The sequence below is a fragment of the Pseudorca crassidens genome, chromosome 18 (assembly GCF_039906515.1).
Source record: "Pseudorca crassidens isolate mPseCra1 chromosome 18, mPseCra1.hap1, whole genome shotgun sequence".
Taxonomy (NCBI): Eukaryota; Metazoa; Chordata; class Mammalia; order Artiodactyla; family Delphinidae; genus Pseudorca; species Pseudorca crassidens.
The window spans coordinates 38,354,383-38,426,471 of NC_090313.1; positions in this window are offsets into that span (position 1 = coordinate 38,354,383).

Here is a 72,089-nt window from a genome sequence, read left to right on the forward strand (position 1 = left end):
AATTGATTAGTGTTTTAGATTTGAAAAGACAATATTCCTATATTTCTTTTAAGAATAAGATATTAACTATTTTATTAACCATCTTAATAGGGTATTAATTCCACTGTGTAATAAGAATATGAGGCCATGGAAATTTACATAATTTTCCTGAGGTTATGAAAGAGAGCCAACTCAGGTACACCCATCATCACCATTTTTTTTTTGTTTTTTTTTTTTGTTTCTTTTTGCGATACACGGGCCTCTCACTGCTGTGGTCTCTCCCGCTGTGGAGCACAGGCTCCGGACACACAGGCCCAGTGGCCATGGCTCACGGGCCCAGCTGCTCCGCGGCATGTGGGATCCTCCCGGACTGGGGCACGAACCCACGTCCCCTGCATCAGCAGGCGGACTCTCACCACTGCGCCACCAGGGAAGCCCCATCATCACCATTTAATTTACCTAAGTGTTGTTATAATTTCTATTGACATATTACTAGTCTCAGATTAAATTTTAAAACTTATTAAATTTACCTTCCAACTTTGACAATTTTTTTTGTTGTAACATTTACCTATGATGTTAATTTAAAATAAATAACAAAACATATATTATCCTGAGTTAGTTAATCTAACTCTGTTGGGTGCTATGACTTGTGATAAAAAAAAATCAAAATCTTTAAAAATTATTTAAAAATATAATCTGTACAAGTGCAATATATGCTGTTGTATAAAAACAGTATATGAATTTATTTATGTACATTATGCCACAGTTGTTATAGACATCATATATGTTATTTTTACTTCAAAGTTTTTCAAACTTTAACTTTCAGTAATCAATATATATTCCAACATATGCAATTACATATGAATTTTAAAAATTCTAAACATAGTCTGTCAAAATGTCCATCTTTTGCCATAATTACAAATGTGTTCAATTCTGTGCTCTGTATAAGAACTCAAGAAAGAGAGTAGTTAATATTGTTAGGAGAAAATTTAGTCAGTTAATCAAAGATTATAGATAAAAATATCTAGAAACACACAGAGATATCATAAAAATTAATGGTCACATGCCACTTTCAACATACATAAATATGTAAGTATTATTTTGTGAACACAAGACTTCATGTGCATGGGGGAGTGTGATAAAGTGAAAACTAAGTGAAATAGGAGGAAAATTAACTAAGTGGTATATATTAGGAAGATGAATATTTTCAAAAAGAACTGTTAAAGAACACATAATTAAGCAGAGAAGCTTTAAAGGGATTAAAAGTGTTATAAATGAAATCATATTGCTGATTCTTTATGCTCTACTTTTATTCTTTTTTATTTTTTAACTCTTTATTGGAGTATAATTGTTTTACAAGGGTGTGTTAGTTTCTGCTAACAAAGTGAGTCAGCTATACATATATCCCCATAAATCCTCTCTCTTGTGTCTCTCTCACACCCTCACTATCTCACACCTCTAGGTGGTCACAAAGCACCGAGCTGATGTCCCTGTGCTATGCGGCTGCTTCCCACTAGCTATCTACTTTACATTTGGTAGTGTATATATGTCCATGCCACTCTCTCACTTCGTCTCAGCTTCCCTTCCCCCTCCCCGTGTCCTCAGGTCCATTCTCTACATCTGCATCTTTATTCCTGTCATGCCCCTAGGCTCGTCAGAACAAGTTTTGTTTTATTTTTAATTTTATATATATATATATATATATATGTGTGTGTGTGTGTGTGTGTGTGTGTGTGTTAGCATACTGTATTAGTTTTTATCTTTCTGACTTTCTTCACTCTGTATAACAGACTCTAGGCCCATCCACTCACTACAAATAACTCAGATTCATTTCCTTTTATGGCTGAGTAATATTCCATTAGATATATATGTCACATCTTCTTTATCCACTCATCTGTTGATGGACACTTAGGTTGCTTCTATATCCTGGCTATTGTAAATAGTGCTGCAATGAACACTGGGGTGCATGACTCTTTTTGAATTATAGTTTTCTCAGGGTATATACCCAGTAGTGGGATTTCTGGGTCATATGGTAGTTCTTTTTTAGTATTCTAAGGAACCTCCATACTGTTCTCCACAGTGGCTGTGTCAATTTACATTCCCAACGACAGTGCAGGAGGGTTTCCTTTTCTCCACACCCTCTCCAACACTTATTGTTTGTAGATTTTTTGATGTTGGCCATTCTGACTGATGTGTAATTTGATTTGAATTTCTCTAATGATTAGTGATGTTGAGCATCCTTTCATGTGTTTGTTGGCAATCTGTATATCTTCCTTGGAGAAATGTTTATTTAGGTCTTTGGCCCATTTTTGGATTGGGTTGTTTGGTTTTCTTTTTTGATATTGAGCTGCATGAGCTGCTGGTAAATTTTGGAGATTAATCCTTTGTCAGCTGCTTCATTTGCAAATATTTTCTCCCATTCTGAAGGTTGTCTTTTCATTTTGATATGGTTTCCTTTGCTGTGCAAAAGATTTTATGTTTCATTAGGTCTCATTTCTTATTTTTTTTATTTCCATTTCTCTAGGAGGTGGGTTAAAAAGGATCTTGCTCTGATTTATGTCATAGAGTATTCCACCTATGTGTTCCTCTAAGAGTTTGATAGCGTCTGGCCTTACATTTAGGTCTTTAATCCATTTTGAGTTTATTTTTGTGTGTGGTGTTAGGGAGTGTTCTAATTTCATTCTTTTAAATGTAGCTGTCCAGTTTTCCCAGCACCACTTATTGAAGAGGCTGTCTTTTCTTCATTACATATGTTTACCTCCTTTATCAAAAATAAGGTGACCATATGTGCGTGGGTTTATCTCTGGGCTTTCTATCCTGTTCCATTGATCTATATTTCTGTTTTTGTGTCAGTACCATACTGTCTTGATTAGTGTAGCTTTGTAGTAGAGTCTGAAGTCCAAGAACCTGATACCTCCAGCTCTATTTTTCTTTCTCAAGATTGCTTTGGTTATTCAGGGTATTTTGTGTTTCCATACAATTTGTGAAATTTTTTGTTCTAGTTCTGTGAAAAATACCATTGGTAGTTTGATAAGTCTTGCATTGAATCTGTAGATTGCTTTGGGGAGTAGAGTCGTTTTCACAATGTTGATTCTTCCAATCCAAGAACATGGTATATCTTGCCAACTGTTTGTATCATCATTAATTTCTTTCATCAGTGTCTTATAGTTTTCTGCATACAGTTCTTTTTTCTCCTTAGGTAGGTTTATTCCTAGGTATTTTATTCTTTTTATTGCAGTGATAAATGGCAGTATTTCCTAAATTTCTTTTTCAGATTTTTCATCATTAGTGTAGAGGAATGCAAGAGATTTCTGTGGATTAATTTTGTATCCTGCTACTTTACCAGATTTATTCATTAGCTTTAGTAGCTGTCCAGTAGAATCTTTAGGATTCTTTGGTATAGTGTCATGTCATCTGTAAACAGTGATGGCTTTACTTCTTATTTTCCCATTTAGATTCCTTTTATTTCTTTTTCTTCTCTGTTTTAGCTAAAACTTCTAAAACTATGTTGAATAATAGTGGTGAAAGTGGGCAACCTTGTCTTGTTCCTCTTCTTAGAGGAAATGGTTTCAGTTTTTCACCACTGAGGATGATGTTGGCTGTGGGTTTGTCATATATGGCCTTTATTATGTTGAGGTAAGTTCCCTCTATACCTACATTATGGAGGGCTTTTATCTTAATGGGTGTTGCATTTTGTCATAAGCTTTTTCTGCATCTGGTGAGATAATCATATGGTTTTTCTCCTTCAATTTGTTAATATGGTGTATCACATTGATTTGTGTATATTGAAGAATCCTTGCATTCATGGGATAAACCCCACTTGATCATGGTGTATAATCTTTTTAATGGGCTGTTGGCTTCTGTTTGTTGGTATGATTTTTTTTTTTTGATATCTATGTTCCTCAGTAATATTGGCCTGTAGTTTTCTTTATTTGTGACATCTTTGTCTGTTTTTGGTATCAGGGGGATGGTGGCCTCCTAGAATGAGTTTGGGAGTGTTCCTTCCTCTGCTATATTTTGGAAGAGCTTGAGAAGGATTGGTGTTAGCTCTTCTCTAAATGTTTGATAGAATTTGCCTGTGAAGCCATCTGGTCCTGGGCTTTTGTTTGTTACAAGATTTTAATCACAGTCTCAATTTAATTGCTTGTGATTGGTCTGTTTATATTTTCTATTTCTTCCTGGTTCAGTCTTGGAAGGTTGTGCTTTTCTGAGAATTTGTCCTTTTATTCCAGGTTGTGCATTTTATTGACATATAGTTGCTTTTAGTAATCTCTCATGATCCCTTGTACTTCTGCAGTGTCAGTTGTTACTTCTCCCTTTTCATTTCTAATTCTATTGATTTGAGTCTTCTCCCTTTTTTTCTTGATGAGTCTGACAAATGGTTTATCAATTTTGTTTATCTTCTCAAAGAACCAGGTTTTAGTTTTATTGATCTTTGCTATTGTTTCCGTCATTTATTTTTCATTTATTTCTTATATGTCTCTATGATTTCTTTCCTTCTGCTAATTTTGGGGGTATTTTGTTCTTCTTTCTCTAGTTGCTTTAGGTGTAAGATTAGGTTGTTATTTGAGATGTTTCTTGTTTCTTGAGGTAGGATTGTATTGCTACAAACTTCCCTCTTAGAATTGCTTTTGCTGCATCTTATAGGTTTTGCGTCATCATCTTTTCATTGTCAATTGTTTCTAGATATTTTTTGCTTTCCTGTTTGATATGTTCCATGATCTCTGGGTTATTTAGTAGTGTATTGTTTAGCCTCCATGTGTTTGTATTTTTTACAGGTTTTTTTCCTGTACTTTATATCTAGTCTCATAGCATTGTTGTTGAAAAGATACTTGATACAATTTCAATTTTCTTAAATTTACCAAGGTTTGATTTGTGACCCCAGATATGATCTATCCTGGAGAATGTTCCATGAGCACTTGAGAAGAAAGTGTATTCTGTTGTTTTTGGATGGAATGTCCTGTAAATATTAGTTAAGTCCATCTTGTTTAATGTATCATTAAAAGCTTGTGTTTCCTTACTTATTTTCATTTTGGATGATCTGTCCATTCGTGCAAGTGGGGTGTTAAAGTCTCCAACTATGATTGTGTTACTGTCAATTTTCAATTTTATGGCTGTTAGCATTTGCCTTATGTATTGAGTTGCTCCTATGTTGGGTGCATAAATATGTATAATTGTTATACCTTCTTCTTGGATTGATCCTTTGATTATTATGTAGTGTCCTTCTTTGTCTCTTGTAATAGTCTTTATTTTAAAGTCTGTTTTGTCTGATATGAGAATTGCTACTCCAAATTTCTTTTGATTTCCATTTGCATGGAATTTCTGTTTCCATCCCCTCACTTTCAATCTGTATGTCTCCCTAGGTCTGAAGTAGGTCACTTGTAGACAGTATATATATGGGTCTTGTTTTTGTATCCATTCAGGCAGTCTATGCCTTTTGGTTGGAGCATTTAATCCATTTACATTTAATGTAATTACCAATATGTATATTCCTATTATCCTTTTCTTCCTTGTTTTGGTTTGTTTTAGTAGGTCTTTTCCTTCTCCTGTGTTTCCTGCCTAGAGAAGCTCCTTTAGCATTTGTTGTAAAGCTGGTTTTGTGGTGCTGAATTCTCTTAGCTTTTTTTTGTCTTTAAACCTTTTAATTTCTCTGTTGAATCTGAATGAGATCCTTGCTGTGTAAAGTAATCTTGGTTGTAGGTTTTTCCCTTTCAGCACTTTAAATATGTTCTGCCACTCCCTAGTGGCTTGTACAGTTTCTGTGAAAGATCAGCTGTTAATCTTTGGGGGATTCTATTGCATGTTATGTGTTGGTTTTCCTTGGCTGCTGTTAATATTTTTTCTTTGTATTTAGTTTTTGATAGTTTAATTAATATGTGTCTTGGTGTGCTTCTCCTTGGATTTATCCTGTATGGGACTCTCTGCACTTCCTGAACTTGATTAACTATTTCCTTTCCCATATTAGGGAAGTTTTCAACTATAATCTCTTCAAATATTTTCTCAGTCCCTTTCTTTTTCTCTTTTTCTTCTGGGACCCTTATAATTCGAATGTTGGTGTGTTTAATGTTGTCCCAGAGGTCTCTGAGACTGTCCTCAGTTCTTTTTATTATTTTTTCTTTATTCTGCTCTGCATTAGTTACTTCAACTCTTTTATCTTCCAGGTCACTTATCTGTTCTTCTGCCTCAGTTATTCTTCTATTGATTCCTTCTAGGGAATTTTAAATTTAATTTATTGTGTTGTTCATCATTGTTTGTTTGCTGTTTAGTTCTTCTAGGTCCTTTTTAAATGCTTCTTCTATTTTCTCCATTCTGTTTACATGATTTTGTACCATCTTTACTGTCATTACTCTGAATTCTTTTTCACCTAGACTGCCTATTTCTTCTTCTTCTTCTTTTTTTTTTTTTTTTTTGGTCTGGTGTGTTGTTACCTTGCTCCTTCATCTGCTGTATGTTTCTATGTCTTCTCATTCTGCTTAATTCACTGTGCTTGGGGTCTCCTTTTCACAGGCTGCCTGTTCATAGTTCCTGTTGTTTTTGGTGTCTGCCCCCACTGGAGACGTTTTGTTCAATGTGTTTTGTAGACTTCCTGGTAGAGGAGTCTAGTGCCTGTGTTGTGGTGGATGAGGCTGGGTCTTGTCTTTCTGGTGGGTAGGACCTTGTCCAGTGGTGGTTTTTGGGGTCTGTGACCTTATTATGATTTTAAGCAGTTTCTCTGCTAATGGATGCTGTTGTGTTTCTGTCTTACTAGTTGTTTGGCATAGGGTGTCCAGAACTGTAGCTTGCCGGTCATTGAGGGTAGCTGGGTCTTAACATTGAGATGGAGATCTCTGGGAGAGTTTTGCTGTTTGATATTACATGGAGCTGGAAAGTCTCTAGTAGACCAATATCCTGAACTCTGCTCTCCCCCCACAGTGGCACAGGCCTGACACCCAGCTGGAGCACCAAGATCCTGTCAGCCACATGGCTCAGAAGAAAAGTGAGAATAAAATAAATAAATAAATAAAAGTTCTTAAAATAAAATATAATCATTAAAAATAAAAAAAATAAAAGTAACAAAAAATAGAAAAAAAAAAGGGAAAAAAGAAGAAAGAAAGAAGAGAGGAATCAAACTAAAAAACAAATCCAGCAATGGTAACAAGCACTAAAAACTATACTAAGTATATAAATATAAATAAATAAATTTTATATATATATATATATATATATGACAGAACCCTACAACAAATGATAAAAGCAAATCTATAGAAACAAAATCACACAAAGAGGCATACACATACACACTCAAAAAGAGAGAAAAAGGAAAAAATATATATATCGTTGCTCCCAATGTCTACTGCCTCAATTTTGGGATGATTCATTGTCTCTTCAGGTATTCCACAGTTGCAGGGTACATCAAGTTGATTGTTGAGGTTTAATCCACTGCTCTTGAGACTGCTGGGCATGATTTACCTTTCTCTTCTTTGTTTGCAGAGCTGCTGGGGTTCAGCTTTGGATTTAGTCCCTCCTCTGCATGTATGTCACCTGAGGGCATCTCTTCTTCATTCAGACATGATGGGGTTAAATTAGCAGCTTATTCCTGGGCTCTAGCTCACTCAGGCTGGTGGGAAGGATGGGTATGAAATGCAGGGTGAGCCTGCAGCAGCAGAGGCTGGTGTGATGTTGCAACAGACTGAGGCATGTCTTGTGTTCTCCCCGGGAAGTTGTCCCTGGATCACGGGACACTGGCAGTGACAGGCTGCACAGGCTCCCAGGAGAGGAAGTGTGGATAGTGACCTGTGACTGCACACAGGCTACTTGGTGACTGCAGCAGCAGCTTTATCATTTCATGGCCTTCTCTGTTTTCCTTGCTGATAGCTGTGGCTTGTGCCCATCTCTGGAGCTTATTTAGGCAGGTGCTCTGGATCCCCTCTCTTTGTGCACCCCAAAACAATTGTATCTTGCCTCTTATGCAGTTCCAGACTTTTCCCCTGACTCCCTCTCTGTTATCTGTTGTGCACTTGCCCCCTTCAGGATGTGTTCATGCAGTCAACCCCAGTCCTCTCCCTGGGATCTGACCTCCGAAGCCAGAGCCCAGCTTCCAGCTCCCACCTGTCCTGCCCTGTGAGCAAACAAGTCTCTTAAGCTGGTGAGTGCTGGTTGGCACTGATCCTCTGTGCAGTAATCTCTCCCCTTGCCTTCTGCACTTCTGTTGTTGCACTCTCCTCCATGGCTCCAAAGCTTCCCCCCCACCCGCACACACACACCCCATCTCTTCCAGTGAAGGGGATTCCTTGTGTGGAAACTTTTCCTCCTTCACAGCTCCCTCCCAGTCGTGCAGGTCCCATCCCTATTCGTTTGTCTCTGTTTTTTCTTTTTACTTTTGCCCTACCCAGTTACATGGGGAGTTTCTTGCCTTTTGGGAAGTCTGAGGTCTTCTGCCAGCATTCAGTAGGTGTTCTGCTGGATTTGTTCAACATGTAGATGTATTTTTGATGTATTTGTGCGGAGGAATTTGATCTTCACATCTTACTCTTCCACCATCTTGAAGGTCTCAGAGCATGAACTTTAGAATAAGAAAATATTGGGGTCGATCTCAGACTTACCAACAAATAGCTGTACCTGTTTGCCTTCTTCTTTAGTCTTTTGCCTGTCTTTTCTATTATATGCTTTCAATGAAACTTTCTCCAAACCTTCTCACAACTCAATACCCACATTTTTCAATGGAATATTCTCCCTTATACCTGTTGATATTAATAACTTCTAAATATCAATCATGTATAAGTTAAATAATTATTTCCCCAAGAAATCAAATCCAGACTTCTCTGACTTAACTAAATACCACTAACCTAGAACATCTTGAACTTGTTGTTTGTGATTATTGATTAAAGTCTTTCTTCTCTTATATAATGCTTACTATTGAAGTGCAAAGACTGAACACAGTACTTAAATAATAGACACTTGTGAAATACTTTTGAATGACGACTCTTTGTATCACTGTTCATTAGTTTTCTGTCATGTTAACTGTTCTTACCACACAATCAGCCAATCAATCAACCAATGGACATGAGAAAACTCTGAGAAGTGTTGGATATTATCTATTACCTTGACTTTGGTAATGGTATCATTGATGTTTCCATATGTGCAAACTCATCAAAATGTATACATTAATTATGTGCAGTTCTTTGTGCATCAGTTATAGCTCCATATAGCTATCAAAATTGTATGTATCTATACCATACCTTAAATTAATGAGTATTAAATTCATTCATTCAAAAATATATATTGAATACCTCCTACATCCTCAATGTTTTAATGGTTATTTGTTTTTTGGCCCTTGGTGTATAATGTTTAATAAAACAGAAAAAGAACTTGCCCTCACAGTATATATAGTGTAATGAGGAAGATACACTTTAACTAAGGGATCAGTAACATGAAATGGTTATAATTGCTTTGAATTCAAACTGTTCAGGACCACAAGCTAGTTATGGTAGTGTGATTTTAAAAGAAATGGTTGAAAATTCCCTGTCTTTAGAGGTGATATTTGGGTAGTGCCTTCCCTAAATTGAAGGACTTAGCCATATTAATATCTAAGGGAGCTGCATTGCAGGTAGAGGGAAATTTGTTGGTCTTAATGAGAAACTGTTTGATGTATTTGTGGAACTATATAGAAACAGTGTGGATGAGGTAAGATGAGTGAAAGTAAAAATGAAGAGAGATGCAGAAATGAGAAGCTGTGATATATAAGGCCTTCCAAGTCAGGGCATGGATGTGAGTTTTATTCAGACAGTTATGAGAAAATGTTTTGAGTTCAGATTTATATTTTGAAAAAAATATTTTGGCTTCTGTGTGAAAAAACTGGATTCTAAGGAAACAAAAGAGGAAGCAGAGTGTCAAGTATGGTTTGATTTCCATGTTTTAGGTGAAGAATTATGATAGATTAGATGAGGGTTTTAGAAGTGACTATAGAGAATAATGATCATGTTTAATATATATTTTATTGAAGTAGTCATCAGGATTTCCAGTTATATTAGATGTAAAGGAGTTGGGAGAAAATAAAGTGCCCAGTATTAGGTAGATTTTGACTTGAAAGATTAATGGAGATGTTGTTTATTAAAACAAGGAATCCTTGGGAAGGATGAAGTTTGTGTAGGGTAATAAAGAATTTGGATATAGTCACAATAAGTTAATAAGTACACCAGGATAATAAGCATAAACCAGGACAAAGAGATGTATATAAGCCACATTACATATTATAATTCTAGCAGTTGTCTGGAGTTTAGAAGACATATGGGCAGAAAACATAAATATGTGTGTCATTATCATATACATCAATTTACCCACATTAGATTGGATTGTATTACTCTGGGAGCAAGTGCAGATAGAGAAAACAAAAAAATTCCACCTCAAGTCTATGACATTAGAAGGTTAGAAAAATGAGGAGGATTTAGTAGGAGGAAAAACAGAAGACTTTCAGCAGATGACAGAACAGGAGACTGAAGTTAAATGAATAGGAGTCAAGAATACATATACACTTAACTATGGTAAATACTGAGAGTTTTCTCAATATACTATCAATTTGCATGCCAACCAGTAATGTATGAGTGTTACAGTTAATCTCCATTTTGATCACCCTCAATATGTTTTATCCTAAATGTTCTTTGCCTATTTCAAGTTAACAAAATTGTTTTCCCTCCTTTGTTCCTCTAAATGTTTATTGTTTCACCATTCACACTTAAATCTCCAATCCATTCAAATTAATTTTTGTGTATATATGTGATAAGATGAATTTCCATATTTCTTCTTACTCTATTGACCAACACCAATTATTGAAAAGATATATTTTCACAATTGTATCCCCCAGTCACCTTTATGTGAGGTTGTCATTAACTTTTCAGGGTGCCAAATTTTAAGCCATAAATCATTCTATTATTTCGATTTGGATGTGTCTCCCAAAATCATCTCTGCTTTCCCCAACTCACATGTAGATATTTTATAATAGGGCTTCCACAAACTTATGCAATTTACTTAGAATTAACAGATGCTAGCAGACCTTTTTAACCAAAGTAATTGAAGCATGGGCCTCAGCAGTTACAAGTGATAAATGAAGAAAGGAGGGAAGGAGAGAAGTAGGGAAGAAGAAAGGAAGGAAGAGTGAAAGAACTTTGCCCACCATTTGGACTGAGGTGTCTTTCAGACATATACATAGATTTATCCATAGTCAGCCAAAATCACCAGATGGTAAAAAAAGAAGTGCCTCTCAAAATATGATCTAGAGATATGCAAAATGTACAAAAGTTAACAAAGGAAGTAGCAGAGGTGAAAGAATCCACAAAGAAGCTTCAGCAGTATTCAGAGGACTGTACAGAAAGACATGGGAATATCTTAAAAAACAATAACAGATAGAATTGTATAAATTAATATTTGATTACATATATTCCTCATGAATTTAAAAATAGAAAATTTTTATTCACTACAAAACTAAACTATACATGTATGTGTACTAACTAAACAGTATGAAATGTAGTATAAATTCTTATTTTATCTAATAATGTTCAAATCATTTGTTAATTTTTAGAAAATTTTATGTGAATTTTTTTGCTAAAAGATGTCCTTATCTGAGATAGAATTTGATATTGGAAACTGCGTGAAATCCTTCCAACTGTTGAACTGATAGCCATTAGGTCTCCAGAGGCTGCAGGTGGTGGCAAATATTATATCTACATACTTAGCTGTCGACCTTTTCTATGTCACTTGGACCTAGAAAATGTTTACCTTGACCCCCAGCAACAATACTGTCACTGGCCCTGTCACCTGCCCCACAGCCCCCATCAAGGCAGTCCACCTTAGGAACAGTGAACAAGAGCTGCATATACACACACCTCCCTGACTGCATCCTGGCAGAGGCTGCATCCTGGCCACTTCCACACCTCCCTGATTCTGCATCCCCGCCACTTTACCTGATTCTGCAACCCCTACCAGAGAATATCATTAGGATACTTCTGTTCCTCATAAAGATTTAAAGTTAAAATCAGGAATGTCATTGCACTGACTCTTCTCTTGGCTTCTGTTGAACTTATGGCAAACCCACTGATTTTTTTCCTAGCCCTTATGATACTAGCCGAAATTTTTATACATTCACTTTCTCTGTTATCAACTAAATCATGTTACAACAGGGACAAAATCATCAGTGATCGACAGGAAACCCTATGAAAATTTCAGAATTTAAATTATTAATAAACACAGTTGACCCTTAAATATCATGGGCTTGAACTGTGCAGGTTAACTTATATGCAGACTTTTTTCCATAGTAAATACTACGGTAGTACACCATCCCACACTGGTTGAATTTATGCATGTGGATCCATGAATACAGTGAAACCGAACTGCACATAGGGCTGACTAAAAGTTATAACTGAATTTATGACTGTGCAGAGTGTCAGTGCCCCTAACCCCCATGTTGTTGGAGAGTCAACTGTGTATGACAATATCACAATGTATAATGTAGTATATCATATAATATTGTATTATTTGTCAAAAATGAAATTTATCATTTCAATATTTTAGCAATTTTTATGTCCATACTGCTGCTTACAGGCTGAAAACCAGCTATGAGGAGATCCAAATAAAGGTGGTGTCACAAATATCAGAATGGTTTAAATAAGAATGAGAAGTCAACAACCATCTGAGACAGTGAAATCCAGCACGTTCTGATATACATTTAAAAAAGCAAAAATGTTTATTAGTAATAGTAATGATGATGGTTACCATTTTAGGGGTTCTTGATACATTTAGACCCTGTGCTTAGCATTGTTTATTCATTATCTCATTTAATTATCATAACTCAATGGGGCATAATTTAAAATCAGGTATATTTTAGCATGGAGGAAGTTGAAATGCCGAGAGGTGAGATAGTGAGTCTAAGGTCTCATAGCTAGTAAGTGCTGAAAGCAGGATTGAAAGATATTTTAACTCCAGAGCAACTGTTCTTATCCACTATGCAATACTTGCTACTTCTATTTTTATATTATAATTTGTAATGTACAAGAAAATGATCTTTATACTGAAAAATCTACAAAATATTCTGTTAATAGTGTGAAGAGTACCTCTTAGTTAGAAAGCTTACTTTCCTTTATAAGGTATTATCCAAACATGTAGTCATATTTTAAAGACTAATTATATATGTAAGTGTAGATATAGATATAGATATAGATAGTGGGGATGGCTTAACTATGATAAAGAAGCAAATTAAAATATTTTATGAATTATTTTGTGAATATTTTTAGGATTCCCTTTCTTCAATCCTTCTTTCCATCTTTCTTCATCCTTTCAAATTATTTTAAGTAATCAATGAAAGTAGTTCTACAAAAGAGATATACGATCTTCTGTTGAATACATATCTCAATATTATTTTAGCATAATAAGTATTAGTACATGAAGAGGAAAGGGAAAATTTTTTTACTACTCCATTTGCAAGCAATTTAAACAACTATAAATCTTGTGTAGTTCCTAGAATACATCATAGAAAAACAGGTTTAGAGCATCTGGAGTTTTCTTCAGGTGGCTAAGTAAGCGAAAATTTTAGAGAATAGAAAATGAATTACTTTCACTGGAGTGACTTGTTAGACATTTGTGTCAGAGACTAAAGAGAGAATGAGAGATTTTAAATGTCTACAAGTTTGATCATTGAATGCTTGGCTGAAGGCTACATTGTGGATGGTACCCTCAGTCTCTTGAACAGAATTTCATGACAATTGTATAGTAATAATTGAGGTAGTAACAAATAAAAGAGAGTAAAGCCATCTAGCAACTTATGGAGTCGAGAAACTATATATGTAAAGTTTAGTTTCCAGAAATGGATTTTAAATTCAATAAGTGCAATGCTTGAGGCATATAGATGATTTTGTTAAAATACCTGAGCCTCAATATCTTATCTGTTAAAAGGTCACAATTAAAGCTAAAGTATAGAAGCTTCAAATAATTAAATGGGATATGATATGATGTGTAAGGGCAGAGCATATTTCCTGGCACGCTGTATATGGTGAATGTTGTATATCACTATTATTAGCTGTGGAAATCCCATATGGAATATTTTCAAAATGGGTAATGATTTGTTGGTTTACAAAAAAAGCAAGTGCATTAGTTTCAAAAACAAAAATATCAGTTAAAAAATCCTGTGTGTGGGCTTCCCTGGTGGCACAGTGGTTGAGAGTCCGCCTGCCAATGCAGGGGACACATGTTCCAGCCCTGGCCCAGGAAGATCCCACATGCTGCGGAGAAACGAAGCCCGTGCGCCACAACTACTGAGCCTGAGCTCTAGAGCCCACAAGCCACAGCTACTGAGCCCACGTGTCACAACTACTGAAGCCCATGTGCCTAGAGCCCGTGCTCTGCAACAAGAGAAGCCACAATGAGAAGCCCGCGCACAACAATGAAGACCCAACACAGCCAAAAATAAATAAATTAATTAATTTAAAAATTCCTGTGAGATAGTAACTCCAATAATAGAAATATAATTAATTCAACTGAGACTGAGTAAAATAAATATGTAAATGGAAGTCAGAATCCCCTTGATTTCTTTTGTGAACTCACTCTTAGAATGTTCATTTTCCTCACTTTTCCAGACGCAAATTCTCTCTGGGTTTTCCAGATCTGGGGAAGAATGAGCCTAATTGGAATTATGATAATCCACAGATAAATCCATGCCAGGCTAACATAGCCAATTTTGAATCACTTCCAGAAAATAATAAATATATAGAAACATCCCATATTACAGTCTATAGGATTATTTCAACATAATTGCTTTGAATCAACTATTTTCCTTTTAATTTAAATTCATGAAGTTACAAACACCATAGACATTGAAAGAATATCCCTTTCTATTCACATGTCAAAGTGAAAACTCTACATATTTGGGCCAAGAAACAATAGAAAAATGAGAAGTCCATCAAGGAGATGATTTGGATGAGATACATTGTTATACTCCACTTCCTTTACAATCCCTCTTGTTTACACTCCACTTCCAGAATGGAGAATAGTCTTTCTATGCGTGACGGTAGAGATTTAATTAGAGCAAGGCTAGGCTGTAGGCTCGAAGCAATATTAGAAGTCTGGCTTAATCTTCCTTTCATTTATGCATAGGAATTTCATGAAAATTACTTATCATGGAAAAGAGTAAGATGATGTACAAATGTATTTTTAAAAGCACTATTCTCTCTTTTTAAGAAATTACTTTATAAAGCAATTCTAGTGTCACCTATTTTAACAGAGTTCAAAATAGAACAGCATTTCAGAAGTTTGCAATGAATTATCCCTAGTAAAAGAAGAGCTAATTTCATTTTTCACAGTTCTTTCTGTCTGTGCAACTAAAATTGCCTTGTGTAAATTAGTATGAGATTTTCATTGGGAGAAGTATAGGTTGAGGTTGTAGAAATCTCAAACACTTATGTCTGATCAGCAGTATGCTTTTCTGTTTTGTGATCACAAGTTTTCCCTCTGTCTCCTTTTTACTGGAAAGACTTGCTGTTTTGTCCCTACACATAGCAAGTGTTATGTTCCCCTGGCCTACAATACTTAGTTTACGAACACACTCTTGTTTCTGTTCCCTTGATGGTATTTTTAACTGAAGGGAGTTTACTAGATTTTTTCCCAAGCCTTCACAGCATAATGTGTTGAGATTTGTAACATAACAATACAATTAATGTCTACTCAAAAACTACTGAGTAATGTAAAAAAACATTTTTTAAAAATTTTGTATCAGACAATTTGTTGAAATTTAATAAGAATTCAACATCTTTAATTTTTAATAACTGCTACTTTTTAATCAGATTTGAAATAAAATATTGTTTTTTCCTTCGGATTACAAATATATTTTACAGGACTTTCAAATTAAATGTAATATCAGTGTTGATAATAAAATAAAAATATTTTATGTAGTCTCCTTAAAATGTAACTTACAATTTGGCTATAGCTTACTAAAAACCTTTACATAAAGCAAACTTTTCTTGTTTCTAGCAAAGGAAACATTCCAACACATGCCAGTATATAGCTTATAATATTAACAAGCATACTGAATTTAGTAACTTTCAAGTCCCTATTTCCACATGAAATATTTTCTTGTTAAAAATATTTTCTTATTACCAACCTTAATAGTAAATAATATTAACATGGCTTATCATTTTGAATATAAATTGGTAGAAACCAACTGTCACTTGAAGATGGAAAAATTATTTTCAAAGATCAAATGATTAGTTAATTTCTACTTTAAAGTAAATATGACTTATGATTACATCATTTCAAAGAACAGTAAAGAATGTACACTTTGCAATCTAGGTTTTGTTCCTATGAAACAGAAACATCCCAAACTTTATAGAATTGAACTTAAAATTGTATATAGGTGCCACAACTTCTTTATCCATTCAATTGATGTTGGACACCTAGGTTGCTTCCATCTCCTGGCTATTGTAAATAGGGTGATAATGAATATTTTGGTACATGATTCATTTGGATTATGGTTTTCTCAGGGTATATGCCCAGTAGTGTGATTGCTGGGTCATATAGTAGTTCTATTTGTAGTTATTAAAGGAACCTCCATACTGTTCTCCATAGTGGCTGTACAATTCACATTCCTGCCAGCAGTGCAAGAGTGTTCCCTTTTCTCCACAACCTCTCCAGCATTTATTGTTTATAGGTTTTTTGATGATGGTCATTCTGACTAGTGTGAGATGATATCTCATTGTAGTTTTGATTTGCATTTCTCTAATGATTAATGATGTGGAGCATTCTTTCATGTGTTTGTGGGCAATGGGTATATCTTCTTTGGAGAAATGTATAATTAGGTCTTCTGCCCATTTTTGGATGGGTTGTTTGTTTTTCTTTGTAATTGAGCTGCATGAGATGCTTATAAATTTTGGAGATTAATCTTTTGTCAGTTGCTTCATTAGCAAATATTTTCTCCCATTATGAGGGTTGTCTTTTGGTCTTGTTTATGGTTTCCTTTGCTGTGCAAAAGCTTTGAAGTTTCATTAGGTCCCATTTGTTTATTTTTATTCCCATTTCTCTAGGAGGTGGGTCAGAAAGAATCTTGCTGTGATTTATGTCATAGAGTGTTCTGCCTATGTTTTCCTCTAAGAGTTTGATAGTTTCTGGCATTACATTTAGGTCTTTAAGCCATTTTGAGATTATTTTTGTGTATGGTGTTAGGGAGTGTTCTAATCTCATACTTTTACATGTACCTGTCCAGTTTTCCCAGCACCACTTATTGAAGAGGCTGTACTTTCTCCACTGTATATTCCTGCCACCTTTATCAAAGATAAGGTGACCATATGTGCATGGGTTAATCTCTGGGATTTCTATCCTGTTCCATTGATTTATATTTCTGTTTTTGTGCCAGTACTATACTGTTTTGATTACAGTAGATTTGTAGTATAGTCTGAAGTCAGGGAGCCTGATTGCTCCAGCTCCGTTTTTCTTTCTCAAGATTGCTTTGGCTATTCAGGGTCTTTTGTGTTTCCATACAAATTGTGAAATATTTTGTTCTAGTTCTGTGAAAAATACCAGTGGTAGTTTGATACGAATTGCATTGAATCTGTAGATTGCTGTAGGAAGTAGAGTCATTTTCACAATGTTTATTCTTCCAATCCAAGAACATGGTATATCTCTCCATCTATGTGCTTCATCTTTAATTTCTTTCATCAGTGCCTTATAATTTTCTCCATACAGGTGTTTTGTCTCCTTAGGTAGGTTTATTCCTAGATATTTTAATCTTTTTGTTTCAATGGTGAATGGGAGTGTTTTTGGTTTCTTTTACATCTTTATTGGGCTATAATTGCTTTACAATGGTGTGTTAGTTTCTGCTACATAACAAAGTGATTCAGTTATACATATATATATGTTCCCATATCTCTTCCCTCTTGCCTCTCCCTCCCTCCCACCTTCCCTATCCCACCCCTCTAGGTGGTCACAAAGCACCTAGCTGATCTCCCTGTGCTATGTGGCTGCTTCCCACTAGCTATATACCTTAGGTTTGGTAGTGAATATATGTCCATACCTATCTCTCGCTTTGTCACAGCTTACCCTTCCCCCTCCCTATATCCTCAAGTCCATTCTCTAGTAAGTCTGTGTCTTTATTCCTGCCTTACCCCTAGGTTCTTCATGACATTTTTTTCCCTTAAATTCCATATATATGTGTGAGTATATGGTATTTGTCTTTCTCTTTCTGACTTACTTCACTCTGTATGACACACTATAGGTCTATCCACCTCATTACATATAACTTAATTTCGTTTCTTTTTATGGCTGAGTAATATTCCATTGTATATATGTGCTACATCTTCTTTATCCATTCATCCAATGATGGGCACTTAGGTTGTTTCCATTTCTGGGCTATTGTAAATAGAGCTGCAATGAATATTCTGGTACATGACTCCTTTTGAATAATGGTTTTCTCAGGGTATATGCCCAGTAGTGTGATTGCTGGGTCATATGGTAGTTCTATTTGTAGTTTTTGAAGGAACCTCCATACTGTTCTCCATAGTGGCTGAGCCAATTCACATTCCCACCAGCAGTGCAAGATTGTTCCCTATTTTCCACAACCTCTCTAGCATTTATTGTTTCTAGGTTTTTTGATGATGGTCATTCTGACTAGCGTGAGATGATATCTCATTGTAGTTTTGATTTGACTTTCTCTAATGATTAATGATGTTGAGCATTCTTTCATGTGTTTGTTGGCAATCTTCTTTGGAGAAATGTCTACTTAGGTCTTCTGCCCATTTTTGGATTGGGTTGTTTGTTTTTTTTGTTATTCAGCTGCATGTGCTGCTTTTAAATTTTGGAGATTAATCCTATGTCATTTGCTTCATTTGCAAATATTTTCTCCCATTCTGAGTTTTGTCTTTTGGTCTTGTTTATGGTTTCCTTTGTTGTGCAAAAGCTTTGAAGTTTCATTAGGTCCCATTTGTTTATTTTTGTTTTTATTACCATAACTATAGGAGGTGTGTCAAAAAGGATCTTGCTGTGGTTTATGTCATAGAGTGTTCTGCCTATGTTTTCCTCTAAGAGTTTGATAGTTTCTGGCATTACATTTAGGTCTTTAATCCATTTTGAGCTTATTTTTCTGTATGGTGTTAGGGAGTGATCTAATCTCACACATTTACATGTACCTGTCCAGTTTTCCCAGCACCATTTATTGAAGAGGCTGTCCTTTCTCCACTGTACATTATTGTCTCCTTTATCAAAGATAAGGTGACCATATGTGTGTGGGTTTATCTCTGGGCTTTCTATTCTGTTCCATTGATCTATCTTTCTGTTTTTGTGCCTGTAACATACTGTCTTGATTACTGTAGCTTTGTATTATAGTATGAAGTCAGGGAGCCTGATTCCTCCAGCTCCATTTTTCGGTCTCAAGATTGATTTGGCTATTTGGGGTCTTTCGTGTTTCCATACAAATTGTTCTAGTTATGTGAAAAATGCCAGTGGTAGTTTGTTAGGGATTGCATTGAATCTGTAGATTGCTTTATGTAATAGAGTCATTTTCACAATGTTGATTCTTCCAATCCAAGAACATGGTATATCTCTGCATCTATTTGTATCATCTTTAATTTCTTTCATCAGTGTCTTATAATTGGCTGCATAGAGGTCTTTTGTCTCCTTAGGTAGGTTTATTCCTAGATATTTTATTCTTTTTGTTGCAATGGTAAATGAGAGTGTTTTCTTGATTACACTTTCAGATTTTTCATCATTGGTGTATAGGAATGCCAGAGATTTCTGTGCATTAATTTTGTAACCTGCTACTTTACCAAATTCATTGATTAGCTCTAGTAGTTTTCTGGTAGCATCTTTAGGAATCTCTATGTATAATATCATGTCATCTGCAAACAGTGACAGTTTTACTTCTTTTTTTCTGATTTGGATTCCTTTTATTTCCTTTTCTTCTCTGATTGCGGTGGCTAAAACTTCCAAGACTATGTGGAATAAGAGTGGTGAGAGTGGATAACCTTGTCTTGTTCCTGATCTTACTGGAAATGCTTTCATTTTTTCACCATTGAGCATGATGTTAGCTGTGGGTTTCTCATATATGGCCTTTATTATATTGAGGAAGTTCCCTCTACCCTACTTTCTGCAGGGTTTTTATCATAAATGGGTGTTGAATTTTGTTGAAAGCTTTCTCTACATCTATTGAGATGATCGTATGGTTTTTCTCCTTCAAATTGTTAATATGCTTTATCACATTGATTGATTTGTGTATATTGAAGAATCCTTGCATTCCTGGAATAAACCCCACTTGATCATGGTGTATGATCCTTTTAATGTGCTGTTGGGTTCTGTTTGCTAGTATTTTGTTGGGGATTTTGCGTCTATGTTCATCAGTGTTATTGCCCTGTAGTTTTCTTTCTTTGTGACATCCTTGTCTGGTTTTGGTATCAGGGTGATGGTGGCCTCGTAGATGAGTTTGGGAGTGTTCCTCCATCTGCTATATTTGGAATAGTTTGAGAAGGATAAGTGTTAGCTCTTCTCTAAATGTTTGATAGAATTTGCCTGTGAAGCCATCTGGTCCTGGGCTTTTGTTTGTTGGAAGTATTTTATCACAGTTTCAATTTCAGTGCTTGTGATTGTTCTGTTCATATTTTCTATTTCTTCCTGATTCAGTCTTGGCAGGTTGTGCATTTCTAAGAATTTGTCCATTTCTTCCAGCTTGTCCTGTATATTGGCATAGAGTTCCTTTTAGTAATCTCTCATGATCTTTTGTATTTCTCCAGTGTTGGTTGTTACTTCTCCTTTTTCATTTCTAATTCTATTGATTTCAGTCTTCTCACTTTTTTTCTTGATAAGTCTGGCTAAAGGTTTATCAATTTTGTTTTTCTTCTCAAAGAACGAGCTTTTAGTTTTATTGAACTTTGCTATTTTTTCCTTCATTTCTTTTTCATTTATTTCTGATGTGATCTTTAGGATTTTTTTCCTTCTGCTAACTTTGGGGTTTTTTTTGTTCTTCTTCCTCTAATTGCTGTAGGGGCATAGTGAGGTTCTTTATTCAAGATGTTTCCTCTTTCTTAAGGTAGGATTGTACTGGTATAATCTTCCCTCTTAGAACTGCTTTTACTGCATCCCATAGGTTTTGGGTGATCGTGTCTCCATTGTCATTTATTTCTAGGTATTTTTTGATTTCCTCTTTGATTTATTCAGTTATTACTTCATTATTAAGTAGTGTGTTGTTTAGCCTCCATATGTTTGTATTTTTTACAGCTCTTTTACTGTAAATATATCTAGTCTCTTAGCATTGTGTTCGGAAAAGATACTTGATACAATTTCAATATTCTTAAATTTACCAAGACTTGATTTGTGACCCAAGATATGATCTATCCTGGAGAATGTTCCATGAGCACTTGAGAAAAATGTGTATTCTGTTGTTTTTGGATGGAATGTCCTATAAATATCAGTTAAGTCCATCTTGTTTAATTTTATTTAAAATAATTTTATTATTTTAAGCTTGTGTTTCCTTATTTTCATTTTGGATGATCTGTCCATTGGTGAAAGTGGTGTGTTAAAGTCCCCTACTATGGATGTGTTACTGTCGATTTCCCCTTTTATAGTTGTTAGTATTTGCCTTATATATTGAAGTGCTCCTAAGTTGGGTGCATAAATATTTACAATTTTTATATCTTCTTCTTGGACTGATCCCTTGACCATTGTGTAGTGACCTTCTGTGTCTCTTGTAATAGTCTTTATTTTAAAGTCTATTTTGTCTGATATGAAAATTATTACTCCAGCTTTCTTTTGGTTTCCATTTTCATGGAATATCTTTATCCATCCCCTCACTTACAGTCTGTATGTGTCCCTAGGTCTGAAGTGAGTCTGTTGTAGACAGCATATATAGGTCTTCTTTTTGTATCCATTCATCCAGTCTGTGCCTTTTGGTGGGAGCATTGAATCCATTTAAAATTAAGGTAATTATTCATATGTTTTCTCTTATTCTCATTTTCTTAATTGTTTTGGGTTTGTTATTGTGGGTCTTTTCCTTCTCTTGTGTTTCTTGCCTAAAGAAGTTCCTATAGCATTTGTTATAAAGCTGGTTTGGTTGGTGCTGAACTCTCTCAGCTTTTGCTTGTCTTTAAACGGTTTAATTTTTCCATCAAACCTGAATGAGATCCTTGCTGGGTAGAGTAATCTTGGGTGTAAGTTTTTCTCCTTCATCACTTTAAATACGTCCTGTCAGTCCTTTCTGGCTTGCAGAGTTTCTACTGAAAGATCAGCTGCTAACCTTATGGGGATTCCCTTGTGTGTTATTTGTTGTTTTACCCTTTCTTCTTTTAATATATTTTCTTTGTTTTTAATTTTTGACAGCTTGATTAATATGTGTCTTGGTGTGTTTCTCCTTGGATTTATCCTGTTTGGGAGTCTCTGTGCTTCCTGGACTTGATTAACTATTTCCTTTCCCATATTAGGGAAGTTTTCAACTATAATCTCTTCAAATATTTTCTCAGTTCCTTTCATTTTCTCTTCTCCTTCTGGGACCCTATAATTCGAATGTTGGTGCATTTAATGTTGTCCCAGAAGTCTCTGGGACTTTCCTCAGTTCTTTCATTTTTCTTTCTTTATTCTGCTCTGCAGTAGTTATTTCTACTATCTTATCTTCCAGGTCACTTATCCATTCTTCTGCCTCGGTTATTCTGCTATTGATCCCTTCTAGGGTATTTTAAATTCCATTTATTATGTTGTTCATCATTGCTTGTTTCCTCTTTAGTTCTTCTAGGTCCTTGTCAAATGTATCTTGCATTTTGTCTATTCTATTTCCAAAATTTTGGATCATCTTTACTATCATTATTCTGAATTTTTTTTAGGTAGACTGCTTATTTCTTCTTCATTTGTTAGGTTTGATGAGGCTGGATCTTGTCTTTCTGGTGGGCAGGTCCATGTCTTGTGGTGTGTTTTGGGTTGTCTGTGACCTGATTATGATTTTAGGCAGCCTCTCTGCTAATGAATGGTTTTGTGTTCCTGTCTTGCTAGTTGTTTGGCATAGGGTGTCCAGCACTGTAGCTTGCTGGTCATTGAGTGAAGCTGGGTGTTGGTGTTGAGATCGAGATCTCTTAGAGATTTTAGCCATTTTATATTACATCGAGCTGGGAGGGCTCTTGTGGACCAGTGTCCTGAAGTTGGCTCTCCCACCTCAGAGGCACAGCACTGACTCCTGGCTCACCATGAAGAGCCTTTCATCCACATTGCTCAGAATAAAAGGGAGAAAATGTAGAAAGAAAGAAGGAAAGAGAATAAAATAGAATAAAATAATTAAAAAATAATTATTAAGATAATTCTTTTTAAATTAAAATAAAAAACGGATGGACAGAACCCTAGGACAAATGGTGAAAGCAAAGCTATACAGACAAAGTCTCACACAGAAGCACACACATACACACTCACAAAAAGAGGAAAAGGGGAAAAAATCATAAATCTTCCTCTCAAAGTCCACCTTCTCAATTTGGGATGATTTGTTGTCTATTCAGGTATTCCACCGATGCAGGGTACATCAAGTTGATTGTGGAAATTTCATCCGCTGCTCCTGAGGCTGCTTGGAGATATTTTCCTTTCTCTTGTTTGTTTGCACAGCTCCTGGGGCTCAGCTTTGGATTTAGCCCCACCTCTTCATGTAGGTCACCAGAGGGCATCTGTTCTTTGCTCAGACAGGATGGTATTAAAGCAGCAGCTGATTCAGGGGCTCTGGCTCACTCAGGCCAGGGGGAGGGAGGGGCATGGAGTACTGGGCAAGCCTGCAGTGGTAGAGGCTGGAGGGCCATTGCAGCAGTCTGTGGCACACTGTGTGTTCTCTCGGGGAAGTTGTCCCTGGATCCCGGGACCCTGGTAGTGGTGGGCTGAACAGGATCCCCAGAAGGGTGGTGTGGATAGTGACCTGTGCTCATACACAGGCTTCTTGGTGTTGGCAGCAGCAGCCTTAGCATCTGATGCCTGTGTCTGTGGTCCATGGTTTTAGCTGCAGCTCACACCTGTCTCTGGAGCTCTTTTAAGTAACACTTTTAATCCCCTCTCCTCGTGCACCAGGAAACAAAGAGGGAGGAAAATGTCTCTTGCCTCTTTGGCAGGTCCTGACTTTTCCACGGACTCTCTCCTGGCTAGCCATGGTGCCCTAACTCCTTCAGTCTGTGTTCATGCCACCAGTACTCTCCCTGCGATCTGACCGAATCCTGAGCCTCAACTCTCAGCCCCAGCCTGCCCAGGTGGGTGAGTAGGCAAGGCTCTCAGGCTGAGTCCCTGTCGGCACCGATCCTCTGTGCGGGAATCTCTCCGCTTTGCCCTCCACACCCTGTTGCTGCACTCTTCTCCACAGCTCTGAAGCTTCCCCAAGGACAAAATATTTTAAAATTTGTATGGAAATACAAAAGACCCTGAATAGACAAAGCAATCCTGAGAAAGTTAAAAGGAGCCTGAGGAATCAGGCTCCCTCACATAAGATAATACTACAAAGCTACAGTAAGCAAAATGGTACAGTACTGGCACAAAAGCAGGAATATAAATTAATGAAACAGGATAGAAAGCCCAGAAATAAAACTGCACATCTACGGTCAGTTAATCTATGACAAAGGAGGCAAGAGTATACAATGTAGAAAAGACAGTCTCTCAGCAAGTGGTGCTTGGAATACTGGACAGCTAAGTGTAAAAAATAAAAATGAAATTAGAACACATCCTAACACCATACACCAAAATAAACTCCAAATGGATTGAAGACCTAAATGTAAAGTCAAACACTGTGAAACCCTCAGAGGAAAGCATACACAGACCATTCTCTTACATAAATTGTAGGAATATCTTTATGAATCCACCTCCTAGAGTAATTAAAATTTAAAAAATGAATAAACAAATGGAACTTAATTAAACTTAAAATATTTTGCACAGCAAAGAAAACCATAAACAAAATAAATGACAACCCTTAGGATAGGAGAAAACACTTGCAAATGAAGTGAACAAGGGATTAATCTCCAAAATATACAAACAGCTTATGCAGCTCAATATTTTAATTAATTTATTTATTTTTGGCTGCATTGGATCTTCGTTGCTGCACATGGGCTTTCTCTAGTTGTGGTGAGTGGAGGTTACTCTTTGTTGTGGTGCATGGGATTCTCACTGCAGTGGCTTCCCTTGTTGTGGAGCATGGGCTCTAAGTGCACAGGCTTCAGTGGTTGTGGCTTGCAGCTCTAGAGCACAGGCTCAGTAGTTGTAGTGCGTGGGCTTAGTTGCTCCACAGCAAGTGAGATCTTCCTGGACCAGAGCTCAAACCCATGTCCCCTGCATTGGCAGGCAGATTCTTAACCACTGCACCACCAAGGAAGCTCCAGGTCATATTAAAAAGAATGAAAAAATGGGTGGAAGATCTAGATAGATATTTCTCCAGAGAAGACATGTAGATGGCCAAAAAGCACATGAAAAGATGCTCAACATTGTTAATTATCAGATAAATGCAAATCAAAACTACAATAAGATATCAACTCACACTGGTCAGAATGGTCATTGAGTCTACAAAAAATAAATATTGGAGAGGGTGTGGAGAAAAGGGAACCCTCTTGCATTCTTGATTGGAATGTAAATTGGTACAGTCAATGTGGAGAGCTGTATAGATTCCTTAAAAAAATAAAAGCAGAACTACTATATGACCCATCAATCTCACTACTGAGCATATACCCTGTGGAAATCATAATTCAAAAAGACACATGCACCCCAATGTTCATTTCAGCATTATTTACAATAGCCAGGACATGGAAACAACTTAAATGTCCATCAACAGATGAATGGATAAAGAAGATGTGACACATGTATACAATGGAATATTACTCAGCCATAAACAGGAACAAAACTGGGTCATTTGTAATGATGTGGATGGACCTAGAATCTGTAATATAGAGTGAAGTATTCAGAAAGAAAAGAACAAATATTGTATATTAACACATATATGTGGAATCTAGAAAAATGGTACAGATGAACCTATTTTCAAGACAGGAATAGAGATGCAGACATAGAAAACAGACATTTGGACACAAGGGGAAGAGGAGGGTGGGACAAACTGGGAGATTAAGATTGACATATACACACTACCATGTGTAAAATTGATAACTAGTGGGAACATGCTGTATAGCACAGGGAGCTCAGTTTTGTACTTTGTGATGACCTAGATGGGTGGGATAGGAGGGTGAGAGGTAGGTCCAAGAGGGAAGGGTTATATGTATACATATAGCTGATTCACTTAGTTGTACAGCAGAAATTAACACAACATTGTAAACTTCAGAAGAAGCCCTGAACTCTATCTTTAGCCAGACTGCCACAGCCCACACCCTGACACATGTCAAGAACCACATTGGTCTCACCTCTCCTGAGATGAAGCTCCACATCAGGGCAGGGGCAGCAGAAACCTAGGGGAGAGATAGGTTGTGACATATGAAGGAGACTCAGACCCAAAGCAGCACTGAGCAGGATGGGAAGAGCCATGACTGATACTTGCACAGGCAGCATATCAGAAGTAACCCCAACATCTGTCTGTGGCCAGACAGCCACACCCCATCCCCCATCACACACTAAGAGATCACATGGGCTCCTCTTGCTAAAGCAATGCTCCCCTCTGGGCAAAGGTGCCAGTACAAGGAGGGGGGAGAGCTCACACTTAAAGGGAACAGAGCTAGGCCAGACCCAAGTCTCAGGGCTTCTGCTATAGCAACTTGGGAACAGAATTTGCCCCTGATAGTGCATTGATGGCACAGAGCACAGGTGAAAACCCAGCTCACACCTGGATTTGATCCTGGTTCCTCTGTCTCCATCCCCTCTTCCTGAAAAGAGGATAGCTGTCAGCATTCCTTGAGGAAAGAAATGAGTTGTGTTCATGTCAAATCCACCTCTCCCACCAAAGCCAGTTGGCAAATACATACTATAAGGAATGCTCCCACATAAGGCACCATTTCAAGACCATGATAGATAATTCTTTCACTAAATTTCATAGAGACAAAGAAATGTATGCCAAATCGGAAGACAGAGAAATTGGTCTCCATTAAACGAGCAAAAGAAAACCCATGAATAATCAAATAATGAAATAGAAATAACAACTTACAAGATAAAGAAGTCAAAAAGGAACTAGAAGTTATAAAAAGGAACCAGTCAGAACTGAAGAATAAAGAAGTGATAAAGAAGTGATAAAGTGATAAAGAAGAACACAAAAGTGGTCTGGAAAGTAAAATATAATGAGAATCATGCCATCAGAACAGCAAAAAGAAAAAAGAACAAACTAAAAATAAATGAGAATAATTTAAGAGATTGTTCAAATTGTATGAAGTGCACCAACATTTGTATTATAGGAAGGAGAAGAGAAAGAGAAGTTGGTCTAAAATGTGTTTGATGAAATTATGGATGAAAATTCACAAGCCTGAAGAAGGAAACAGATATCCACATACAGAAAACACAGAGGATCCCAAACAAGATGAACTCCAATGGACCCAAACAAAGGCATATCATAATTAAAATGGCAAATATGAAACATAAAGAGAGAATTCTAAAGGAAACAAGAAAGAAAAAGAGTCATATACGAGGGAACCACCATAAGACTATTAGCTGATATTTTTCTGCAAAAATTTTACAGACCAGAAGGTACTGGACAAACCAGAGATAATAACTTCTCAGAGAAGCAAAAACTAAAGAAGTTTATCAATAATAAACCTACCCTCAAGGAAATTTTAAAAGGTTTTCTCTAAGTGGAAAAGGCTATAAAAAGAAGTACGAATCTATAGAAAAGGAAAAATAACACTAGTAAAGCCAAGTGTATAGTAAAGGCTGAGGATCAACCAGTTAAGTAAGCTAGTACAAAGATAAATAGACAAAAAATTTGTAAAAGCAACTACTACTACAATAAACAGTGAAGAAAGAAATATGAAGATGTAAAATATGACACCAGAAACACAAAACTTGTGGAGTGTAAAAATGTAGATCCTTTAGAATACGTTTGAATTTAAATGCTTACCATTTTAAAATAAATAGATATATAACCCTTATGGAAACCACAAATTTTGATTTAAATGTACAGTAGACACATACAACTAGAGAGAAAGAAGAACAAGTATACCACTAAAGAAGATCATCAAACTACAAGAGAAGGAACAAAAAGAAGAAGAAAAGAACTGAGAAAAACTACAAATACAACTGGGAAACAAGCAATAAAATGGCAATAATACATACCTGTCAATCATCACTTTAAATGTCATTGGACTAAATGCTCCAATCAAAAGATGTAAGGTGGATATTGGACAAAAAACAAACTCATCTATATGCTGTTTATAAGGGACTCAATTCAGAGTTAAAGACATACAGAGACTGAAAGTTAGAGTATGGAGAAAGATATTTCATGAAAATGAAAATGACAAGGAAACAGGGGTAGCAATATTCATATTAGACAGACTTAAAAAAAAGCTGTAACAAAAGACAAAGAATGACATTATATAATGATAAGCGGATCAATGCAATAAGAAGATATTACACTCAGTAACATATAAGCACCCATATGGAACACATAAGTATATAAAGCAAATATTAACAGACATAAAAGGAAAAATTGACAATAACACAATAACAGTAGTAGAGGTTAACACCCCACCTATATCAATAGAAAGATCATCCATTAAAAAAATCAATAAGGCAGCAGTGATCTTAAATGATACTATAAATCAGTTGGACATAATAGAAATTTGCAGAATATTTTATCCAAAAACAGCAGAAAACACATTCTTTTCAAATCTACATGGAATGTTTTCCAGGATAGATCACATGCTAGGCCACAAAACAAGTCTCAACAAATTTAAGAGGATAAAAATTATATCAAACTTTTTTCCAACCACAATGGTATGAAACTAGAAATCAATTACATAACTAAAAAATGGGAAAAAGAAAACATGGAGACTAAACAACCTGATGTTAATAAACCAATGAAGAAATCAAAGAAGAAATCATCAATAAAGCAACAATGGTCTTAAATGTAACAACAGACCAGTTGTAATTAATAGATATCAAGAAGACATTCCATCAAAAACCAGCAGAATACATATTCTTTTCACTATGAAATGTTTTCCAGGATAGATCACATGCCAGGCCACAAAACAAGTCTGAACAAATTTAAAAGTATAGAAGATTTTTCAAGAAAGTTTTCCAGCCTCAATGCTATGAGACTAAAACTCAATTAGAAAAAGAAAATGGGAAAAGCACAAACACATGGAGATTAACAACATTTTACTAAAAAGCATAAGATGAAACAAAGCCAGCTCTAAGAGGGAAGTTTATAGTGATACAGGCCTATCTCAAGAAATAAGAAAAATCTCAAACAACCCTATCTACCACCTAAAAGAATTAGAAAAAGAAGAACAAAGTCCAAAGTCTGCAGAAGGAAGAAAGATAAATAAAGACCAGAGAGGAAATAAATAAAATAGAGACCAAATAAATAATATAAAAGATCAATGAAACCAATAGCTGCTTTTTCTTAAGAAAAAATTGATAAAAATCTTTTTCTCCAGGCTCATCAAGAATAAAAGAGAATACCCAAATGAACAAATTAGCAAATGAAAGAGGAGAAATAACAACTGATAACCAGAGACACAAAAAAATCATGAGAATATTTTGAATAGTTATATGCCAACAAATCAGAAAACCTAGAAGAAATGGGCAAAATTCTAGAAACATATAACCTGTGAAGCCTCATCTAGGAGGTAATAGACAATCTGGACAGACCTATACTAGTAGTGAAATTGAATCTTTAGTAAGACTAGTTTCCAACAAACAAAACTCTAGGACCAGATGATATTACAAAAGAATTCTACCAAACATATAAAGAAAAGCTTATATTTACCCTCAATCTATTCCAAAAATTTGAAGAGAATGGAACACTCTCAAATTCATTCTACAATACCACAATTACTTTGATACCAAAGCCAAAGACATTACCACAAAAGAAAATTACAGGCCAATATTGCTGGTGAATACAAATGCAAGAATCCTCAACAGATATAAGCAAGCCAAATCTAACAATGTATAAAAAGGACCATACACCATGATCAAGTTGAATTTATTACTGGGATACAAGAATGGTTCAATATTTATAAATAAATCAATGTAATAAACCACATTAACAGAAGGAAAGTTAAAAAGCACATGATCATTTCAATAGACAAATGCAGAAAATGCATTTGGCAAATTTCAACATCCATTCATGATAAAAACTCTCATCAAAGTTGGTATATAATAAACTAGATAACTAATAAGTACCTGCTGTATAGCACAGGGACCTCTACTCAATACTCTGTAATGGCCTATATGGAAAAAAAATCTAAAAAATAAAGTAAGTATATGTATATGTATAATTGATTCACTTTGTTGTACACCTGAAACTAACACAATGCTGTAAATCAACTATACTCCAATATTTGTTTTAAAGTTGGTATATAGATGGAACATATCTCAATAATAAAGGCCATTTATGACAAACCCACAACTAACAGCATACTCAACAGTGCAAAGCTGAAAATCTCTCCTCGAAAATCTTTCCTCAAATATCAGGAACAAGACAAGAATGACCACTCTCACCACTTCTATTTAACATAGTATTGAAAATCTAACCACAGTAATCAAACAAGGAAAAGAAATAAAAGCCATCCAAATTGGAAGGAAGAAGTAAAACTGTCACAATTTGCATATGACATGATACTATATATAGAAAAACCTGAAAGTCTCCACCAAAAAATTATTAGAACTCACAAATGAGTTCAGTAAGGTTGGATGATACAAGATTAATATACAGAAATCTATTGCTCTTCTACCCACTAATAAGGAACTATCAGAAAAAGAAAGCAAGCAAAAAATATCCTCTTTAAAATCCCAACAAAAAGAATAAAATACCTAGGAATAAACTTAACCAAGAAGGTGAAAGACCTATACTCAGAAAATCAAACTTTGATAAAGGTAGTTGAAGATGATACAATAAAATGGAAAGATAGCCCATGTTCTTGGATTAAAGAATTAATATTGTTGAAAAATTAACTACCCAAAGCAATGTACAGATTTAATGCAATCCTTATCAAAATACCAATGATATTTTTCACAGAACTAGAAAAAATAATCCTAAAGTCTATATAGGGCCCAAACGATGACTAATAGCTAAAGCAATCTTGAGAAAAAAGAACAAAGCTGGCTGTATCATGCTCCTTGACTCAGACTATACTACAAAGTTACAGTAAGCAAAACAGCATGGTAGTGGAACAAAAGCAGACACATAGATCAATGGAACAGAATAGAGACCCCAGAAATAAAGCCATCTACCTATGGTCAATTAATCTCTGACAAAGGAGCCAAGAATATATAGTTGGGGAAAGAGAGTCTCTTCATGGTGCTGATGCTAGGAAAACTGGTCAGCTACATGTATCAGAATGAGATTATAGCATTTCCTCACACCATATACAAAAATAAACTCAAAACGGACTAAAGACTAAATGTATGTCCTGAAACCTCAAAACTTCTAGAAGAGAATATAGTCAAAACACTCTTTTACATAAATCATAGCAATAAAAATTTTTGGATCTGTCTCCTAAGACAAATAAATAAAAACAAAAATAAACAAATGGGGAATAATTAAACTTAAAACTTTTTGCAAAGCAAAAGAAAGCATTGACAAAATGAAAGGACAATCTACTGAATGGGAGAAAATATTTGCCAATGATATGATCTATAAGGAGTTAGTATCAAAAATATATAAACAGCTCATATAACTCAATATATGTTAAAAATAAATAAATAAAAATTTGGGCAATTTTTCTGAATGGACATTTTTCACCTTCAAAGACAGACATAATGATGGCTAACAGGCACATGAAAAGATACACAAAATTGCTAATCATTAGAAAAATTCAAAACAAGACTACAATGAAATATCACCTCACACCTGTCAGAATTGGTATCATCAAAGAGTTTACAAATAACAAATATTGGCAAGGATATGGAGGAAAGGGAAACGTAGTACACTGCTGGTGGGAATGTAAATTGGTGCAGCCACTACGCAGCACAATATGGAGGGTCCTCAAAAATCTAAAAATAGAACTACCATATGATCCAGCAATTTCACTTCTGGGTATATACCCAAAGTAAATGAAAATACTAATTTTAAAAGATGCATGCATCCAGTGTACATAGCAGCATAATTTATAAAGGCAAAAATATGGAAGCAATCTAATCTAACCTAATCTATGGAAGTGTCCATCAACAGATGCATGGATAAAGAAGATGTGGTATATTTAAAAATAGAATATTACCCAGCCATAAAAAAGAATGAAATTCTACCATTTGCAACAATGTCAATGGACCTCAAGAATATTATGGTTAATGAAATAATTCAGAGAAAGACAAACACTCTATGTGATCACTTAAATATGGAATCTAGAAAAGAAAACAAATGAATATATATAACAAAATAGAAACAGACTCACTCTCTCTATATAGAGAACAAACTAGTTGTTACCAGTGGGGAGAGTAAAGGGGAGATGGCAAGATAGGAGTATGGGGTTAAGTGATACAAAATACTATGTATAAAATAAATAAGCATCAAGGCTATACTGTACAACACAGGGAAATACAGCCATTATTTTATAGTAAATTTAAATGGATTATAATCTATAAAAACATTGAATAACTATGTAATATGTAAATCAAGTACACTTCAATACAAAAGAAAAAAAAAGGAACTAAAACTTATAGTCTAGTGGTTAGGACACAGGTTTTGGACCTTGATCTATAGGATCATATCTTATCTCTATTGTTCACTAACTGTGTGACCTTGATATTAATCTATCTGTGCCTCACTTTCCTTTATTTATAAAATATTGAGTAATAGCCTTCTACTTCATAGACTTTTTTGGGAATTAAGTAAACTAATATATAGGACACTCGAATTATAAGGCATAAACTAAGCATTACAAAAGCATTAGCTATTAACTATCTTCAATGCTTCAGAACCTCTAATATTATGCTAATTAATTAATGTAACAATTTTAGACATTATTATTCTTCCCAGTAAAGATAGGTAGGTATATAGGTAGATAAATAGGTGAATAGATGGATGGATAAATAATGTGTGGTACAAATCATTTAAGTGTCTTACTTACCTTCCTACAGGAAAATTGGTGGTCTTGGAATTCATATCCAAGTCTGTCTGACTTCACAGTGAAAATCCTCTCTCTCCTGTATTCCATTATTCAAAGCCAGGATTCTTTCAACTGTTCCACTGTCTGTATTGTCTCTGAAGAATGTTGTTATTATGCTATCTCACATTTTAATTGTAGCTGTAACTGGTCAGTGGAAGTAAGAAAAAGGATATTTATGCACAAAAAATATATGCTATATATGTTCTCTTGTTGACCTTTAAACATGTCTTTGAAGTATGCATTTACAGATGAGTTAAAAAGTTTGCCAGTCACAGATTATGTTTGGATCCAAGCATTTTGAGTCCACATCACATGTTCTTTCTAAAAACATTCTTAAAACTTACCCTCTATGTTTGAACAAAGTTTACTCCCCCTCCACGTATTATATGTACATGATATATTAAATTATATATATGCAGACATAATGTATATAATATGTAATGTAAATACTCATATAAGAGATATGTTATGTCATATGATGTGTATATGTATATTTATACTTATATATTATCAGATGGTGAAAGAAAAAATAATAACACCCCAAAGATGTCCATGTCCTAACCCCCAAAATCTGTGATTATGTAACCTTTGATGGTAAAAGCTACTTTGTAGATGTGATAAAATTAAGAATCTTGAAATCAGAAGATTATCCTGGATTATCCAAGTGGGCCAATGTAATCACAAGAGTTCTTTTAAAAGGAAGGCAGAAGGGTCAGAATCAGATAAAGAGAGTTGAAGATTCTAAGCTTCTGTTTTTGAAGATGAAGGAAGGGGTTAAGGACAAAGGAATGTATGCAGCATTTTGAAGCTGGAAAACAAGGAAACGGATTCTTCCCTAGAGCCTCCAGAAGGAACATAGCCCTCTAGATCCAGTTCAGACTTTTGACCTCACAACTATAAGGTAATAAATGTGTGTTGTTTAAAGTCTTTACCTTTGTGCTAACTTGTTACAGCAGAAATAGGGAACTAATATAGTCACAAGTAATCAAAGAAGAAGAGGACATGTAGTTGCTGTTTAGGAAAATTTCAGTTTAGAAACTAAACAGATAATTGAATAAAAAAATTAATACAGTGGGGCAAGTGCTATGATCATTATTATACCCTTTCTCCTTTACCTACTTAATTTTTCTACCTAGTATGTATCACCATCTGATATAGTCTATATTTAGAATATGTTCTTCTCCTACTAGAATGGGCATTCCATGGAGGTAATTTATTCTGTTTTCTTAAGTGTTACATCCTCAACGCAAAGTCAAGAACAGTGTCTGACACATTGTAGTTGTTCAAAAGTTATTTGTTAAATTTATAAATGAACGATAGTCCAGAAGCCTATGTGATTATACATAAAAAGTAGTAAGCATAGAGAAATCATGAAGAATGGGATTAGTATAATTATTCATCTGTTAATGAAGTTTTCTCTTCCTGCAACTGTGCTCATGTGACATTTTGAATGAAATACTAAAAGGAGTTGGACTAGGCCATGATGACTCTGTTTTCATAAAGGAAGTGAAATTAATGCTAGACTTTTATGGGTGAGTGTCTTAATCAATTCAGAGTACTATAACAAAATGCCATAGATTGGGTGGCTTACAAACAACAGGAAATTGTTTCTCATGGTTTCGGACATTGAGAAATCCAAGATGGAGATGACAAAAGATGCTGGGTCTGCTGAGATCTTGCTTCCCAGATGGCTGTCTTTTCACTGTAACCTCACATGGTAGAAGGGGCTAAGGAGCTCTGTGGGATGTCTTTTATAAAAGCACTAATCCCATTCATGAGGGCTCCACACTTATGACCTAAGCACTACCTAAAGTCCCCACCTCTTAATATCTTCACCTTGGACATTAAGTTACAATGTATGAATATTGGGGTAACACAAATATTCCATCTAGAGCAGTGAGTATAGCCACAGATATTTAAGAAGAAATATACAAAGCAGAAAGAGAAAAATAACTTGGAATGGACAAGATGTGGTTATTGGATACTTAATGCAACAGTATCATTAAAGGTACATGCCTGAAAATAGAGGGAAATAATTTTTGATAGATTCCATTAAGCCACAGTAAGAAAATAAAGGGAAATAATTACCTCGAATATGCATTCTAAGATACTCATTTTGGTTAAATTATAAGTATGTTGTTTGGAAATAAATGTAATATAACTGAAGTAGTTTGAGATTTAATCATAGATAGACCCATGCTTGACTTCCTGAACTACCACTTGCTATCAGATAGTTTTAGTTATTTAACCTCCACCTCATTATTCTTAACTTACAGGATGGTTGTGAGAAAAACAATATATGTAAAGCATCTAGGAGATATGATGTCTAATGTATGCAAAATGATACTTAATTGTTTCTATACAATTTTATTTAAAATTTACATTTCATTTTAGACACCATGATATGTCACATGTTTGGAAGATGGAGAAATAAAGTTGATTTCGTTGGCATGTGAGGATATTACTTCAAAGAAGTGGAAAGCAAATAGAGCAATTTGGTAAACTTTTTCTTTGACCTCAGTCCATTCTCTTTTTCACACCTCTATCTAATACCCAGTCATCTTCTATTCTTGTTCTTCCAAGTGACAATGGTTCTCAGTTTGATATTCACCACAATCCACTTACACATACTGTCACTCAGGGTCATATTGTATAGAAGCATACTTCTAATCACAGTTCTCTTTATATAGGTGACCAAAACCATAAAAGCATATGTGGAATACAGTTTATGAAATATAATTTGCAAACTATATAGTAGAGCAAGTAATACAAGACATTTATTGAATTAAGCCTCAGAAATGACAGTATTGTTTTCCATTTAAAATGCACTAAAATGTACAGACAAATAAGATAATGTTTTCCCCAAGGTTTTTTGCACTGTATCTCCACAATAAAAACTGCTTTTTTATCCCTGTGGTCCCGTGAGTAACATGAAAGAGCAGGTTTTGACTGGAAGTTGTTATGAGATTCTGATCCATTTTGGCACATCTTTTTGTGAGAAGTTTGCTTCTTCTGGAGATAAATCAACTATGTTGTTACCCCAGCTAGTTCCCTTCATTGCATGAAAACACCAGCTGAAACTGATGTCTATCAAACTTTATACAACTCTTTATTTCTCATGTCAAAACTGGGAGACTCATCTGCTACTTCATTCCACTTCCCATATATCTATTAGAGGGATGAAAATAAGATAATTTGTTGGTGACATTTTTATGAAAAGTGCCACAAATAAATAAAAAAGACACAAATATTGCTAATTTTCTAATTATTTCCTATGCCTCCCTTTTAAAATATTGAAGTCAATAAATATTTCTTGAGAGCTTATAATGCACAAGGCAGAACGTTGGGTATGTCACAGAAGAATATAATGGATAAGACACAGCATGCTTTGAAAAAATTATCCAAATTATCAGAAAAACATATTTGAAACCTTTCTCATGGGACACTGTGCCTTTGTCAGCTCACCCACTGCATAACTGGAAAAGGTATAAGTATAGGGAGACACAATAATATAATCCACTGTAGGTCAAGAGAACTACATAAAATGATGGCCTTTGTAATATATGCTATGTGCTAACAAAAGGATAAAACATTGATAGTTGAAAATTAAGTGGATATTAATACAATTTTTTTATTTTGTCATATTATATCACCACCTCTCCATTTTTTAAAGGAGAGAATCTTTAACATTTTCTCAGGGTTCTTAAATATTTTTTTTAATTTATAAGATTTCAAGTAGATATATAAAAACATACCATTACATTGTTTAATGATACACATAAGCATTCTACTTGACCTACAAATCAGTATCCTTTTGGGGTTGCTCAAGCCAACTGGCCATATTGAAAAATGTTTAGCAAACTGTGGTTTAATCTCTACTTTTGAGGCCTGACAGCCCTTATGACACTTCTGAGCTACAAGTTCTGATAACTGACTTTTGCCAACTCAAGTGTCTAGTAAAGGGGAAACCTTCTACCTAGATTCACTCCTTACAGTTCTGAGCCTGTTGCCTTCCCAACACTGCTACCAGATACACCCTTTAAAGTTGATATTTCCCTTCTCTTATAGAACTCTCTCATGGAGCACTAATGATGATTTTACCTTCTGCCAGTTCAGTTAGGTTCTGAAAATATCCAAGTACATTAGGCTTTTGTTAACTAGTTTCGCCTGATGACAAGCTTCACTAAGCTTGCTCTGGCATATTTTAAAATGGTTGCTTTCCCCCTGCTGGAAGCAAGATGGAATTTTTTACCAATATTTTCTGTCAGAACCTGGTCAAGCTCCTGGAGATTAATCTTATAATACTGTTGGGGCCTCCCTTATGACTAGGTCCCCCTGGACTTTTTAACTCTCAGACTTGTCCACACTGAGCCTCCAGCAATTTGTTAATTACAGTGCAAATATTCCTACTAGGCATTAGTTCCCATGGTGGTTTCCACTTGTGAGTCTGCTCAGTTGAACCACAATTTCCTGTATTACCTTGTCCATCCAATCTTGGGGTAGCTTTTTACTTGTTAGAATGGAGTGCCAACTTCCAAGCTCCTTACATGCAGAACTGGAAAGTGAAAGCTTTGTTATACCTCTTTGGAAAAGAAGTGATGACATATACTAGATATGTGTCTAAGCTAAACATCTGATCCGTTCATTCATGTCATTTGATTCTCCAGTAGTAGAGTAGTCCCATGTAGTCCCATGTTGGGGTGAGGTCAAGTGAGACTCTATAACTAAAAATGTGGTAAGGGTAAGCTTTACTTGTCAACTGTGAATATCAAATGGAAAAGAAAGCAGCCAACTTGGTCTTAGTGATGCCTTGGCTTTACATGCATGGAAAGTGGCAGCTGTTCTTTAGAGGGAAGTATTGTCCTCTCCTCCAATCCAAATCTCTAAGCAAATTCATTGACTATATGTGGTCCTCAATTTCACTTTGTCAACTCTGGCAAGATTTACAAGTCTCGCATACAGCTGTAACATCTGTATCAGAAAAATAAAGCTCTTTACTTTGTTCTTGGTATAAGAACATCCTAGTCTAGGGTGATTATGAATCCATATATCAATTGCTAGCAGTCTGGGAAATGTATATATACACAATGGAATATTATTCAGTCTTTAAAAAAAGAAGAAAATTCTGTTGTTTGTGACAATATGAATGAACATTGAGGGCAGCATGCTAAATGAATTAAGTCAGACAGAGAAAGACAAATACTTATAAGATCTCACTTATACATGGAATCTAATAAAAGCCAAACTCATAGAAGCAGAGTAGAATGGTGGTTGTTAGGGGCTGGAGGGTAGAGGAAATGGGAACATGTTGGTCAATGGGTACAAACTTCTGGTTATAAAATAAATAAGTTCTGGGGGTCTAATTTTCAGCATGGTGACTATAATGAGCAACATTGTACTATATACTTTAAACTCGTGAACAGAGTAGACCTTAAATATTCTCAATCACACACACACACAAATTGTAATTATGTGAGGTGATGGATGTATTAATGAATCTTATTGTGGTAATCATTTTGCAAATTATTGTGGTAATCATTTTGCAATATATGCATGTATCATCAATGTGGCAAAACTTAAACTTACAAAATATTATATGTCAATTATATCTCAATAAAGCTGGAAAAAATCAGATGAAAATTATTTTTCACTCTCCCTCTTTCAACCAATCAAACCCTTTTATTAAGCACTTTGATCATTGAAAACATCTGTACTAGAAATGGGTATATCCTTGTCCATCAATTTATTAATCTCCCTACTTTGAATTTATCTCAAAAAATTTCATTAATAAGATATGTGCCCTATGTTCTGTCACAAAGATTTAGCCACTGCAAATTATGTATGGGTTGACAACTACTTGAATATCAAATTTGCATTGTGTCTATTTTCCCCTGCTCTTTCTTCCAATGAATCTCTTAGAAATTGTATCATTATGTATCATGGGTCTGAGAGACATTTCTTTTGTTCACCTGTTTTTAAAAAGTCCATATTGCTCCAATATAAAATAAAAATTTTTTAAAAGTCCAAATTTTCAAACAAACTAAGAAAATTTCAATCTTATCTAGTACAGTTTTACTAATGATTAGCAAAGCACACAGAAACATGCAACAACATTTCCCACAATGAGAGGTGATTAATCCATGAGAATCAGCTCCCTGAGCCTCCATTTTCATACTGGGGTGCTTTTGGCATGAGGAGACAAGTGTTAACTGGACACAGAAAGAGTTAGCAAAGAGCTGTGGAATTTCTCAGTTTTATATCTAAATACTGTAATGTTGATGCATTCCATTACTCTTCAAATTACAATTTATTTACATTAAATAATGTAGATAGGGGAGGTACATGCAGCTAAAACAGTTCTTAGTTTAATATTAAATATATAACAAAACTTTCAAACATTCCAGTTAGAAAATTATATCATACATATTTGCAAAATATTCTAATTAGATGCAACACTGCCTCAGGCATCTGGGTGGGGGTTAAAAGTTATACATAAATGTGAACAATCAAAAATTAATCAAATTTAAATTTGAGTACTTTATTGTATGTATACTATACCTCAATAAAAAGTAAGCAGATAGGTAGTTAGGTAGGTAGAAAAGAAGGGAGGAGGGAGGAAAAGAGGAAGGGAGAGACTTAGAGATAGATGATAGGTAGGTAGATAGATAGATAGATAGATATAGATATAGATATAGAACATGAAATGTCAATGTTAAAGGCAAGGCAGAGAGAGAGAGAAAGAGAGGGAGAGATGGCGTGTGCAAGTGTAAAACATGGAGACAGAAATAGAAAATCAGATAGTAGGAATATCTTTTAAATTGAAGCTTTATAGAAACTTGAGGAATTTCCTGAGCCAAAGGGAGTAACAGCAGCATCTTCCTCTCCCTCTCCCTCTCTTTCACTCCCTTTCCTTCTCCCTCTCTCTTTTTGCTCCAGAAGTATTGTTGACATAGTACATAAACTTTCTGAGGTTTTGTATTTCTTTTTTTCTTCACATTATAATTGTATTTTTACTAGAGATAAATTATATTTAAAATCTTAAAAAAAACATTATTTTATAAATAACTTGGGTGGAAGGAAAGAGCAAATAATTAAAAAGCTTTCTTTATTCCACTAGTTTCCAGCCCTTCTACCCTGGGAAGCAAATAATCTTTCTCAAGCATTCCTCAAAATTTTTCATTATTTTCACGGATTTTTCCACAACCATTTACTTATGTCTTCAGTTTATAATTCAGGAAAGGCAGTCAGCAGTTGACTTTTGTTTGCTTGTTTTTGCCAGAAAATGGAAACATGTTACTTCATTAAAATATCTGAAATGCATGTGGTTAAATGTTAATATTAGTTTTGACTTAGGATTTGATAATATAGGTATTTCATTTGTCTTTTTAATAATTTATCTTTTAATTATGGTACCATTTTATTTTTTCATTTTTTAATACATCTTTATTGGAGTATAATTGCTTCACAATGCCGTGTTAGTTTCTATTGTACAACAAAGTGAATGAGCCATATTCATACATATATCCCCATAGCTCCTCCCTCTTGAACCTCCATCCTACCTTCCCTATCACAAACCTCTAGGTAGTTGTAAAACACCGAGCTGATCTCCCTGTGCTATGCTGCTGCTTCCCAATAGCAATATATTTTACATTTGGTAGTGTATATATGTTGATGTCTCACTTCCTCCCAGCTTCCCCCTCCCCCACCATGTCCTTAATTCCATTCTCTATATCTGCATCTTTATTCCTGCCTTGCCACTAGGTTCATCAGTACCATTTTTTAGATTCCATATATATGTGTTAGCATAAGGTATTTGTTTTTTTCTTTCTGACTTACTTCACTCTGTATGACAGACTCTATGTCCATCCACCTCACTACAAATAACTCAGTTTTGTTTCTTTTAATGGCTGAGGAATATTCCATTGCATATATATGCCACATATTCTTTATCCATTCATCTGTCGATGGGCACTTAGGTTGCTTCCATGTCCTAGCTATTGTAATAGTGCTTCAGTCAACATTGTGGTACATGTCTCTTTTTGAATTATGATTTTCCCAGGGTATACGCCCAATAATGGGATTACTGGTTCATATGGTAGTTCTATTTTTAGTTTTTGAAGGAACCTCCATACTGTTCTCCATAGTGGCTTTATTAACTTACATTCCCACCAACAGTGCAGGAGGGTACCCTTTTCATCACACCCTCTCCAGGATTTATTGCTTCTAGACATTTTGATGATGACCATTCAGACTGGTGTGAGGTGATACCTCATTGTAGTTTTGATTTGCATTTCTCTAATAATTAGTGATGTTGAGCAGCTTTTCATGTGCTTCTTGGCCATCTGTATGTCTTCTTTGGTGAAATGTCTATTTAGGTCTTCTGCCCATATTTTAATTGGGGTGTTTGTTTTTTTTGATATTGAGCCCCATGGACTATTTGTATATTTTGGAGAGTGATCTTTTGTCAGTTGTTTAATTTGCAAATATTTTCTCCCATTCTAAGTGTTGTCTTTTCACCTTTTTTTTTTAAAGTTCAGAGTGATTTTATTAGATCAGATATTGTTTTTTCTTTATAACATCTTTATTGGAGTATAATTGCTTTACAATGGTGTGGTAGTTTCTGCTTTATAACAAAGTGAATCAGTTATACATATACATATATCTCCATATCTCTTCCCTCTTGAACCTCCCTCCCTCCCACCCTCCCTATCCCACCCCTCTAGGTGGTCACAGAGCATGAAGCTGATGTCCCTGTTCTACGTGGCTGCTTCCCACTAGCTATCTATTTTACATTTGGTAGTGTATATATGTCCATGCCACTCTCTCACTTTGTCCCAGCTTACCCTTCCCCCGCCCAGTGTCCTGAAGTCCATTCTCTAGTAGGTCTGCGTCTTTATGCCTGTCTTGCCCCTAGGTTCTTCATGACCATTTATTTATTTATATATATTTTTTAGATTCCATATATATGTGTTAACATACGGTATTTCCTTTTTTCTTTCTGACTTACTTCACTCTGTATGACAGATTCTAGGTTCATCCACCTCACTACAAATGACTCAATTTTGTTTCTTATTATGGCTGAGTAATATTCCATTGCATATATATGCCACATCTTCTTTATCCATTCATCTGTCGATGGACACTTAGGTTGCTTCCATGTCCTGGCTATTGTAAATAGAGCTGCAATGACTACTGTGGTACAAGACTCTTTCTGAATTATGGTTTTCACAGGGTATATGGTCAGTAGTGTGATTGCTGCATCATACGGTAGTTCTATTTTTAGTTTTTAAAGGAAACTCCTTACTATTCTCCACAGTGGTTGTATCAATTTACGTTCCCACTAACAGTGTAAGAGGGTTCCCTTTTCTCCACACACTCTCCAGCTTTATTGTTTGTAGATTTTTTGATGATGGCCATTCTGACCAATGTGAGATGACATCTCATTGTAGTTTTGATTTACATTTCTCTAATGACTAACGATGTTGAACATTCTTTCATGTGTTTGTTTGCAATCTGTATATCTTCTTTGGAGAAATGTCTATTTAGATCTTCTGCCCATCTTTGGATTTGATTGTTTGTTTTTTTGATATTCAGCTGCATGAGCTGCTTGTAAATTTTGGAGATTAAGCCCTTGTCAGTTGCTTCATTTGCAAATATTTTCTCCCATTCTGAGGGTCATCTTTTGGTCTTGTTCATGGTTTCCTTTGCTGTGCAAAAGCTTTTAAGTTTCATTAGGTCCCATTTGTTTATGTTTGTTTTTATTTCCGTTTCTCTAGGAGGTGGGTCAAAAAGGATCTTGTTGAGATTTATGTCATAGAGTGTTCTGCCTATGTTTTCCTCTAAGAGTTTGATATTATATGACCTTACATTTAGATCTCTAATTAATTTTGAGTTTATTTTTTGTGTATGGCGTTAGGGAGTGTTCTAATTTCATTCTTTTACATGTAGCTGTCCAGATTCCCCAGTACCACTTACTGAAGAGGCTGTCTTTTCTCCACTGTATATTCTTGCCTCCTTTATCAAAGATAAGGTGACCATATGTACATGGGTTTACCTCTACGTTTTCTGTCCTGTTCCATTGATCTATATTTCTGTTTTTGTGCCAGTACCATACTGTCTTGATTACTGTAGATTTGTATTTAGTCTGAAGTCAGGGAGCTCGATTCCTCCAGCTCCGTTTTTCTTTCTCAAGATTGCTTTGGCTATTCGGGGTCTTTTGTGTTTCCATACAAATTGTGAAATTTTTTGTTCTAGTTCTGTGAAAAATACCAGGGGTTGTTTAATAGGGATTACACTGAATCTGTAGATTGCTTTGGATAGTATAATCATTTTCACAATGTTGATTCTTCCAATCCAAGAACATGGTATATCTCTCATTGTATTTGTATCATATTTAATTTCTTTCATCAGTGTCTTGTAATTTTCTATGTACAGGTCCTTTGTCTCCTTAGGTACGTTTATTCCTAGATATTTTATTCTTTTTGTTGTAAAGGTAAATGGGAGTGTTTTCTTAATTTCACTTTCAGATTTTTCATCATTAGTGTATAGGAATGTCAGAGATTTCTGTGCATTAATTTTGTATCCTGCTACTTTACCAAATTCATTGATTAGCTCTAGTAGTTTTCTAGTAGCATCTTTAGGATTCTCTATGTATGGTATCATGTCATCTGCAAACAGTGACAGCTTTACTTCTTCTTTTCCAATTTAGATTCCTTTTATTTCCTTTTCTTCTCTGATTTCTGTGGCTAAAACTTCCAAAATTATATTGAATAAGAGTGGTGAGACTGTGCAACCTTGTCTTGTTCCTGATCTTAGTGGAAATGGTTTCAGATTTTCACCATTGAGGACAATGTTGCCTGTGTGTTTGTCATATATGGCCTTTATTATGTTGATGAAAGTTCCCTCTATGCCTACTTTCTGGAGGGTTTTAATCACAAATGGGTGCTGATTTTTGTTGAAAGCTTTCTCTGCATCTATTGAGATGATCATATGGTTTTTCTCCTTCAGTTTGTTAATATGGTGTATTACGTTGATTGATTTGCATATATTGAAGAATCCTTGCATTCCTAAGATAAACCCCAATAGAACATGGTGTATGATCCTTTTAATGTGCTGTTGGATTCTGTTTCGTAGTATTTTGGTGAGAATTTGTGCATCCATGTTCATCAGTGATATTGGCCTGTAGTTTTCTTTCTTTGGGACATCTTTGCCTGGGTTTGGTACCAGGGTCATGGGGGCCTCATAGAATGAGTTTGGGAGTGTATATATTTTGCTATATTTTGGAAGGGTTTGAAAATGATAGGTGTTAGCTCCTCTCTAAATGTTTCATAGAATTTGCTTTTGATTCTATCTGATCCTGGGCTTTTGTTTGTTGGAAGATTTTTAATCACAGTTTCAATTTCCGTGCTTGTGATTGGTCGGTTTATATTTTCTATTTCTTCCTGGCTCAGTCTCAGAAGGTTGTGCATTTTTCAGAATTTGCCCATTTCTTCCAGGTTGTCCATTTTATTGGCATACAGTTGCTTGTAATAATCTCTCATGATCCTTTGTATTTCTGCAGTGTCAGATGTTACTTCTCTTTTTTCATGTTTAATTCTTTTGATTTGAGTCTTCTCCCTTCTTTTCCTGATGAGTCTGGCTAATGGTTTATCAATTTTGTTTATCTTCTCAAAGAACCAGCTTTTAGTTTTATTGATTTTTGCTATTGTTTCCTTCATTTCTTTTTCATTTATTTCTGTTCTGATCTTTATGCTTTCTTTCTTCTGCTAACTTGGTGTTTTTTTGTTCTTTCTCTAGTTGCTTTAGGTGTAAGGTTAGGTTGTTTATTTGAGATGTTTCTTGTTTCTTAAGGTAGGATTGTGTTGCTATAAACTTCCCTCTTAGGACTGCTTTTGCTGCGTCCCTTAGGTTTTGGGTTATCGTGTCTTCATTGTCATTTGTTTTGAGGTACTTTTTAATTTCCTCTTTGATTTCTTCAGTGATCTCTTTGTTATTTAGTAGTGTATTGTTTAGCCTCCATGTGTTTGTATTTTTTGCAGATTTTTTCCTATAATTTATATCTAATCCTGTAGCATTGTGGTCAGAAAAGATACTTGATATGATTTCAATTTTCTTAAATTTACCAAGACTTGATTTGTGACCCAAGATATGATCTATCCTGGAGAATGTTCTATGAGCACTTGAGAAGAAAGTTTTTCTGTAGCTTTTGGGTGGAGTGTCCTATAATATCAGTTAACTCCATCTTGTTTAATGTATCATTAAAAACTTGCATTTCCTTTTTATTTTCATTTTGGATAATCTGTCTATTGGTGAAAGTGTGATGTTAAAGTCTCCTACTATGATTGTGTTAATGTCGATTTCCCCTTTTATGGCTCTTAGTATTTGCCTTATGTATTGAGGTGCTCCTATGTTGGGTGCATAAATATTTACAATTGTTACATCTTCTTCTTCAATTGTTCCATTGATCATTATGTAGTGTCCCTTTTTTATCACTTGTAATAGTCTTTATTTTAAAGTCTGTTTTGTCTGATATGAGAATTGCCACTCCAGCTTTCTTTTGATTTCCATTTGCATGGCATATCTTTTTCTATCTCCTCACTTTCAGTGTGTATGTGTCCCTAAGTCTGAAGTGGGTCTCTTGTAGACAGCCTATATACAGGTCTTGTTTTTGCATCCATTCAGCCAGTCTATGTCTTTTGGTTGGAGCATTTAATCCATGTACATTTAAGGTAATTATCGATATGTATGTTCCTATCACCATTTTCTTAATTGTTTTGGATTTTTTATTTTAGGTCTTTTCCTTCTCTTTTGTTTCCTGCCAGAGAAGTTACTTTAACATTTGTTGTAAAGGTGGTTTTGTGGTGCTGAATTCCCTTAGCTTTTTCTTGTCTGTAAAGGTTGTAACTTCTCCATCAAATCTGAATGAGATCCTTACAGGGTAGAGTAATCTTGGTTGTAGGTTTTTCCTTTACATCACTTTAAATATCCTGTCCCACCCTTCTGGCTTGCAGAGGTCCTGCTGAAAGACCAGCTATTAACCTTATGGGGATTCCCTTGTATGTTATTTGCTGTTTTTCCCTTCCTGCTTTTAATATTTTTTTCTTTGTATTTAATATTTGATAGTTTGATTACTATGTGTCTTGTCGTGTTTCTCCTTGGATTTATCCTGTATGGGACTCTCTGCACTTCCTGGACATGATTAACTATTTCCTTTCCCATATTAGGGACATTTTCAACTATAATCTCTTCAAATATTTTCTCAGTCCATTTCCTTTTTCTCTTCCTCTTCTGGGACCCCTATAACTCGAACATTGGTATGTTTAATGTTGTCTCAATGGTCTCTGAGACTGTCCTCAATTCTTTTCATTTTTTGTTTTTCTTTATTCTTAGTTATTTCTGGTATTTTATCTTCCAGGTCACTCATCCGTGCTTCTACCTCTGTTATTCTGCTATTGATCCCTTTTAGATAATCTTCAATTTCATTTATTGTGTTGCTCATGATTGTCTGCTCTTTAGTTTTTCTAGGTTGTGGTTAAACGTTTCTTTTATTTTCTCCTTTCTATTCCCAAGATTTTGGATCATGTTTATTATCATTTTTCTTAATTCATTTTCAGGTAGACTGCCTATTTCATCTTCATTTGTTAGGTCTGGTGGGTTTGTACCTTGCTCCTTCATCTGCTGTGTATTTCTCTGGCTTCTTATTTTGTTTAACTTACTGTGTTTGGGATTTCCTTTTTGCAGGCTGCAGGTTTGTATTTCTCATTGTTTTTGGTGTCTGCCTCTAGTGGCTAATGTTGATTTAGTGGGTTGTGTAGACTTCCTGGTGGAGGGGACTAGTGCTTGTGCTCTGTTGGATGAGGCCGGATCTTGTCTTTCTGGTGGGCAGGTACACATCCAGTGGTGTGTTTTGGGGTGTCTGTGACCTTATTATTATTTTAGGCAGCCTCTTTGATAATGGGTGGATTTGTGTTCCTGTCTTGCTAGTTGTTTGACATAAGTTGTCCAACACTGTAATTTGCTGGTCGTTGAGTGGAGCTGGGGCTTGACATTCAGATGGAGATCTCTGGGAGATTTTTGATATTATGTGGAGCTGGGAGGTCTCATGTAGACCAATTTCCTGAACTTGGCTCTCCCACCTCAGAGGCACAGCCATGATGCCTGACTGGAGCACCAAGAGCCTGTCATCCACAAGCTCACAATAAAAGGGAGAAAAAAAGAAAGAAAAAAGAAAAAAATAAAATAAAATATAATAAAGTTATTAAGATAAAAATTATTATTAAAAAAGTTTAAAAAGTAATAAAAAAGAAAAAGAAAGAAAGAAGAGAGCAAACATACCAGAAAACAAATCCACCATTGATAGCAAATGCTATACTAAAAACAAAATAACAAAAAACACGGACAGACAGAACCCTAGGATAAATGGTAAAAGCAATGCTATACAGACAAAATCACAGACAGAAGCATACACATACACACTCACAAAAAGTGATAAAGGGAAAGAATATATATATACATTGCTACCAAAGTCCATCTCCTCAATTTGGGAAGATTTGTTGTCTTTTCGTGTATTCCACAGTTGCAGGGTACATCAAGTTGATTGCGTAGATTTAATCCACTGCTCCTGAGGCTGCTGGGATAGATTTCCCTTTCTCTTCTCAGTTTGCACAGCCCCTGGGATTCAGCTTTGGATTTGTCCCTGCCTCTGCGTATAGGTCACCTGAGTGTGTCTGTTCTTTGCTTAAACAGGACGGGGTTAGTGGAGCAGCTGATTAGGGGCTCTGGCTCACTCAGACCAGGGGGAGGGAGGCATACAGAGTGTGGGGTGAGCCTGCGATGGCAGAGGCCAGGGTGACATTGCACCAGCCTGAGGCTTACTGTGTGTTCTCCTGGGGAAGCTGTCCCTGAATCAAGGGACCCTGGCAGTGGCGGGCTGCACAGGCTACTCAGAGGGTAGGTGTGGATAGTGACATGTGCTTGCCCACAGGCTTCTTGGTGGCTGCAGCAGCAGCCTTAGTGTCTCATGCCTATCTCTGGGGTCCGTGCTGATAGCCGTGGCTTGCACCCCTCTGTAGAGCTCCTTTAAGAGGTGCTCTTAATCCCCTCTCCTCATGCACCAGGAAACAAAGAGGGAAGAAAAAGTCTCTTGCCTCTTCGGCAGCTCCAGACTTTTCCCCAGACTCCCTCCCAGCTAGCTGTGGTGCTCTAGACCTCTTCAGGCTGTGTTCATGCAGCTAACCCCAGTCCTCTTCCTGGGATCTTACCTCTGAAGCCCTATCCTCAGCTCCCAGTCCCCACCTGCCCTGGTGGGTGAGCAGACAAGCCAATCGGGCTGGTGAGTGCTGGTCGCACTGATCCTCTGTGTGGGAATCTCTCCACTTTTCCCTCTGCACCCCTGTTGCTGCACTCTCCTCCATGGCTCCAAAGCTTCCACCCCCCCAGCACAGCCCCCATTTGTGCCAGTGAAGGGGCTTCCTAGTGTGTGGAAACTTTTCCTCCTTTACAGCTCCCTCCCAGGTGTGCAGGTCCCGTCCCTGTACTTTGTCTCTGTTTTTCCTTTTTTCTTTTGCCTTACCCAGGTACGTGGGGAGTTTCTTGCCTTTTGGGAAGTCTGAGGTCTTCTGCCAGCGTTCAGCAGGTGTTTTGTAGGAGTTGCTCCACATGTAGAATCATTTCTGATGTATATGTGGGGAGGAATGTGATCTCCACGTCTTACTCTTCCACCATCTTGAAGTTCCTCCCCTGTCTTTTCATCTTGTTTATGGTTTCCTTTGCTGTGCAAAAACTTTTAAGTTTAATTAGGTCACATTTATTTATTATTTGTTTTTATTTTCATTACTCAAGGAGGTGGGTCAAGAATGATCTTGCTGTGGTTTATGTCACAGATTGTTTTTCCTATGTTTTCCTCTAAGAGTTTTATAGTGTCCGGTTTTGGTACCATTTTGAATTAAAATATAAACATAACTATGTTATTAAGAATGGCAGTGTTTATGAATACCTATCTATGAGAGTTATGGTGGAGAACAAGTCAACAGAATGTTTTATTGTTTAGAGATGGAAGACAAGAAAAAAATACTTACACATTATATTTTATTTATAAGAGAAAGTCATAAGGTTGCTGGCTACACCATTAATCAAAGTAAATAAGAAAAAAAAGCCCCCAAAATGAAAAAATGAAGTCCAATTTCAACATATTTAATATGTGATGCTTGTTGAATATTAGGAATGTGACTTTGATGTGCAATTAAAATGTTTAATGGAAGCTCTAAAATGGGAAAATGTTAGAGACAGATTTTTTGGATTTTCTTCTCATAAGTTATGACTAAATTTATCAAATACAGGTTTATCAAATACAGTAAATACAAATTTATCAAATACAGTAAAAGACAAGTACAAACTTCCCATTTGAAATCTGAAGTATTTGAATTAATAACTTTTCTTATGTTCTCTACTTTCAATGTGTCCAGATTAGCAAAACAGCCCTATCACAACCAGTTTCTTAGTTAGATGTAACTGTATTTGAGTAGGATGCCCAGCCCCCTCTTGAGAGTTTCCTCCTTCACTTTTTGTAGTTTGGGGGAAATTCTCTCTTGATAATGATTTCTCCAAGGAATTCTGCACTAGAGTGTAAGGGCAAAACTTCAAGCTCGTTTCAAAGTAGCAATTCCATTTACTTTGTTTTCTTTTAGAAATTTCAGGAACAAATTTATTATAAAAAGAATGTATATTTTCCCTAATTCTTGCCAAAAACATACTCAAAATAACCTCTTGGTATCATCTTAATTCATTAAAGTTTACTTAATAACAGTACACTGAGGATAATTTATAAGTATTTTGTTATACAAATGAATGAGAACAAGGAAAGAAAATTAAATTTATTTGCAGGCAATCTAGGGTAAGTTGCATCAATCATTTTAATTTACACTGAGCTAATTTTTCAACTTTAAAAATGAAGCATTTTATTCCTATTTTTAAAAAGAGACCTTAATAGCTAATTTTTTCCAAGCCAGGTTTTATTTTTAATTAAGTTACTAAGAACGTTTAGGATACTTAACCATGGATATAGACTGTTAAATTAATTTCCCACTTAATATTTTTCAGAGATTACAAAACAGTCTACAACAGAAAGACCTAGTATTGGGAGATTTCTTTATTTGGAAATATAATATCCAACCTATAATATTATGAAAATTTAATTTACTACATATAACCACATCTGTCTAATTCATCAATAAATTAAAATGGTATTAACAAGAGATATTTAACTACTGGTTTTTATCATTTCATTATGATTTGAACAACAAAAAGAGTGTAAAAATTCTTGTCTCTTTACATACCGTTGAATGATTGTATGAAGTAAACAACTTTTATTCAAGACCTCCTAAACATGACGCATATAAATAATACCATAGATATTCATGTTTCGATTTGCATGATCTTTTTTGTTTATTTTTTCCTAACTAATAATTCATATTTCTTTCCTCTGTTTCAATATCTAAATGGTTAACCGTCACTTACCACACATTAACTGTGACTTTAGTGAGGCGTCTATCACTAATACTCTTATCTGCATCTCTAGTCACTCCTTGGTATGAGTCCAAAATCTAGCTTCAATTTTTCATGTAAATTGAACAAAATATACAGTCGAAACAACTCTTGAGTTTCTACCTACCATCCTTTAGGTGCCACCCTCCTTCCTTATTGTCAGTACATTGTAATAACTCAGTTGATTTCTGAGCTAATTGGACTCAATCCACAAACAGCTTTTTAGATGGTCACAACCACAACAGGCCAGGCAGCCAAAAGTATCACCTATTAAATCACACCTAGGAAGAGAAGCTCTTTTCTCAACAAAACAATTCCAGGAGACATTATATTGTAGGTTGACATTGTAATTAATCTTTCACAGATGTAGTTCTTGTTTGGCAACTGTGAATCAGAGGGTGTACACTTGAAAGCTGTCTCAGTTTACTGATATTACAAGGAAATCTCATATTTTAAGCTGTTATTCTTTAAATACACTTATTGATTTTTCTTTTATAAATCTTGCAACTGGAACAATTCTAATCTTATTGAGTGATATTAAAATCATACAATGGGGGAGGTAATTTATGGTTACCAAGGGGAAATGGGGGGAGGGATAAATTAGGAGTTTGGTATTAACAGACACACACTACCATGTATAAAAATAGATAAACATCAGGACTTACTGTAGAGCAGAGGAAACTATATTCAGTATCTTATAATAACCTATAATGGAAAAGAATCTAAAAAAGAAATAACTGAATCACTTTTCTGTACACCTGAAACTAACACAGTATTGTAAATCAACTATATATATATATATATATATATATATATATATATTTATGTGTGAGCTAACAAGGTGGAAGAATTGGAAGGAGTTATCAGAGAAGGATTTTGATTTACTGGATTTTTGAATTATGGCAATTTTATGAGCCATTCTTGCAGTGAATTGTTAAAATAAATTAGAATTGAATGGAGGTCACATAGGCGATTGAGAGCTGTGAGTCTTGTATGTAGAATGGGTCATTTATTTAGATGATATCTTCACTATATAGTCACCCAGGTGCATGGACAAAACTGAATTCCAAAGGAAGTATTTGAATTAGTTGTTAAAGTTTAGTATTAATTAAGTGAAGGGTATTTGGTTAGTGGAAAGCAAAATAAATAGGAAAGAGGTTATAGTCAGATGGTCTGAGCCTAAATACATTAGATTTTTGGAAAATTAATGGTGAATAAGAAGGAGAAACACATCACACTAAGCAATTTGGAGTCACATTAATAAGAATAAAAATATCCTCCATTGGAAAGTGTTATACAAAAAGCCAAGGTCTTGGGGTGGATGTACTGACAGACAGCAAGTTTTCCACAGAGATGTAAAGGAGGCAATATTTTAAAAGGAGTTGATATTAGAAAATAAATTAGAAGTGACACTCTGCAAAGTACAAGGAAAGATTACAGTGGAGAAAGGTGCAAATTTAGATAAAGAGAAGAAAATTACAAAAGATTATGAGGGTAGGAGTTGAACAATAAAAAGTATGTATTGACTAGTGCCGAAAGAATATTTTTTGTGAGTTATCATGAATTTAGTCCCAATGGTCTGTTAGAGAAAACTGGAGGAAAGAGGATTCAACTATGCTTTCATGCTCAAACTTACATTATACTTTTAATATATATTTACCTGGATATTGTAGAATTATTTCAAGAAGCATGCAAATTATCATCACATGATGTATAATGTCTCTTCAGTTTCCATTAGTTAGCTTGATAATGATAAATTCTGAAAGTTCACATTAGAAGAGGACCACTAATAACAAGTGGTAAAAGAGATATTATGATATCTCCATTATTTGAGAACCTTATTAAGAAAAATGTTCTTGGATATAGTAAAAATAAACAAAAAACAACAGTGGTAGAATTCTAAGAATCTGTTAGTCTGTGCTCTAGGCTTATTTCCCCATAACCTATGTAGGATATGGACAAGAGCATGACTAAATAAAAGCAATGTTTATGACTGTTCGATCTCATAAACAGTCTCATCATTTTGGTTGTATTGATTCATTAATTTGTACCACATATAGATGTACTAATATGAACTTTCCTTTAAAATGTATTGCTACATTACATAAAATATATTGAGTATGTAAACAGTTGAAACATGAGCAGATCTGAATAGTGTCATCAGGCATGTGATTATTTTCTGTGATTATTAATATTAAAATTGGCTGCAATATCTTGTTAAGTATAGAGTAACAGATGGGGATTTCCCTATAGAGGAAGTCTAGCTTCACTATGTAACAAGATTTATTTGTCTCATTATGAAAATATATAGTAGGTCAGAAAACACATCCTTTGGGCCTTCTTAGTTATTAAAAAATCATGAAGTTTTCCCTTGGTAAGAATTCCAAAGAATTGTTTTTCTAAATTTCTAGAGAAGAGTGAAGTCTGTGGCTTGCAGTGTAGGAAACAAGAAAATTCCTTAGAACATTGAAGAATATATAAATATACTTTTTCCATATATATAGTTAAGAAATAGAATCTAGTATCAACAGGAGTCATCTCTACTTACTTCGTTTTTCCTTGAAAAGACATTAGACTATTACTTAAACCTCTAAACAGAAAATATCTTTGTTACTGGCTTAATTTCTAAAAGTGAACATATTCCAAATCATATCACACATGCTCTAGAATAGAAATCCAGTGTGTATTACAGATTCATTTAATGTAAAAAAAATATATAAAAATCAAAACTGCCAATCTAAATCAAGATCTTACTTTTGAAATAGCATAAGGAATACAATTTAATTTTTTTATTTTAAAATATGTATGAAGGAAATGCCAAATGTACCTAATAAATTGATTTGATTCTAAAGGTCACATTTACAATTCATACTGTGACAGAGTGAGCCTAATTAAAATATCATACGAAATCTCATTTACTGATGATTTTAGTTCATATTAGTGGCTTTGACCTTCATCTAACCTCAGGCTTCTTTCAAGCTGCTTGCATTAACAGACTACCCAAATCAGTTCAGCATTACATATCATTTCTTTCAGAGACGATATTCTCTGTGGGATTGAAAGATACAGGTAACCAAACTGCCTAAATATTGATCAGCTTTAACTCTTGTCTAATTTTGTATTGATTACAGCATTGATGATTCATCTAAATGATTCACTTAGACGTGGAATAAAAATAAATCAAACTCAGAGAAGCAGAGAGAAGGGGCTTCCGGGTGGGGGAAATGGGAAGATGTAAGTCAAAGGGTACAAATTTTTCAATTAAAAGATGAATAAGTTCTGGATGTACAGCATGGTGACTATAGTCAATCACTGTATAATATACCTGAAATTTGCTACAATAGTAGATTTTAAGTGTTCTTACCACACACATACACACACACACACACACACACACACAAACGTTAACTAGGTGAAATGATGGATATGCTAATTAGCTTGGTTGATTTCACAGTGTCTATGAATATTAAATCATCATTTTGTATACCTCAAATGTACACAATTTTTGTCAGTTATACCTTAATAAAGCTAAGGAAGAAAAGGAACATAAAGCTGTTTTTTTATCATCTGGTTTTATACCTTAAAATGTTATTTAGAGAAGTATATAGCAAATTATATCAGTTTTTTAATCTCTCATTCTCCATTATATACATGTGACTTATACATCAGAGGTTAACAAATGTTTTACCTAAAAGCCAAATAGTGGACAGTTTAAATCTAAGGCTATCCAGTCTCTGTTGCAACTATATAACTCTGTCCTTATTAAAAAAAAAAAAAAAAGCAGGCATACACAATAAGTACATGAATTGGCATGACTATGTTCCATTAAAACTGCTTGGTATTTACAAAACAACAGGTAACTGGCCTGTGTCCATAGCCATCTGATCCCTGATATCCCTGATACATATATGTTTTCACTATATCAATGTGTCTGGACTCTACAACTCTTTTGTTAAATCTGAAGATGAATGCTTATGTTCCTAGGTATCAAAATAAGGCCTCCAGACTTCTACCCTAGTTACATGATTTAACATCACTTTTATTTTCCTAGATAGAATTGCCCAACGCTGACCAACTAGATTCCTTTTGTCATTATGTTTCTTTAGCCCATCTCTTTGTTAGGAGAGGTAATTTGCTAGGATAGCTCAGTGTTCTTGCACATTTTTTGCTGGGAAAGCCAAAAATGCAAAGCCTTGTCTACTCCCAGATAAAGAGTAGGCTTGCGTCAACTCATTATGAAAATGATAATTCCATAAGTTCAGTGCTCCTCTTCTGTAACACAACTTACTCTGTGTGCAAGCATAAACAATGGGCTTTTTGTGAGGTACTCTGAGAAGCATGGGGAACTGACACTAGTCAACAAGAACTCTGGCTACTACTTCTGCCATGAGTTGTAAAGTGTTTGTCTCTAACCCAGGAGTCTCATGTCTTCTTTCAGCATCCACAAAGTGGTGAACTTGTTAGCTTTTAAGATTTTAAAGATAAAATCTCAAATCCTGCAAAGTTCTGGACAGTCTTGGTGAAAAGGATGGGTTGCTGACAGAGACATGGCTTCCTAGAAGAGAAAGGATGGAGAAGATAGACATGAGAAAACTCCCCAGAATTGGATATTGAATGTTATCAGTCAAGTGCAGGGATGAAAAAGGGCAGAGTGACTGTGTTCCACTGTCCTATTGTTAACGAATGTTTAGAGGCTAAGCAAGGAGTGGTACGATTGAAACCATCTCCCTGATTGGTTGTTATAACTCTGCTTGGTTAGTTACTCACTCTCGTTTGGGAGGAAGGAAGGATGTTATCATAACAATAGGCTGAGGCCACAAAGTAATGACAATATGGCTTTTGCTGTCAAAATTTCTCCAAAGTTAAAATTAGAGGTGTCAGCAATAAAGACATACAGGTTTGAATGGAACAAAACCATTTATTTGAACAAAAACCAGCTCCTTTGCTGAGTTCCAGTGTGCAGCCACTTGAAACTGAAAGTACATGCAAATTTTTGTTTACTGGAACTGAGCTTCTCTCTCCCTCCCTCTGAGCCTTCTGATACTGTTCTCCTTCTCTACTCTGACGTCAGTTACCTTAAGGAAAAAGTTGAGTATGTTGGGGAAATTCAGGGAATGGAGGGACTCAAACTTCTACAACTCTGTTGGATATAGTCACCCAGGTCACTAACATATCCTCTCTCATGGGGAGGAAGAGTCACCGGACTCAGAGTATCTGAAACTGCTGAGGACTGTGAGGAGAAGCTGTGGTATATAAAGGGAGAAAGCAAAGGAGCCCCTGAATCTAGGGCTTTCTGGATGATGAAAGGTGCACTAAGGAGGAGGAGGCATGTATAAGGAGTAAAGAGAAAAAAGAAAGAAACCTCTTTAGTAAATCTCAGCCATCCCCTACAAGCTAGCTTCCTCTGGCTTGCTGTATTCCCCAAGCTCCCAACAGGAGATGATGTATTTTCCTGACAGCTGTTATAGGTCCTCATGATCAGGTGTTAAACTCCCTGCTCTATGTTCCCATGGGGAATAAGAAAAATGCCCATATTCAACTGTTAGGGTTTGATCAAAACTTTCAGCCAAGAAAAAGAAAAGCTATTGTGTGGGTGTATCCTCTGGGACAATTGAATGTACTGTTGTAGAAATATATAGTAGCTTTTGATGTGTTACATGCTTGTCCTGTAAATGCTGATAAAATGAGAGATGAATCTCCCATTCAGTACATTCCCACATGCAGTGGGAGCAAGCTCTTCTACCATTTTCCTACAGTGGGTAAGTCAGAGTTTACTGCAAATGCCTCTCTACCTTCTGATATCCAAAGATTTTGATAGATGATGGATGAAAATAGATTAGAAAGATAGATAGATAGATACATACATACATACACACACACATACATAAATACATACATACATGCAGAGATAGATACATTATGTCCTCCTGGTTGGCAAGTCAGAAGCCTGGGTCTCAATGGCTAGGGTCTCACCTCTATCACCAGTGGTGTTTGCGAAACCTAACAAAATTTAGGGATAGCTTTGTCAAAGTTTCTTGAGACTATGTGAACAAATTCACAATGCTGACCTCTGGTAGTTAAAGAAAAACTGCTGCCTCTTTGGTGCCTCACCATCACCAGGAAGGAGGACCAGCAGATTATTGTACTTTTTGGTACAAGTACAAGTCAGGGCAACATTATTTTGTCTATTGGAACCTCTGGCTAATGAGGCAGCCTCCACTCCTCCCGGTCTCCTCCTGGGCTCTTAGATTGTTGCCTCTCAATACAGCCAACAAGTACACACCTTTTAAAAATGGCTATTAGCTTGCTAAAGAGCTCCTCTGAAATTGAATAACTTGCCTATGGAGGACTTGTGACTCTCTGGGTTAATGTTCTCATTTTGAGGTGGGTCAAATTGGATTTGAAGGCTCACAATTAAAGGACCCAGTTCAACATCAATACCAGCTATGTAGAATCACAAATAGACATGGTTGCTCCAGTCAATGGGAATAATTTAAGATATTTAAGCCATAATAATTTAATAATTTAAGCCATTTTCATAGTTCTGGCCAATGCTTCTCTTGATGAATCATGTTATATTTTTTGCTAAATGTGAGGCTGGCTTACAGTTCTGGAATGCCACTTAAAATACTACAGAGTGGGAGATTAAAGATATTCTTCTTTGGGGCCCCAAACTGAAAATAAATTGCTGCTGCTAATTGGATCAACTGAATCAATCACATAGATATCCATATTAAGGTCTTGTTCTTTGATGAGACAAACTGGAATCAAGTTCTGATCAAGCCTACAGTGATCAGAATGACACCAAAAATGGTGACATATCCACCATCATATACTGGGCATAAAAGAAAAGACTATATTTCTAATGCAAAAGCTACCCCATATACCAGACTTGTGACTCCTTCCAAAGTTGTCCTATTTTTCTTGTGGTAATGGAGGTCATATTATAGAAGGTGTTGGCCCAACATGCTCCTGCTAAATTCTTTAGTTAGGTCTTGATTCCCTCTTGGGTTAATCAGTGATGTCTCACCACATTTGCTTTTTCACTAATCAGATTAGCTGGTTCCACCCACAGAATCGTGGCCTTTGAGACCTATCTCTGCTGTGTCTCTGTCTTTCAAGAGCATCTACACTTTGACAATGGTGCATCTTTTGTTATAAAGGTCAACCAGCAATTCTTTTACAGGCAAAGCATTCAATGGAAAATTCTAAGCTCCCTACAAACTACAGGTATTTGACATTGTAAAAAAAAATTGGGGTGGGCTTCCCTGGTGGTGCAGTGGTTGAGAGTCCGCCTGCCGATGCAGGGGACGCGGGTTCGTGCCCCGGTCCAGGAGGATCCCACATGCCGCAGAGCGGCTGGGCCCCTGAGCCATGGCCACTGAGCCTGCGCATCCGGAGCCTGTGCTCCGCGACGGGAGAGGTCACAGCAGTGAGACGCCCGCGTACCGCAAAAAAAAAAAAAAAAAAAAAAAAATTAGAAAGAAAGACTTGGTTATTGCATTCACCTCATCCTGGTCTACACATATTGCTATGGCAGTTTGGTCCTTGGTAGTAATCATCATCAACTTGATGAATCCAATAAGAGATGATCAGAAAAAAATGTGAATTTTCAGCTACTGGAATTGGACTCGTCAATTTTGTGAAGGTGAAGGGAAAGTAACAACCTTAGTAGCAAAGGAATCAAGACCTTAGACCCTATATTGTGCAGGGGGCAAGAAGGGGCAAGCAGTGGGTGTGGGGGCAAGCACTTAAAGCTATTTTTGTCCCCCTAGAGGCAGCACTGTTGCCTAAATCAAGGTTCAACTGCTGCAAGCTTCTGACCTGCCACTATGTTTATTATCCCCATCCATGTGATATAAAAACAAAAAATCCTTGCTGACATGGCCTGTCCTGAATAAGTTGCTGTGCCTGGTTTCATCAACTATAGCTCTTGAATACGTATTGGTAAAATTACAGGGATTGGCACAATCATGCTTTAATTTGACATTTACAAACTCATCATTCTTCTGATATCTGAGTAGCCTCAGATTATGCCCTGCATGCTAATTGAAGCTGCAACTAGATGGTGATACTGCTCATGTGAGTTAACCAAATTAAATTTGTCTTCTTCATATTTAGGAAACTTGAAAACCCTTTTATTATTTTTTTAATCTCCAGAGTTCTTAAGCTAACATATGGAGGGTAATATTTGTAGATCATTTTTCCTTTATTATATCCAACATTCAAAGTAAAAGAATTACTAAACATAATGGGATGTAGCCACTAGAAAAACATGAGAGACAAATAATTAAATAAAGAGATATTTACTTGGAGAAAAAAATAATAAATATAGGATAATAAATTCTAGTTGAACAAATCAAGAAGTAGAATGGAGACAGTTATATCCAAGAGTAGAATTAACAATATGAAAATAAGCAGAGAAATAATTAAATCATTATAGATACACTCTGCTCAAACAAATAAAAATAAATGTTTGTCATTGATTTTGTTTAAATTTTGGCCATTTTTCTTCAAACCTTTTTGCTACCCTGTTCTGTTTTCTGTGTAGGATTCTAATTACATGCATGTTATACCATTTGATATTGTCCCACAGACTTTCACTGTTTTCTGTTGTTGTTGCACTGCTATTGTTGTTTTCTTCAAACTCTTTATGCTCTTTGTGTCTTACTGGGTAATTTATACTGCCTGTTGTCAAACTTATTGATTCTTTCTTCAACCATACCAAGTCTACTTGAAATCCATTAAAGGTATTCTTCATTTCTATTATCTATACTGCAATTTTGATTTCTGACATTTCCATTTGATTCTTTCTTATAGCTTCCATATATTTGCACAAATTACCTCTGATTTTCTTGTTACCTACCTTTTCCTTTGGCTTCCTTAACATATTAATTTTGTTTTGTTTTGTTTTGTTTTAAATTCCTGCCTGATAATTCTAACATGTGTGTCACATTTGAGTGTGGTTGTGATGATTTCTCTGTTTCTTCATTTTTTCTTGTCTTCTGAAATGCCTTGTAGTTTTATTTTGAAAGCCAGATAATAGGAACTGAGGTAAAAAAGAAAAAAAGACTTTTAGTGTGAGCATTTATGCTAATCTGACTGGGAGTTTGACTCTGTTTAATGTTTTTTTATAGCTGTAGGCAACAAAGCTTGAATTTTCTCTAGTATCCTTGTTTTTTTCCTCCCATCTGGACTTTTCATCTTCCCACTGTGCTGCTCTTTAAAAAGTCTATTTTTGCATGTTTCCCACCTGTAATGCCTTGCTATTACTGGAATCTTGTTAGCATAGTGGTAGTGTGGAGGAAGGGCAGCACATTCTTTTGTGTCCCGATTAAGTCTCAGTCTTGGAGTGCACAATGGGACTGTATCTTCACCTCCCTAATGTTCTGTACCTTCTTCAGGGACAGAGCCTTTTTATCTCTGTCCCAGTACCCTCTCCTAGTTGCAGCAGTGATTTTCCGGTGCTTTAATCTATGTCTTTGAAGTCCTTCCCTGAAAAATTTGTTTGTTTTTAATTTTTATTGGAGTATCTTTGCTTTACAATGTTGTGTTAATTTCTACTGTACAGCAAAGTGAATCATCTATATGTATACATATATCCCCTCTGTTCTGGATTTCCTTCCCATTTAGGTCACCACAGAACATTGAGTAGAGTTCCCTGTGCTATACAGTAGGAAAAATTAATGTGTCTTTGTTTCTTCTTATAAGATCCAGGAAGGCCATGACTGGCAATATTCCCTTTCCATATCTGCATTGGAATGTCACGATTCTCCTCCTGTGGTATTTTTCTCCCATAGTTAAGTCTTTTGTTTTATAAGGGATATGTTTCTGAGAAAACTCCAGTGTCTGCTGTTCTCAAACCCCACCCCATCCCATGTTTTCCCTCCCTTAAGCACCACTGGGTGAGTTTTCATCAAGTTCTTCTAAATCCTCTTTGTGAGGCTTTGGTGGTGTTCCTGGGGGAAAAGCCTGCAAAATGATGAGAAATCCTCTATAACGGGGATCTAAGATTTTTATACTTTCACACTAGCCAATATTCAGCCTCTAGCAGTTGTCAAAATTTCTAGTTGTTTTTGTCTCTTTATATGGGTCTAATGTCTTTAGCCTCCTGTAACCAAATTGCACAGAAAATTTTTTGTTTGTTCCCTGTCTAGTTTTTTTCTTGTAAGTGTGAGATCTGCTCTTTTTCAGCTTTCTCTATGTTTGAGCTGAAATTGGATGTCAACAGTAGGTAATCTTAAGTAAAATGTGTTATATTAATTGATATCTTTTGGAAAAAATCATATGATTATCTCCATATGTACTGGCACATTTGTTAAAATTATTCATTCTTTCTTGATTAAAAAATAAATGAAATAAACTTAGATAGATGCTTTGACAATTACTTAAAACTATATATCTCAAACTGGAAGCCAGCATTGTATTTACTGGGAAAATGATGAAAGTATTCCTTTGAAAATCAATAAAAGATAGATATATCCATCATAATTTTTATCATTTTTTATTACACTATAGATATTAGCCAGCAATGATAGCAAAGAAAAAAATAAAGTATATTTGCAAATGATATCATTTTAGTTGAAAAACTATTTAAATATAAGATAATTAAAGTGGCCACAGTATTAGTCTGCTGATGCTGCCATAACAAAATACCACAGACTGGATGGCTTAAACAGCATAAATTTATTTTCTTACAGTTCTGGAGGTCAGAAGTCCAAGATCAAGTTGCTATCAAGGTTGGTTTCAGGTTAGGCCTCTCTTCCTGGCTTACAGAAAACCACCTTCTTGCTGTTTCCTCCCATGGCCTTTCCTCTGTGTACATAAATTAGATATTGCTACTCCTCTGCTCAAAGAACTCTACTGATTTCCCATTTCAGTCAGATGGAAAGTGTTACATTTCCCACCTGTGAGTATTTCTTAGAATCCAGCATTACACTTTGGCTCACTCTGTTCCAGCTACATGGGTTTTCTTAATGTTCCTGACATTTTCCAGTGAATATGTTTCCTATATCTGATCTTTATTCTTCCTAGAATATTCTTCTCTTGATAACTATATGACTATGTGACACATTTAATCAGTTTCTTTCGCACAACTCACCTTCTCAGTCAAGCATTTTCAGGCCTCCTTATGTAAAACTGCAAACCGTAAACATATTTCTTTTGTTTATCTGTTGCCTGATGGACTAAGTGTTGCCTGGGTGAAGAAATGTTTATCTGCTTTGTTCCCTGGTTTATCCCCAGTGCCTGGAGTGGTACCAGGAACATAATAGATACCTAAAAATATTTGTTGAATAAATAAATTATTTGGCAACATATCAGAAAATATATAATTAGTGATGCTATTTGTAATGCAAAGAATATAATTAAGTGCCCCAAAGCAATATTGATATCTGTGAAAGAAGAAATCCTAAAATATTCTTATTGAAATAGAAGAAAGCTTGAATTAATTTGTAAAAATACTCTTCTGAAATTTCAATATAAAAGATGTCAATTTCTCTTTAAGACAATATAAGAAATGTCATATGATTGCAATAAAACTATATTTGGAACTGCAGTTACTCATTCTAAAACTATTTTGGAAGAATAAAAATCAAATATGGCCAGGCAATTTTTTAAAACACAGTAGTAATGTATAAACCCTGATTGATATTAAAACTTGTTGAAATATTTGGAATAGTATGGTAATGGAATGTAAAGAGAAAGACAAATCAATGTAAAAAAATTAAGTTCTGAGGTAGAATCAAATAAGTAGATGAAAGATCGGTGGAAATCTTTGATGTTTGTCTTTAACAATAGAGGTGGTGTGTAATATGCTGACTACTTCATTCAGTTAGTATGTTTTTCTTTCATAGCAAGATTTTCTCAATTATTGGAACAGGACATTGCACTATGTTCTGATGAATACTCCTTGTTACAGACCTATAGCAAAGAGTACATGGAGCTGCTGTTTTGAATAACAGTGCTCTAGACAACTTATTTTATTCTGCTTTGTACTGAAGTATATTTTATACATTTTAACAGATTTTTTAAGTATAGTTGACATATGGAAAACTGCAAGAATTTACAGCATAAAATTTAATAAGTTTTGACCTATGTTCACACTTACGAAATTACCTTCACAATCAAGCTCATGAGTATATTCATCACCCTTCAAATTTTCCTCCTGTCCCTTTGTTATACTTTCCTCCCACTCTTGCATCTCTAGACAACCATTAATCTGACTTCTGAATAGTTTGTATTTATGAGAAATTTATACAAATGAAATTATACTGTATGTATATATTTTTATTTTTTTGTCTGTTTCTTTCACTCTGCATGATTACTTTTGTATACATCAGTGTTGTTAGGGTATATGTAATATTTGTCTCCTTTAATTGCTGAATTTAATACCATTTTATGTGTTATTAGAGGTTCTTTACCCATTAATCTGTTGAAGAATATTTGGATTGTTTCCTGTTCTTTATTATTACAAATAAAACTACTATGAATGTTCATATATGTCTTTATATATATATATTTAGTGGAAATGTAAAATGGTACAAACACTTTGAAAATGATTTGGCAAGTTTTTAATAAGTTAAATAGGTATCTAAGCAATATTCAACTATTTCACTCCCAGTTATTTACCCATAAAAATTTACAGCATATGTTCGTGCATATAATTTTTATCCAACTATACAAATTCAAAGTATTTTGTCTCTATAGGTGCACTCACAAATGTGAAACATGATGTGTGTAGAAGTATATTATTGTAGCATTGTACTTAGCAGAAGATTAGACACTACCTATGTTCTTACAGTAAGGGAATAAATTAATCTGGAGTACATTAATAAAAAGAAATGCACATTAATAAAATTGATAATTTAGAAATATTTTTATTTTTAATGTTTATTCTATTTCTAGTACTTAATTTCATTTCTAATAGTTTTATTTCTGTATTTATATAAGATGATCTTCAAAATATGTGAAAGGTTCAGCACAGCATGTTAAAGGGTGGATAAAATAATCAAACAATTTTCTTGGGATAAAAGTTTATACTTTTAGTAGTAAAATTATTTTTCACTCCTTTGGTAAGCAAGATATACCTAGAGTGCTTGCTTTTATGGATTTTCTATATTACTCCTTTATGCATATGTTTCATTCTGAACTATTTTGTCACTTCAACAGAAAAACTATAAGAAAGGATGCAATAAAGAATTTCCTTCCACATGTGTAGATGTGTCTGTGTGTATAAAATGCTAAATGGATTAATAGTAAGATATCTCTTTGTTTAATTCAATATTATAATACCTTTTAAGTAGAAAATCAATGATAGATGTTCACTAGCATTTCTATTTGTTTTGTAGTTAAAAAAGAACAATTAGGGCTTCCCTGGTGGCGCAGTGGTTGAGGGTCCGCCTGCCAATGCAGGGGGCATGGGTTCGTGCTCCGGTCCGGTAAGATCCCACATGCCGCGGAGAGGCTGGGCCTGTGAGCCATGGCCGCTGAGACTAAGCGTCCGGATCCGGAGCGGGAGAGGCCGCAGCAGTGAGAGGCCCGCGTACCGCAAAATAAAAAAAAATTAAAAAAAAGAAAAAGAACAATTAACCAAGAATCATCAGATCTTAATTATTCTAGAAAGAATCAGAAAAATATTTATCACCCTAATGATTTCAAAGAAGAAAATATTTTTAAAATGTAGGCTTTGACTTTTTTAAACTTTAAATAAAACTACCTGAGGAGAGCTTCCCTGGTGGCACAGTGGTTGAGAGTCTGCCTGCCAATGCAGGGGACACGGGTTCATGCCCCGGTCTGGGACGATCCCATATGCCATGGACTGGCTGGGCCCGTGAGCCATGGCCGCTGAGCCTGTGTGTCTGAAGCCTGTGCTCCATAATGGGAGAGGCCACACAGTGAGAAGCCCACACACCGCAAAAAAAAAAAAACAAAAAACTACCTGGGGTAGTTTTTTAATTAATGTTCTTTTGGTTATTCTTGAATTTCAAAATTCTGGAACACACATCTGTGACATTTTCTAAATAATTTCATTTTAAAGCAATTTTAGATTAAACTTCATTGTATGCAAAATATTAACACAATAAGCTTTTGGAATATAATTTTAAATTCTATTTTACATTGTATTAGAAATAATTTATGGGTAAATTTGTTAATCTTGCTAACTCTAAGGAAACATTATTTTAGATGTTACATTCTCAACTAAAATTGAAAGCAATGTGTCTTATTATTTGCTTAAGAGATTAAAAATAGGATCTCTCCAAATAGTTTGTAGGAAGATGGGGTGGCCTTTATACCAAGGTTTAGTGTGAAATCATAGCTTTAGAATAGAACCTAAAAATCAGAAATTCAATGTCATGCTGATATATTGAGATGGAACTAACAGGAAACTGTTGAATTAGAGCACCATTAACCATAACACCTTTTTACTTCCTGCAAGATTCCTTTTAAACAAATAACCCTCCACATTTTTTCCCAACATTTAGAATGCTAAAATAAGTGACTGAATTTTATGACTCTGAATGGGGCAATTTGGGTGTTAATTTAACGCATTTTATGATAATAAGAAACTTCTATTGATTAGCTATTTATTCCTAAATTAGTATGCAAAAGTCCAGTGTCATTAGTTCCAAATTATTAATAATGTACTTTAGGTTTAAAATGGTAAAATGAGTTAGTTAAATCTATCAGCAAATTAGCGGTGCTCTCAGGTTTAGGACTCATATAACTAGTTCACAGCTTTAGATTGACTAAGCCCATTAAACACTCACACTTGCTAGGTCAAGCAAATGATACTTTCACATCAGCAGAAATTAGTTCTATAGTAGGAAAAATAATCTCTGAAAATAGATTGGCTGGACTCATCCATTTTTACACATTGTAGACTTGCCAACCCAGACAAAATCTGATGCTTGAAAATGCATGTACATGGGAACATAAACCATCATCTATCTTTAATATTTATTAGATTCTTATATTGACTATAGTTTACTAATATATATATATATATATATATATATATATATATATATATTTTTTTTTTTTTTTGCTGTACACAGGCCTCTCACTATTGTGGCCTCTCCTGTTGCAGAGCACAGGCTCCGGACACGCAGGCTCACTGGCCATGGCTCACAGGCCTAGCCACTCCGTGGCATGTGGGATCTTCCTGGACGGGGGCACGAACCTGTGTCCCCTGCATCGGCAGGCGGACTCTCAACTACTGTGCCACTAGGGAAGCCTACTAATATTTTAATATGCCAGATGTGAAGACTTTTAAATTATGTTTAACATCAAGTGTAATCTACATTTAATACTCAATAAACTGTTTAAAAATAAACATGCCAATGTAGCATTTGGCTGATCACTTAGCAGTCATTGAAGAAAAACCGTTTAGAGGTGGGATGAGGAGGACTAAAGTGAAGAAATAAGAAGCACTGTATAAAGAGGAAAATCTTTCATAGGGACTGGTATTACCAGTAACATACAGCGAGAAAAACATCTTTATAAGACAAAAACAACCTTTCACTTGAAATGTAAATTGAAAAAAAAAAAAGAATCAGCATAACAAAGTAACTACTTTGATAGAACATTCAGCAGAATAGCATGTAATCAATGCAGTACATTGAGAATGCATTGTCCTCAAAATTAAAATTACCAAAGAAATGCTATGTAGACTAAACCTTCTACGGGGGAGCAGGAAGATGGCGGAAGAGTAAGACGCGGAGATCACCTTCCTCCCCACAGATACACCAGAAATACATCTACACGTGGAACAACTCCTACAGAACACCTACTGAAGGCTGGCAGAAGACCTCAGACCTCCCAAAAGGCAAGAAACTCCCCACGTACCTGGGTAGGGCAAAAGAAAAAAAGAATAAACAGAGACAAAAGGATAGGGACGGCACCTGCACCAGTGGGAGGGAGCTGTGAAGGAGGAAAAGTTTCCACACACTAGGAAGCCCCTTCGCGGGCGGAGACTGCGGAAGGCGGTGGGGGGAGTTTTGGTACCGCGGAGGAGTGCACAGCAAAGGGTGCGGAGGGCAAAGCGGGGAGATTCCCGCACAGAGGATCGGTGCCGACCGGCACTCACCAGCCCGAGAGGCTTGTCTGCTCCGCCGCCGGGGTGGGCGGGGCTGCGAGCTGAGGCTCTGAGGCTCGGGTTTCGGTTTCCGACGGAGCGCAGGGAGAGGACTGGGGTTGGCGGCTTGAACATAGCCTGAAGGGGTTAGTGCACCACAGCTAGCCGGGAGGGAGTCCGGGGAAAAGTCTGCACCTGCCGAAGAGGAAAGAGACTTTTTCTTCCCTCTTTGTTTCCTGGTGCGTCAGGAGAGGGGTTTAAGAACGCTGCTTAAAGGAACTCCAGAGACGGGCGCGAGCCGCGGCTAAAAGCGTGGACCCCAGAGACGGGCGCGAGCCGCGGCTGAAAGCGCAGACCCCAGAGACGGGCGCGAGCCGCGGCTGAGGGCGCGGACCCCAGAGACGGGCGCGAGCCGCGGCTGAGGGCGCGGACCCCAGAGACGGGCGCGAGCCGCGGCTGAGGGCGCGGACTCCAGAGACGGGCGCAAGCCGCGGCTGGAGGCGCGGACCCCAGAGGCGGGCGGGAGACGTTGGGGCTGCTGCTGCCGCCACCAAGGGGCCTGTGTGCGAGCGCAGGTCGCTCTCCACGCCCCTCTTCCGCGGAGCCTGTGCAGCCCGCCACTGCCGGGTTCCCGGGATCCGGGGACGACTTCCCCGGGAGAGCGCACGGCGGGCCTCGGGCTGGTGCAGGGTAATGCCGGACTTTGCCGCCGCAGGCCCGCCCCGCATTCCGTGCCCCTCCCTCCCCGCCGGCCTCAGTACGCCAGAATCCCCGAATCAGCGGCTCCTTTAACCCCGTCGTGTCTGAGCAAAAACAGACTCCCTCCAGCGACCTACACGCAGAGGCAGGGCCAAATCCAAAGCTGAGCCCCTGTGAGCTGTGAGAACAAAGAAGAGAAAGGGAAATCTCTCCAGCAGCCTCAGAAGCAGCAGATTAAAGCTCCACAATCAACTTGATGTACCCTGCATCTGTGGAATACATGAATAGACAGCCAATCATCCCAAATTAAGGAGCTGGACTTTGGGAGCAAGATCTATGATTTTTTCCCCTATTCCTCTTTTTGTGAATGTGTATGTGTATGCTTCTGTGTGAGATCTTGTCTGTATAGTCTTGCTTCCACCATTTGTCCTAGGGTTCTATCCGTCCATGGTTTTTTCTTAAAATTTTTTTCTTAATAATCAATTTTAATTTTAAGAACGTTATTATACTTTACCTTCGTCCTTTCTTTCTTTCTTTCTTTCTTTCCTTCCTTCCTTCCCTCCTCTAGACAACGAATCATCCCAAATTGAGGAGGTGGTCTCTGACAGCAAGATTTATGATTTTTCCCCCTTTACCTCTTTTAGTGAGGGTGTATGTGTACGCTTCTGTGTAAGATTTTGTCTGTATAGCTTTGCTTCCAACATTTGTCCTAAGGTTCTATCCGTCCCTTTTTTTTTTCCTAAATAAGAATTTTTTAATTCAATAACTTTATTATACTTTATTTTATTTTTACTGTATCTTCTTTCTTTCTGTTTTTCCTTCTTTCCCTCCTTCCTTCCTTCCTCCCTCCCTCCCTCCTTTCGTTCCTTCTTGCCTTCTTTCCTTCTTTGCTTCTTTCTTTCTTTCTTCCTTCCTTCCTTCCTTCCCTCCTTCCTTCCCTCCTTTCCTTCTTTCTTTCCTCATACTTCTACTAATTCCCTCTACTTTTTCTCCCTTTTATTCTGAGCCGTGTGGATGAAAGGCTCTTGGTGCTCCAGCCAGGAGTCAGGGCTCTGCCTCTGAGGTAGGAGAGCCAACTTCAGGACACTGGTCCACAAGAGACCTCCCAGCTCCACATAATATCAAACGGCGAAAACCTCCCAGAGACCTCCATCTTAACACCAGCACCCAGCTTCACTCAACGACCAGCAAGCCACAGTGCTGGAAAACCTATGCCAAACAACTAGCAAAACAGGAACACAACCCCACCCATTAGCAGAGAGGCTGCCTAAAATCATAATAAGGCCACAGACACGCCAAAACACACCACCAGACATGAACCTGCCCACTAGAGAGACAAGATCCAGCCTCATTCACCACAACACAGGCACTAGTCCCCTCCACCAGGAGGCCTACACAACCCACTGAACCAACCTTAGCCACTGGAGACAGACATCAAAAACAGGAGGAACTATGAACCTGCAGCCTGCAAAAAGGAGACCCCAAACACAGTAAGATAAGCAAAATGAGAAAACAGAAAAACACACAGCAGATAAAGGAACAAGATAAAAATGCACCAGACCTAACAAATGAAGAGGAAATAGGCAGTCTACCTGAAAAAGTATTCAGAATAATGATAGTAAGGTTGATCCGAAATCTTGGAGGTAGAATGGACAATAGAATGGACAAATTGCAAGAATCAGTTAACAAGGACCTAGAAGAACTAAAGATGAAACAAGCAACGATGAACAACACAATAAATGAAATTAAAAATACTCTAGATGGGATCAATAGCAGAATAACTGAGGCAGAAGAACGGATAAGTGACCTGGAAGATAAAATACTGGAAATAACTACTGCAGAGCAGAATAAAGAAAAAAGAATGAAAAGAACTGAGGACAGTCTCAGAGACCTCTGGGACAACATTAAATGCACCAACATTCGAATTATAGGGGTTCCAGAAGAAGAAGAGAAAAAGAAAGGGACTGAGAAAATATTTGAAGAGATTATAGTTGAAAACTTCCCTAATATGGGAAAGGAAATATTTAATCAAGTCCAGGAAGCACAGAGAGTCCCATACAGAATAAATACAAGGAGAAATACGCCAAGACACATATTAATCAAACTGTCAAAAATTAAATACAAAGAAAGCATATTAAAAGCAGCAAGGGAAAAACAACAAATAACACATAAGGGAATCCCCATAAGGTTAACAGCTGATCTCTCAGCAGAAACCCTACAAGCCAGAAGGGAGTGGCAGGACATACTGAAAGTGATGAAGGAGAAAAACCTGCAGCCAAGACTACTCTACCCAGCAAGGATCTCATTCAGATTTGATGGAGAAATTAAAACCTTTACAGACAAGCAAAAGCTGAGAGAGTTCAGCACCACCAAACCAGCTTTACAACAAATGCTAAAGGATCTTCTCTATGCAAGAAACACAAGAGAAGGAAAAGACCTATAATAACGAACCCAAAACAATTTAGAAAATGGGAATAGGAACATACATATCGATAATTACCTTAAATGTAAATGGACTAAATGCTCCCACCAAAAGACACAGATTAGCTGAATGGATACAAAAACAAGACCCTTATATATGCTGTCTACAAGAGACCCACTTCAGACCTAGAGACACATACAGACTGAAAGTGAGGGGAATGAAAAAGATATTCAAAGCAAATGGAAACCAAAAGAAAGCTGGCGTAGCAATTCTCATATCAGACAAAATAGACTTCAAAATCAAGACTATTAAAAGAGACAAAGAAGGACACTACATAATGATCAAGGGATCGATCCAAGAAGAAGATATAACAATTGTAAATATTTATGCACCCAACATAGGAGCACCTCAATACATAAGGCAAATACTAACAGCCATAAAAGGGGAAATCGACAGTAACACATTCATAGTAGGGGACTTAAACACCCCACTTTCACCCATGGACAGATCATCCAAAATGAAAATAAATAAGGAAACACAAGCTTTAAATGATACATTAAACAAGATGGACTTAATTGATATTTATAGGACACTCCATCCAACAACAACAGAATACACATTTTTCTCAAGTGCTCATGGAACATTCTCCAGGATAGATCATATCTTAGGTCACAAATCAAGCCTTGGTAAATTTAAGAAAATTGAAATTGTATCAAGTATCTTTTCTGACCACAACGCCATGAGACTAGATATCAATTACAGGAAAAGATCTGTAAAAAATACAAACACATGGAGGCTAAACAATACACTACTTAATAATGAAGTGATCACTGAAGAAATCAAAGAGGAAATCAAAAAATACCTAGAAACAAATGACAATGGAGACACAACGACCCAAAACCTGTGGGATGCAGCAAAAGCAGTTCTAAGGGGGAAGTTTATAGCAATACAAGCCCACCTTAAGAAGCAGGAAACATCTCGAATAAACAACCTAACCTTGCACCTAAAGCAATTAGAGAAAGAAGAACAAAAAAACCCCAAAGCTAGCAGAAGGAAAGAAATCATAAAAATCAGATCAGAAATAAATGAAAAAGAAATGAAGGAAACAATAGCAAAGATCAATAAAACTAAAAGCTGGTTCTTTGAGAAGATAAACAAAATAGATAAACCACTAGCCAGACCCATCAAGAAAAAAAGGGAGAAGACTCAAATCAATAGAATTAGAAATGAAAAAGGACAGGTAACAACTGACACTGCAGAAATAAAAGAGATCATGAGAGATTACTACAAGCAACTCTATGCCAATAAAATGGACAATCTGGAAGAAATGGACAAATTCTTAGAAATGCACAACCTGCCAAGACTGAATCAGGAAGAAAGAGAAAATATGAACAGACCAATCACAAGCACTGAAATTGAAACTGTGATTAAAAATCTTCCAACAAAGAAAAGTCCAGGACCAGATGGCTTCACAGGCGAATTCTATCAAACATTTAGAGAAGAGCTAACACCTATCCTTCTCAAACTCTTCCAAAATATAGCAGAGGGAGGAACACTCCCAAACTCCTTCTACGAGGCCACCATCACCTTGATACCAAAACCAGGCAAGGATGTCACAAAGAAAGAAAACTACAGACCAATATCACTGATGAACATAGATGCAAAAATCCTCAACAAAATACTAGCAAACAGAATCCAACAGCACATTAAAAGGATCATACACCATGATCAAGTGGGGTTTATTCCAGGAATGCAAGTATTCTTCAATATACGCAAATCTATCAATGTGATAAACCATATTAACAAATTGAAGGAGAAAAACCATATGATCATCTCAATAGATGCAGAGAAAGCTTTTGACAAAATTCAACACCCATTTATGATAAAAACCCTGCAGAAAGTAGGCATAGAGGGAACTTTCCTCAACATAATAAAGGCCATATACGACAAGCCCACAGCAAACATCATCCTCAATGGTGAAAAACTGAAAGCATTTCCACTAAGATCAGGAACAAGACAAGGGTGCCCACTCTCACCACTCTTATTCAACATAGTTTTGGAAGTTTTAGCCACAGCAATCAGAGAAGAGAAGGAAATAAAAGGAATCCAAATCGGAAAAGAAGAAGTAAAGCTGTCACTGTTTGCAGATGACATGATCCTATACATAGAGAATCCTAAAGATGCT